The 72,089-nt window shown below is 42.0% G+C and overlaps 1 protein-coding gene across 1 annotated transcript; it reads right to left on the bottom strand.

Annotated features, from left to right (window-relative positions):
- Positions 1-47,074: 47,074 nt before the first annotated feature.
- LOC125097388 (oxidoreductase NAD-binding domain-containing protein 1-like) lies at positions 47,075-56,212 on the bottom strand. The gene is made up of 2 exons (XM_047724932.1): positions 56,174-56,212; positions 47,075-48,158 (listed from the first exon to the last, which is right to left on the bottom strand). The coding sequence occupies exons 1-2, from the start codon at positions 56,210-56,212 to the stop codon at positions 47,409-47,411; spliced, it is 789 nt and encodes a 262-aa protein (XP_047580888.1). The 3' UTR covers positions 47,075-47,408.
- Between the last annotated feature and the right edge of the window lie 15,877 nt (positions 56,213-72,089).

The raw sequence follows: 72,089 nt of genomic DNA, 5'->3' as shown, positions 1-72,089 counted from the left end.
ATGAAGCAGCATTTGGGGATAGATCTTTCTACTGTGTGTGGAGGGGAGGGAAATAACAGCATGGCTAGAGCATAAATGAGAGGAAATGTGCCAAGAATGAAGTTGCAGAGTTGGCCAGGAACCACATCAGGGTGGGACCTAGGCAAGCAAGTCACTACAGGAACAAAGAAAAGAAGAGGATGGTTAATTCTATGGGGATGGAGGAGGCCAACAGGGAAAGCTTCACAGAGGCATTCAAGCTGGGCCTTGAAGAGTTCAAGAGATTTAGTCCAATAGGAAAGGAGAAAGAGACTCAAGTGGCTTATTCTGCTATGCAAATCACATTCACTATGCATATAGAGTGACAGTCCAGTGAATTTTTCAGGCAACATGTTCCTTCAGGGTGAGATTCAAAGATGCCATATATATTTGTGTAGAGCCCAACCTACACAGCTAAAAACGATGGCCTCAGTATGGTTTGCTGGGGAGGTCTAAAAGCACAAGTGATTTCCCTCATCCTTTTAACCATGTATCTGAAAGGCATCCAATTAGACATTAATTCATTTGGATTGAACTAGTTTTTCTTCAATGAACCTTTTTTAAATGCAAATATACGGAGTGGAGGGGAAGCTATGATACATGATACTGTAACACTGCCTGGGTCTATCAGAAGCCTCAAGCTGCTGGAGGACTGATTTCTTAATGTCCTACTCTATCCTTCCAAAGTTGAGGTATCTCACCGACTCTCCCTGCCCTATCCACCCCCCCCCCAAGCTTAGGTATGTCCCCAGTTTCTAGAATGCATCTAGGTCTCATGCAGGAGAGATACAGGTAGAGGTCCTCAGCATTCAGCCACTTTTACAGCTTCTGAGGATTTTTTTTTTTTATAATCTTTTTTGGGCAACCAGATTTGAAACTGCTGTGAGTACCTGCCCTCACACAACCCTTTGCTGAACTCAGTAACCTGCTAATTAGTCCTGGACAACTGTTGCTGCCACTTTGCCCTCCCTCTGTGCAGAAATCTCTAGACCATGTGGCTATGGGTCTTGCCCAATGAGAGGTATCATCCTTTACCACCTATAGCTAGACAAGGACCTACTTCCTAGAATGAGTCCCAACCATTCCCCACATTCCAGAGTCTGCCTGATCAATTCTCCAGATGGGAAGGAAGATTTAATAAGCCTTTATTGAGCACTTACTATGTGCAATGTGCACAGCCCCAAAGAGTCCTCAGGGGTCAGTTAAGTGAATGAATAATTGCCACACAGTGTAACATAGGAGACACTGGCACTGAGCTGAAGAAGGGTGATAACAGGGAAACACTTAAGTTTATAGCCTCTTTGAGCATTAATTTTCTTTTTTTTTCTTAAGATTTTATTTACTTATTTGAGAGTGAATGAGCGGGGAGGAGCAGAGGGAGAAAGAGAGAATTTCAAGCAGACTCCCTGCTGAACACAGAGCCTGATGTGGGTCTCAATCTCGTGACTCTGAAATCTTGACCTGAGCCAAAACCAAGAGTTGGATGTCCAACCAACTGAGCCATCCAGGTGCCCTGAGCATTAATTTTCTTAGCCATAAAATGGAGATGATCATTTCCTTGCAGGGTTGTTATGAGAAGTTGAGATAATGTTAGGTGAACCATCAGGAGATATAAATGTTCCATACACACTGGTTCTTATGTTGTTCCTAGCTAGAATGAGATTCCCAGAGGGCCTGAATAGACCTTAGGAGTTCGCTTTGGGGGTCTGAAATGTTCAATATTTAGCATATCACACCTACAATAGGGGGCAATTTTTAAAAAAATATTTTATTTATTTATTTGGCAGACAGAGATCACAATTAGGCAGAGAGACAGGCAGAGAGAGAGAAAGGGAAGCAGGCTCCCTGCTGAGCAGAGAGCCTGATATGGGGCTTGATCCCAGGATCCTGGGATCATGACCTGAGCCGAAGGCAGAGGCTTTAACCCACTGAGCCACCCAGGTGCCCCGGGGGGCAAATATTTTAATAGAGAAACTCTTCCCAACCAATATTGCCATAAATGTATTACAGTTGTGCCCAGAGTGAGACTCTCATTCCCATAGGTGACTGGGATAAGCCTTACTTCCAACCCTTCTTTAGCTATTATTAATGAGGGAGCTAAGGCATGAATGTGTCCCAGGTTATAGCTACTAAGAGCTATGGCATATATACAAACACAGGTAGGTCTTCCAGCTACCTTTCTTGCTTTCCCCTGCTAACTTTTTCATTCAAGGCAGGTCCATGAGTTCTTCTTGGAATGGGGTGAAGTGAATGTTACCATACAGTGAGCTCTTTCCTAAACATAATGAAGGCCCTGTAATTGACCTAGGATTACTAAGGTCTGCTTCAATAAATGTTCCAAATATCTTCATAAGTCCATATGCAGATGGACAGGAATAGACCTAGAACTGCCTAGAGAGGTAATATACTTCAGCAAAGGTGGGGAAATGGAAGCTCATACTGGAGACTAATGAAGTAAGTAGGTTGTTGAATTGGAAGAAAACAGGAGAAATCTGAATCTTGGTTATTCCTGTCTAGATTTTACTTAATTATTTCCAATACCTTGATTTCAAAAATAATGCATTCCCCTCCACTCCAGGACAATTTTGATCAAGGTAATTAGTCAAATGACTATTTGGCTGATCACTATCAGTCTATCCACACACACACACATATACACTACACACACACACACACACACACAATGCAAAAAGAACGTAGCATGGGGCTGGGGCCAGGAGTTTGGTGTCCAATTTTTGATTCTCCCAGGGGCTTACTCTCTGACCTTAGGAAAGACCTATGCTCTCTCTGAACACTTATTTCTCTATATATAAATGGAGGGTATATATAAGTTTTTTTTTTTCATATAATTTGATATAGAAGAGTATTCAGAATAAAGCTGAGTGTAATGGTTGTCCTTCAAAGAAATTTATGGAAGTTAAGATGGTCCTCAGAAGACAACATTATAGAAAGTTATGTGTGTAGATTTTCCAATATCCTGAATTATTTGCTGAAAAGAAGTTAAATTTAGAAGGTAAGAATTTGGAAGTTTGAATGAAGTTACTGAATATTTACTTGGGGCCTGGCACTGAGCAGAGAGCTTTGTATACTTTATTTTTTTATTATGTCCAATTAGCCAACATATAATACTTTAGTAGCTATGATAAAGGTACAATACTTCCAGCAGCTCTAACCAAAGACTGAGCACAGTGGGATATGAGGCTTCTGCCCAGGGCAAACATCCCCTACAGGCAATGTTGGTGTCAGAGATCCCTATCAACCTGGCCAAGACTTACTCTGAGCTGAGCCATAGTCTGGGGTTCTTTCTACCCAACATTGCTTCCTTCTCCCACTCCTTTCACAGATATCAGACCTGCATCATAGTCTGCAGGCTTTTGCTGATGACTCCTGCTCCCTTTCCCCTTTATCTTTCACAGGCATTACCCCCACAAAGTATCTTGCATTTCAACTTTGTACTATCATTTCCTTCCTGATCTGAAATGATAATGATTATCTACATTATCTCATGTAGTCCATGTTAGGGTAAGGAGTCGACCACCCCTCAATTAGACAGAGAACACTCTCAATAATGCAAGTCACACAGCGAGGTTTATCTCCAGCTCGTTGGGGTCCAAGTATCCGCCCAGCACAGCGGGTTTCAACAAGGACCCCGAGCACTCAAAGCCAAGGGTGTATATAGCATTTTCAAGGCACTTCTTCATAGCTACATATCTCTTGCACCCCACTTTGACAGGTTAACTTTGTTTAACCTTTTGCCACCCCGGTGTCACCCTGGTGCCATCCTGGTGGTTAAGTGCGATTTAGGTTTAGAAGAAATTTAACTTTATTTCCATTTCCTTCTGCCTCAGCCTCCCTCCATTTTCTGGTGGGGAGGGCGACCTTAGGCCTTGAGGAACTGAGCCCTTTGTCTCTGGAAATTGGACCATTGAAGAGATAGCCCTTTCTGTTGTAAATCACCAGGACATTTGCAAACCAAGGGAGACTCTGGTCTTGCAGGATTGTGATCTCTGCAAGTTAACTATTTGTTTTCTTTAACATCTGGTCCCTGTGGCGCCATCGCCTTACCGCCCTGGTGGTATATGATTAAGTTGTTTTTTAGGTTTTAGCTACTTTCTCTTATCTCAAGTCACGTGCGGGCGTGGGCTGGTTACAGACGCGCAGTAAAATGGCTTCCTGGCCTTCAGGATGGCCATTCTTATGCTAACCCACTCTTACAGTGCAAGGTGCCAGATTTGCTTTGCCAAGATGGCTGTACTTATGTCAGGGCTTGTACAGCCTTGTTTTTCTTGGCCTCCACACCTGGAGCTGGTTTCCGGGACTTGTTTTTAAGTCCCCTGGGGGGAGGGGAGCAGGGACAGTAAAATAGGTCCTTACATTCACACAACAATCTTGTGAAGTGTATAGTACTATTATAACCTATTTATAGATCGAGAAATTGAGACACACAGTGTTAAGTAACCTGTGCACAAATGGCAAAACAAGGATTCAAACCCAGGTATGACCTACTGTAATAGAAGCTTTGGCACCTAACCACTTCTGTAACTAATATGAGATAAAGGAATTAAGCAAATGCTCTAATCAGACCCCGTGATTGTCAGTTAAGAAAGCTAGTGGACTTGCAGAGAGATTAAGGTGGGACCAAGCAAGCATAATCCCTGCTCTGTGTGCAGATTTAAGAAAAGAGGAGGGGGACGCCTGGGTGGCTCAGTTGGTTAAGCAGCTGCCTTCGGCTCAGGTCATGATCCCAGCATCCTGGGATCGAGTCCCACATCGGGCTCCTTGCTCAGCAGGGAGCCTGCTTCTCCCTCTGCCTCTGCCTGCCACTCTGTCTGCCTGAGCTCGCTCTCTCTCTCCCTCTCTCTCTCTGACAAATAAATAAATAAAATCTTAAAAAAAAAAAAGAAAAGAAAGAAAAGAGGAGGGTCCCAGAGAGCAGGGCATTGCCAAAGGGCAGTTCTGATGCTACCATAAGGATGGGTTCCAATAATAGTCTAAAAAAAGAAAATAATATGGCTTTCCTAGATACCCTCTATTACACTCTGAATTTTAAAGGACATGTCAAAACCATTCATTTATTCAGTGTTTATTGTGTTACTACCATGAAATAGGCACTTGAGTATAGCAGTGAAAAAGATGCTGTCCCTGCCAGAAAAACTTCAAGGTTTATGAGATAGAATAGAAAAGTTTAAGAAGAATTGAGTATAAGGCCAGCCTCCACCATCCTCTGGCTGTGGAAATTTGAGCTGGGTATTTTAGCCTTTTGAGGAATCTGAACACCCTGGAACTTGTAAGAACTAAATCAGAAATGTGAGGTTCAAAATGTGCTAAAGCTTACTAAAATACTAAAGTCAATGCAAAGTGTGTTATTAGCAATCTTCAGACTATGAATGAGAACAAGGAAGCAGCAGACCCAGTACTTGGAAGTGAAAAATGAATATGCAATGGAGGACTCACAGTTAAGACCACCGATTCCGGAGTGGGACTCTCTGTGTTTAGATCCCAGCTACAACAACTTACTAGTTGTGTGATCTCAGGCAAGTTTCTTGACCTCTCTGTCCTCACTTGGTAAAATGATGGCAATAGCATTACCAACTCAATAGCACTGCTATGAGGATTAAAGGAGTTCACAAATATACTGCACTTAGTGCCTGGCATACAGTAAGTACAATGTTAAATAGTAGCCTGTTTTTTCAACCCCTGGGATCTATTCTAGTTAACACCCAGGACCCTAGCATGACTACTATCAAATCCTGACTCTAACTTGCTCTACTCTGTACTGTGAATCTGCCCAACACTGTTTCTCTAAATTAGACTGACCACCCATAGTTAATCACACAGAACCCAATAAGGCAGAGCTTTGGACTTAAGTCCTAGAGCTTCTAGTCAGGATGCCAGAAGGAAACAGATGGCATACTTGATTAGGATAATAAGATTATTTACAAAGTTGCAGGGAGGGTAAAGGGAAGCTACACAGGATACTCTGGCGCCAGGGGCTAGTAAGAAGTGGGGTTCCCTGAGGTCTCTAGATCTAAAAGGACAAAGGGAAGGAGTGGTTAACAGAACCCAGAGAGCACAACAGGGATAAAGACCTGTGTTTGAGGCATGCAATAGTCTAAAGAGAGAAACCTTAGGGAACAAATCCCTTGACCTCCCTTTCCTCCCTCCCAGTCTCCCTCCAGTGTCCTGTCTTCCCCAGTGGTAGAACTCACTGAGAAACCAGATGGTAAGAGATCAGTGTCAGTCTTCTTCCTGGGGAACATGACAGGATGAAGAATAGTGGAGTAGATCTGAAAAGGCTAACAGGAGTTACCCAGCATAATTTTTAGCCTTACAGCATAATTTGTTCTTTGTTTCATGTTCCATTCTTGAGTTTTCATTGTTTCTAGATGGTTGGTTTTATCTCCTAGTCCTAACCAGATTAAACTCACTCTGAACCTGATTATGAGCCCTTTGATTCTGTTTTTGGTAATATCTCTTGGATGTGGTGTCTGTTCTAACTCATCCCTTTAAACTTGGCTTTGTGCCCATTTAACATATCCCAGTAAGCATTCAAAGCAAGCCATAAGCTGTCTATTCTGTCCAAGTTATCTGCCTGATTCCAAAATTCTGGTTCTATGCTTTGGCCTTGACATCTTCCTTCAGTCCTTTTGATGTGCTCCTCCTTTTGTTCAGTTGGCCATACTGGCTAGTTGGCTAACTTTTGTTCAGTTAGCTTTAGATATTGGCTTCTCATGTGGTTCCTGAGGCTCTCAGCTTTGGTGGCCCCCTTTGTTTCAGGTGAAGGCTCCCCACTACCTTGAATCTCCCAATTGCTGGTAGAGTCCACAACTTGGAGCTTCAAGATCCAGAAACATAATATTTTACACTTAACTTTGAGTTGTATTTATTACCACAGCAAGTGACCATCTCTCTGATCTCACTGGATCTTCAGAAAAATAATAGGAGGTATCTGTTGGTTTTGCTCTATTTTTAGTAAACTGACTCTTCGTAAAGTTAAAACTGACTCTTGGTAAAGTTAGGACCTGTCAAATGACACATACCTGGTAACAACTAGACACCAGGTTACCCTCTCTATACAGATTATCTCACCACAATCTAAGCTCCATAAAAGTAGGGATTTTTGTCCGTTTTTGTTCACTACTTTTCTTCAGTGCTGAAGGGAGTATATGTCATAATAGAATCTCAATAAATATTTATTGAATGAATGATTGGACTAGATCCTCATTACAATCCCATAAGGGAGGTATTACTATTTTCCTCATTTTATAGGCAAGAAAACATTGGAGGTTGAGAGAAGTTAAGAAATTTCTCCCAAATCATATAAATCTGGTTAATAAGATTCTAACCCAACTGTGAGTGCAAGCCCCTGTTCTAGAGTGCTATTCTCAATGTGATCAGAGACCAGGGCTGGACTATAAATGGTTTGTTTCTGGTTTGATGAGCTAAGTATAGAAATTGAGAATGAGCTTTTAGAAATTTTTTAGCAATTTAACATTGTTGTGATTTCCCAGTATGAGATCAGTGCTTTGTCTCATCACATAGGATTCCAACTAAGGTGCTGTTGAATTTAGAGAGATAAGTTGCTGGTGGTACAAAGCACATACTAGTAGTAGGGCCATATATCAAATCAGTTTATTAGAGATAAAAGATGCGTGCAGGCCTTCCCCACAGATAGTCTGAGAGACACTGCTCCAACTTACTCCATGTATGCCAAATTCCAACACTCTATGCTCCTTTTAGATTCAGCTCCAATACTAAGAACAAGGGCAATGTTTTCATTTCTTTAGTTCTCTTCTTCATTCATCCAACAAATATTCACTGAGCAATTTCTATGTGCCAGGCCCTGTGTTGGGTGCTGGGGTACAGAATGGATAAAACAGAGCCTGCTTAATTAGTGGACCCTTGGAGTTTATTCATATTTCATGTAGTTGTGTGTTCATGGTCTTCTCTCGGGTAACAAAGAAATGATTTGAGGAAAATCCACATAGATGAAGAGTGAGCTGATGAAGTTACTCCAGCTCTCTGAATTGTCCTGGAAAAGTGCTATCCCTTTTATTGTCACCATGACAGAACTATGGCCCTGAGATGGGCACCAAGAAGACACAGGGCAGGATCTGACTTACACAGAGAAACTGATCTTTTATTCTGTTAGATCATGGCAAGGTCATTGTGAATGGTTATGTTTTTGTACCCATAATAACAATATTCTGACTTTCTCCTGAATGTTTTTTAAAGACAATGATTCCATGGATGCTGAAGTGGTTAGTCATTACAAAAGAAAAGGAATGATCAGTTCAATGAAAACAACTGGGCAAGGCACTAAACTGTCCCCAAAGAGCCCAGGTTTGGAGTCAAACAGACTGTAAGTCCTAGGTCCACTGTTGGCCTGTGGACACATGTGACTTAACATCTCTGAGAGGCAGAATCTTTATCTCTAAAATAAAGGTAATGATTCTTACTCTCTAGTGTTGTAGGAATTTGTTGTACAAATTCAATACAGCAACTGTGCAACAATACTCAGTAAATGGTTGTGGTGGTTGTTTTGTTTGTTGTTATTGTTGTTTCTGTTAGTCATAGTAGGTATGAAGCTTGGCAGGGTCTGAAGGGTCACACTTACCTCTGTCAAGTGCAGCAGACTGTCTAAGTGTGAATCTTGGCTCTGCTGTTTACTTACTGGTACATAACAGGGGCTATGCGAATGTTTATTAAAAATAAACTCAACTAAATGGTGAGTTTGATCCAAAGAAGAAGCCAGAGTCTAAGCTAAGAGCCCATTGACTTAACATTCATTTTCTGAGGGATACCATGCAACATGATGGTGCCAGGCACTGGGAGCACAAAGTGAAAAGGTTAGAGTCTCTGCCTGTGGTGCTCAAATGCAAGGAGAAATCAGACAAGACAACAGGAAATTAATAGAGTGAGGGAGGTAGATGGGAGAGAGAGAGTAGTACAGTGAGGAAGGCTGGGGACTGGAGACAGATGTCAACCTAAAGAGGATGCTTGTGCTCAGTCATTAGGCAAACAAGAAGGAAACAACCTTCCAAAGACTAGACATATGAACAGTTATTTGACAAGAAAATGTTGAAAACTCTTACATGCTCAGCACTGGGTTAGATGCTGGGGAGGAAAGAGAGAATACTGAGCTTCCTGAGGTGCTCTTCCATCCATATTTTCCAAAGCACCTCCTTCACATCCCTTCTCTCCCTGTTTAACTCTAAGTCATCCTTAGAAAATCCAACCAGGCAACTTCTGCCAAGAGGCATTCCCATGATCTCATGGGAATTGGGGTGTTTACCCCTATTTGCTCTGTGCCCCCTAACATCCTCTACACCCTTATAGCAGGCAAAATCTCTAGGAAGGGCCCTAAAGATCCCACACCCTAAGCCCTGGAATCTGTGAATATGACTGAGATATCACTCCCATGACTGTGTTGTTGTAAGACATAGCTGAGCTTTCAAAAGTACGAGTAACCAAGTGAGCCAGATCTAATCACAAGAGTCCTTAAAAGTACAGTACTTTCTCAGGCTGGTGGTACAAGGAAAAGAAGAGAGGAAGGCAAAGAAAGTGAAGGCATGTGAAAGACTCTACCCCCACATTGCTGGTTTGAACATGAAGAAAGTAGCCATATGAGAAAGAATGCAGTTGACCTCTAGAACAGTGAGTGACCCCTGGCCTGACAGCCAGCAAGGAAACAAGAATCTTAGACCTACAACTTCAAGAAACAGGATTTTACCACTGATTTGATTGAGTTTGGAAGTAAATTCTTCTCCTGAGCCTACAGATAAAAGCCCAGACCAGCCAACAACCTGACTTTGGTCTTGTGAGACCTCAGATCAGAGAACCCTTCGGAACCCATCTGGATACTGACCTGCAGAACTATAAGCTAAAAATGGGTATTATTTTTAACTGTTAAAGTTGTGGTGATTTGTTACACAATAATAGAAAATAAACACATCCTTCTATCTTAACGTCTTCTGCATAAATGACTGTTTGTCTATATCCTTCTCCAGAAAGTGAGTTCTTCAAAGGCAGGGACTGTGCTTGTCTCTTTATCTTCAGTGCATGGCAGAGAGTAGCTTCCCTACAAATATGTGTCCTTGAACTGAAAATACATTGAAGTAAAAAGTTAGAGATCTGAAATGAGCACACATTAAAAAAAAAAAAATGAGAGAACAATTCAAGAGATAATGCGATCTAATGTTGGACTATGTGGCTCAGACCACAGCTGCCATGAGAGGTCTAAGGTGAGTGTATGTTGGAACATGTAGGGAAGATGTTAGCTTTGTTCCTTTTTAATTAAAACTCCCCCTTCACTTCATACTGCATGGTAGCCATATCTTATTCTACTAATGCAAATTGAATCTGAGCCTGTGGAGGAAATGGATACTCCTATAAGCTGTAGATGGACCACTGAGGCATTATTTTTATGTCTTTGTTGAGGCTGTATCTTGGGTAAATGACCCACAAACGTTTAGCCTCCAGTGACTGTGATAAGACCTAGGACTGCTTCAAGTTAATCTACAGGGCTGGTCTAAGGAGCTGTCCAACAAGTGGGCCATTCTCAGTGAGTGAGACCCAGACCCAAAGCCACGTTCCTGGCCCCCTGAGGATACGAGAAAAACTCAGACAAATAGAATCACCAAATATGAGACTTCTTTAGACTAACCCCTCTATTTTACAGATGAGGAGACTGAGAGGCAGAGGGGGAATAAGTAGCCTATGCCTAAAGAGCAAATTAGTATGAGAGTGGGGTAGACCATGTTGCTGATTCCCTAATCCACCTGTCACTGCCTCACAGCATCCCATTTGATTATGGCCTTCAGGCTCTTATTCCTCTCCAGGGAATCTAGATCTTTACTCACCTCAAAATGTAAGACCAGAAAGGCAGAAAGAATGAATTTTTTTAGCTAATTCAAGCATGCATTGGAAATCTTTGTCCTCTTTCTGATGAGCTGAATATAACCCTCTCTGCAGCTAACGGACATTGGCATCTTTCCATAGTGATAGTATTAGTTCTAGAAGGACATTCTCTCACAGCCAGAGAGCAGATCACTGGAAAAACAAATTTGCAAGAAAGAAAAGGTTTGGAGTCCAGGAAAAATATGCTGGGCATTCATGTGGGTCAGAGGTATTTGTGGGGAAATTGGGAAGAGCACATTCCTGAGATTAGTAAGTGATTAGTGCTTTTGAGCTGCAGAGGTGACAGGGAGAGAGATATATACTTTGTTTAGGTGTCAGCCAGAGCCTTTCCATTTAATACAGACCATTTCATTTTACTTCCTTCCTCAAACACTACAAAGGCTGCACATTGCTTATAGAATAAAATCCGAAAGTATATTTTCAGTGTTCATGGCTACTGATATTTTAGTCTCAAATTATTTTTCTGTTTCATAGTCCATTTTTCACACTTTTTTGGATTAAGATGTGTTTGTTGCAGATAACAGAAATCAAACTTGAACTACCATAAACAAAAAAGGGGGTTTTATAATAAACCTTTTGTGTAACTCATAGAATTCAGGGGCAGAAATGTGATAGGGGCAACTTGAGGCTGGGGACTCGAACACTTTAGGGGGACTCAAACCTCCCCCCCATAATTCCTTTATTCTTTTCTCTAGCCTCAGGACGACTTCCCTTTACATCACAAGGAGAAAAAGTATGGCTAAGAACTCCTTCTGAGTATTTGTCTTACATCTTCAGTCAGTGGTTAAGTTATCAACTTCTCTGTATAGGTTTCTGTTTTAAATTTCCAAGAGATCAGAACTGATTGGCCCCATTCGGGTCTCATATCTTCCATGAAGACAATAAACTGAGAACAATGTTTGGGGGCTCTTCATACAAGCATGGAAGTTCTGATGGTTGCTCTTTCTAGAAAAGAAGTGCTCATCTGACATTCAATAGATGTCCACTATCTTTTCTCCCAACTTGTTCTAGCCAACTCTTATATTTCCTCATTCTTCTCCTGTCTCCTATTCTCTAGGTAGTCATAGACTCACTGTGCTGTGCAGGATTAGCTCAGAAACCAGGCAGAGATGCCCATAGTGAAGAAGGAACTAGAGAAGGCATGGCTGGGAAAATGGTTCATCTTACTTTTGGTGAGTGAATAATAGCAATTATTTATTCATACATTCAAAAAGCATTTGCTAAATTCATACTCTTTGCCAAGAACAATGCTAGGTATGATATGGAGAGAACAATCTATATTCTCCTGCCTGGAAGGAGCTCTCATTTTTAATGAAGAAATAGAGGGTCAACAGATCATTTTTTGAAATAAATTTGTAAGGATGTTTATCTATTTCTTTTAGAGAGAGAGTGTGTGTGAGTGTGGAGAGAGGCAATTGGAGAGGGAGGAAAAGACAATCCTCAAGCAGACTCCCACTGAGCCTGAAACTTGATGCAGGGCTCCATCCCTGGTCCCTGAGATCATGGCCTGAGCCAAACCAAGAGTTGGCCACTTAGCCATCTGAGCCACCCAGGCACCCCAAGAGATAATGCTAAAATGGCATGAAATGTGCCTGATAGAGGTATATCCAGAGGAGACTGGGGACACAGGAAGGACACCCTGGAAAGACTTCATGGGTGTGGTGCCACATAAGTTGAAAGCTGAGAAAGGTTCTGCTGAAAGCAGCAGTCATGAGTGTGAAGTAGTCACCAACTACTGATAATCTCAGACTAGCTAGGGGTTCTGCTTCTCCTATGTGTCAGGCACTGTGTTGTGTGTTTTATATTAATTTCCTCATTTAATCTTCACAAAATCTCTGGAAGTTGGTGCTATCTTTACCATTTTAGAGATGAGAAATTGAGGCTCAGAGAAGTGGGGGTAACTTGCCAAGTTCTTGATATGGCTTATGTGGCAGTGCTGGAATTTAAACCTAAATCTGTTTCAACCCAAATCACATTCTCAAAGTACCTTATAGATTATTCAGAAGCCCAAAGTATTTTCTATTCATAAGATTATGGGGAAAGAAAAAAAGATACTAGCTTCTCCAGAATCTTTACAATGCTCATGATTCAAGGTCTGACCAAGTTTGAACACAGATGTCCCAGATTCCTATTTGCACCTGTGCCAGTCCTGAGCCCTGAGGTTGTATTTTTCAGATTCCTACATCAGCTGATTTCAAATAAGTTCAGCCAATGGGAGCAAGAGATTATAGGGTAAGGGGAAAAGCCCGTTTTTCCTCCTCCTCCCTCTCTTCTCATGACAGCAACTCTGGCACTGGTTGTATCCTCCCACCCCATAGCTCTAGCTTCCGCTTGGTATGGTCCACTTCCCCCCACCCCAACAGGTGACCCTACCTCTCAAAATACCACTTCCTTCCTCTAGTTCAAAGCTGCAGTGGCTTCCTTGGTGTTGCTGATCTCTGAGATCCCTTGCCATCCCCCTCTACCTTCTTAGAATCCTCTACTACATATGGAGCTAATTCCCTATGTTAAATTTCCCCCAATTTCCACAAAAAGGCTTCCCTAGAGAGACAACAATAGCACTCATCTAATCATGCTTCCCATCTTCCAAATCCCCCAAACCATTGTAATTGATGGAATGGATTCAACAAACTCTCTGTTATTACAATCTAGTATGTGCCATGCTCTCTACCAGGTGGCCAAGGTTTTAAGATAAATTAAGACTCCGTCACTGCCCTCAGGACGCTTGGCATCCAAGTTCTTTTGGAAGCTTGTAATATCAAACAGTTTACATTTCCCAAGTGTTCTTATTGCATCTGGTAGTACAAACATGCATCACCATGATCTCCATTTGCCTATCTGCCAGGAAGCTGAGATCTAATCTTAATTTCAATCATAGTAACTACATTAGTCTATGTGGTTTGTGAGTTGCCTTTGTCTTCTTTTTCGATATTGTCTAATTCTATTTTAATGGTCTTATTTTTATCTAATATACATATGTGTATACGTGTGTGTGGTGTGTGTGTGTGTGTGCGTGTGTGATTTGATGGTAGGCCCCCTCAATACCTTCCATATGTAGAGTGAATACCCATTAAAATAATTCATAATTTACTTTGTAGGAATACTAGCATTAGGTACACTAGATGCTCAATAAAGAATCGACTGAGTTATAGTCAGAATCAGATGGTAATCCAGACCACACTCTAATGCATTCAGTAATCTATTCTATCAATTGCTTGTGCCATATCTCAGGCCTCAGCACTGAGTTTTTTTCTCATAGTATTAACAACAACAACAAAAAAAGTTCCTGTCTCCTCTTGTCAATTAAGGCATATAGCTTCTTGAGAAGAATAATTGTCTTACTTCTTATGTCCAACATTATACTCAGCAATTGGACCCCCATCAGGCCATCTCTAGTTGAATAAGTATAATTTGAATTACCCTCATCATGCTTGGAAAAAACAGCCACTCTTTGGCTTCTTAATATTCAATCTGGGGGAAAAAAAATTAATCCAAGGGTTTATTTTTCCTTACTGTGCTTTCCTGTTCCAAAGCAACTGCCTCTTGGTTATCATGTCTAAATGTCAAAATTAAGCATCTCAAAGTCCCTTGAAGAAACAGGACGTGGTAACTAGCGGGTATGTTGCATATGCATGCTGGGCGCTCCTACAGAATTCAGCTTCAAGTCCTCCAGGAGAATATAATTCCTATATGTATTCACTGTGCCAAGAGAAACCAGAGGAGGAACTGGAATAGTCATAATGTAAGACAGGCACAGCCAATACCAGGCACATATGTCATCATCCACTGTGAGGGGACCACCACAGACATCACTAACCAATTTGTCCTCTTTCCTCCTGAGCCCTAATGGGCCTCAGAATCTTTCTCAACCCAACACTACAGACAGCCACTACCAGTAGGTCAGATTCAACATACGAGAGACATGTATATGTCATCCTCTTCCTGCTTGTAGCTTCCAGGCCAGAGTCTCTGATTGAACACCTACATCCTGGGGCACCTGGTGATAAACCCCAGACCTACAGGAGTAGATTCACAGAGACAGGAAAGCAGACTGCAGACACTGAACTTTGACCAAGTCTCCTGTTCAAGGACTGTTCATCCCACATGAAGAGTTCACACAGGGTCCATGTGCTCTTTGGATTTTATGATTTTTTTTTTATCACAGCTAATATTTCTTTGTAATTATTTTCTGTGTTTTCATTTTACCCTTCTCTTAGACATCAGTTTTTTCCACGTAGTACCTGGTGATCTTGGTGAATTTCTTTACCTCTCTAAGCCCAGGGCATCCCCATGTCTAAGAACATACCATCTTCCATAGACTTCTTGAGATAAATTAAACAATGTAATTCAGGCAAAGCAGTACAGTATGGGAAGAGTAGCACCAACTTTGGATCCAGAAGTATATTAAGTATATTAATTTATAATATACAATATACTCTGATCTGCTAATTTCTATCTACAAGACTTTAGGAAAGTTCTTAGCCTCTCTGAGCCTTAGTTTTGGAAGGAAGGAAGGAGAAAGAAAGAAAGAACGAAGAGAGAAAGAAAGGAACAAAGGAAGGAAGGGAAGGAGAAAGGAAGAAAGAAGAAAGAGACAGAGGAAGGAAGGAAGGAAGGAAGGAAGGAAAAGAAAGGAAGGAAGGGAGAAAGGAAGAAGAAAGAGAGAAAGAAAGAAAGAGACAGAGAAAGGAAGAAAGGAAGGAAGGAAGGGAGGAAGGAAGGAAGAGAAAGAAAGGAAGGAAGGAAAAGAAAAGTTAAAAAAAGGGAAGAGGGAGAGAGAGAGAGAAAGAGAAAGAAAGAGAGATGAAGGAAGGAAACAGATGAAGGAAGGAAAGTAATATAATACTGACCTCATAGGGCCCATCTAAGGATAAATTGGCTAGATGTACGGGGGTTTAAAATAAACCACACGGAAGGTACATCCTGAATATTCTGTCCTCTAGGTTATTTGGACACCAGGCTCCAAGCAAGTACTACCAAATTTAGTTCCCCCCTTGTTAATCTCCTTTCTGAAATAATCTCATTTCTTCTTTTACCTCTTATAATTACAGTGAGAGATCAAGATTTGTTGATCCAAGCGGAAGTGAAAATGTTCTGTCAGGGAAGAGGGTGGGACCACCAAAAAGAAGGCTTCATATCCTGCCCTTTTTTTGGAGACTACACACCCCCCACCCCCCATTGCGGCAGGTTTCAGTAAGGACTTGCCACGCCCCTACTCCACCCCTCCCTCTGGCCCGTGGCAGGCCTCTTTTAGCTAGGGAATCTGCTCCTTCCTCAGTCGCCAGGAGACAATGTATTCAGCTTCATAATTACGTGCTTCTCCCCAATCACATAGCATTATACACCACATCACCGCACTGCCGAAAAAAGCCCCAAATGCTAATTAGTCCTCAATTATCATTGATTTGATTTGATGTTGAATAAGCTTTGCCGTTATATTTAGGAAAGAACTTCAGATTCAAGATGCTCTCTCTCAGATCAGGGTTTTTAAATAACTCAGTGGGGCCTGTCTTGCTTATTCAGTGTGTTTATGTCAAGAAATCAACTGGCTGCTCTCCCCGGCTGCAGATGAATGCCAGGTTGATTGAGTGCAAGGGAGGAATTATCCTCTAGGCCTATGCTCAAAGCCCAGAGCTCCCGGGAGCCCCTGAATGCAGAAATCCCCATCTTGCAGGAGGACCAGAGAAGGAAAAAGAAGAGAGGAAGAGAGGAAGTGTTTCAAATCCTAAGTGCCTGAAGATGAAGGAAATGTGTTTCAGATTCACATTCAGTGATGCCTCTTAGTACCTATGAGGAGTCAGGCTCTCCTAGGCATCATCTCCTTTAATTCTGACAACAACCCACCACATGGGCATTTTCAGGTGTGGAAACCAAGGGTCAGAAACATGAGGAGACTTCACCCAACACAGAGCAAATAAGTGAGGGAAAGGGAAGGTCCTCTGATCAAGGATAGTTTTGTCCCTTCTCCTTTCGTCACTATTTATCTCTTGGGTCCACACATTCCCACAGGCCACTTCCAATCCCTCAGCACTAGTTCCCCAACCCAGACACTCTGCCAGCTCCTCATTAAATGAGAATTTTATAAAAATCACTCAACGTCTTCGTTTTAGAAAATATCACATTATGTTTATGTGCTTTAAAATTTTCCCCATGTGAACCATGTTTTAAAGTGATCAGATCACTTTAAAGCAAGGGAAACAACAATCTTGACATCGAAGTATTAAGTGACAACCTACGAACACAAAAATTTGCCATTGCTAACTAGTGTCTCTTCTTGTCATTGATAAAAATTATTCATAACTCCTGTGGATAATCTTTTTGAAAACATGGCTTTAAAAACAAGTGCTTAGGGCACAATTTCACTGAAGTCTGTATTTATTTTACTAATTCCCCATGCTGAACTTTGTTTAATAAATCCATGTATAATTTATTGAATTTTACTTCCCTTCCTATCATAATAATAGCATATGAGAAAAAAAAAAGAGAGGGAGAGAGGGAGGGAAGAAGGGAAGAAATAGGGAGGAGGGCAGAGGGAAAATTAGAAGGTAGACAACATCACAGTCATCAGTCTGTAATGTTATAGAAGAATGGTCAGGAAGGAAAAACAAAAGAAAAGAAAGAACTATAGGAGAGCCCAATCAGGATGCTGATCATAGTCACATTTTCTTGCTCCCCCACCCTCCCATCCCACCCACATTCAGTGACAGGTAGTGTGGGCCAGTGGTTAAGGACATGGGCCCTGAAGCCAAAATTCTAGAGGTTTTAACCTAACTCTATCACGTACTAGCTGAATAATCTGGGGCAAATTTCTTGACTTCTTTCTGCATCTTCCCCATTTACAAAATGGCGATGACAGCATGACCTTTTTATAGAGTGGGGTGAAGCTGAAATGAGCACAGTTGTTAGCTCTCATAGACACAGAGATGTGCCCTCAGACGCCCCTTCAGGAGAGCCTTGCTTCTTGGGCTCCAGCTCCTTTGGAGTCCTGCCTGCAAAGGGCCACCACCTCCCCTAAGCTCACACCCTTCCCGTGGCTGCAAAACCCTGACTGAATGAGGTGGGGGTACAAAGGCTTGGCCATTGGGCCCTCCTAATACACCTCTGATGGGCAATACTGGCTCCTGAGTGTTCACCATCATGGCCAAAGATTTGTCTGCACTGTAGTCAGACTTCTCCCTCCAGCCAGCCCTGTTTCTGGTCCCTTCCATTCATGTGTGGGTCCCTAACAAAATCTTGCACCTGAAAATCCATGTCAAAGGTCTGCTTCCAGAGAACCCAGCCTGAAACAGCTATTGGTGCTGTTACTAAACCTATCAATTTCCCTTCACAAGTAACTCTCACACACAGCCCTGCTCCTCCAGCCCTACTGCCATTTCCCTAGTGCAGTCCTCACTCTTTCACACCTGAACGTATAGCCTCCTTGCTGACCTCGTCACCCTCCGGTGTATCCTCTCCATCTGCATCTGGGCAATGGTTCTCATCTACACACCTGCTCACTGCATGTTTTTTTTCTCTACTGACTCACTACGTAATAATGTCCTCATCTTTAATGGACATTAGAGGCCTTTTGCCCTGGCAGCCACCCTCCCTCTGCTCCTGCCTTTCTTCCCCCAGAGTGCTCAAAATTCCTTGAGCTCTTCATGGACTTCCCTTTTAGTTTATGCTCATTTCTTTGCCTTCCTCTAAGTGAGACCAATTCTTTCTTTTAATTTTTTTTAAATTTTTTAATTTTTTAGATTTCTTTTCAGTGTACCAGAATTCATTGGTTATATACCACACCCAGTGTTCCATGCAATACATGCCCTCCATAATACCCACCACCAGGCTCACCCAACCTCCAACCCCTCACCCCTCCAAAACCCTCAGATTGTTTTTCAGAGTCCACAGTCTCTCATGGTTCATGTCCCCTCCAATTTCCCTCAACTCCCTTCTCCTCTCCATCTCCCCATGTCCTCCATGTTATTTGTTATGCTCCACAAATAAGTGAAACCATATGATAATTGACTCTCTCTGCTTGACTGATTTCACTCAGCATAATCTCTTCTAGTCCCGTCCATGTTGATACAAAAGTTGGGTATTCATCCTTTCTGATGGAGGCATAATTCTCCAGAGTGTATATGGACCACATCTTCCTTATCCATTCGTCCGCTGAAGGCCATCTTGGTTCTTTCCACAGTTTGGCGACCTTGGCCATTGCTGCTATGAACATTGGGGTACAGACGGCCCTTCTTTTCACTACATCTGTATCTTTGGGGTAAATACCCAATAGTGCAATTGCAGGGTCATAGGGAAGCTCTATTTTCATTTCTTAAGGAATTAAGCGAGACCATTCTTGCTCATGTTTCTTGTCCTAACTGAATCACTTCTTCTGAGAGGTCTCCCTCACTGCTATAGGCAGAAATAATTCCTCTGCATTCACATAAGCCCTTGTCTTCAGATTTCACAGGTAGCATTGGGCGCATTTGGTTGGTTAGTCTATTGGTTCTCCTATTACTGGTGACCAGCTTCAGCGTCCACAGGACATCCATTTTTACATATTCATTATCTCTGTCTATTTTTCTTAAAAGTAGTATCAGTTTAATATGGAAAATTTAGAAAATGCAGATAGGCTAAAGAATAAAATGAAAGTTATAAATCTCGACACCACTATTTACATTTTTCTGTTTTTTCCAACCTTTTTTCCTATGCATAGGTATCTATCTTGATGTATACATTAAAAGATTGGACTATATGTACAAGCTGGGTTTTTAACCTGATTTTTTTAACTTAATATTCCAACAGATTTTATTATTTAAATAGTCTTTTTACAACATCATTTTTAGGGCTGCTACTTTTCCATTTTATGGATGTACCATAATTTGTTTCATCTTGCCTCTGTTTTATTCATCTTTTTATTCCAACACATAACACAGTATCAGAAATATAATATGTGCTCAGTAAATGTTTATTGATTGTTTGTCTTCATATTTAGAAAGAGAGAAAAAAGTAAAAGCTCTTCCTCAGAAGAGTGCCCTATACTGATGCTGACATTGTTTCTTCCCATATCTTGACTGTCAGGTCTCCTAATGTTGTTTATACTCACAGTCTTTGGCTCCCATTCACTCTAATCCATGTTGGCTAACTTCAGCACCCACCATTCTTCTGTATATCTTTATACTGAGGTCATCAGTGACCTCCTTGTGACTAAATCCAGTATTTCTTCATACCCATCTTGCCAATTTTCTCAGAAGTGTGTTTTACTATTGTAGACTATGCCTTCTTTCTCAGAACTCTTCTCTCTAAATCATCTATGACCCCCTTCCTCCCGGTTTTTCTCTGGCTGCTCGGTCAGCACTCCTTCCCAGTCCATCCCTGAAATATTTATGTTCCCCTTCAGTCCTCTTTTCTCCAAAGACAGTTTTTAAAATGCGGTTATACTCTCAAGATGACCTTTTGCAGGAAGCAGAAATACACTTAAATTATCATTTCCCAACAAAGAAGGAGGGGGGTGGATGAATTATCACATGATCCAAGAAAGGGATGGATAATCAAATGTACAGAACAGAAATATGGCCGGACATCAAGAACAATTGAACGTGGGACTTAAAAACTACCCAGAATGCCATGTGCAGTGCCTTTCCTCTAACTCTTTCAGTGTGTTTGCCTCCTCTTCCCTTTTAGGCTATCTTCCTTCACAAGAGAGGAAAAGTGAAGGCCTAGACCTTCTTAGTCTCATATCACGACTTCTCCCCTCCACCCCTACCGGGTGGAGAGGGGAATGCATTCTCCTCTTCCCAATTCTAAAAACATAAAGTAAGAGCTCCTATTGGCCAAGCTTAGGCCAGATGACTACCAATGAACCAATCAGAAGTGGTCAGAGGAAGAGGTACATAGGGAGCCGATGGTTTTCACAGATGCCCTAATAGTAGGGGAAAGGGGAAAAACAGGTCTCAGAAGGGAAAAAAGGGGGGGGGGTGGTCTATTCCTGGAAAAGTGAGAGGGATATTGCTAAATAAATAAAATTATAGTTGTCCACTAAAGCCTTGATAAAGGATGTTAACTGAAGAGTTATAAACGAAGTCTAGGAGAAAAGATGAGAAAGAATATGAATATGCCAGGGCATCTTCAAGACTGTGTGTCAATGCCTCAGTGAAAACTCTGAGATGACAATTTAATTCCTTTATTCTAATACTTTGCTTGCCAAGGCTAATTTGACTTCCCGGGATTCAAGAGAAAAAGATTTTCTGGACAGTGTACCAAAGTTTTGGCTGCTAAAAATTGCAAAGCCCCAATTGTAAACAAATAATTTAACAGCTGGTTTTCACCATAATCTTTTGTAAAATTCACCTCAGTTTCCCCAGTGTCTACCACAGAGTAAGATCTCAAAGTCTTTGCTGAGTGAATGCATAAAAGAAAACATGTGTAAAGGCTTCCTGAAGTCATTCATTGCTGGTGGAAATAATAATATTGTCAATCCAAATTTACCAATCTGAAGACATACCCCAAACCATGGTGGCACCTCCTCTGCAAGGATATTTAGAGGGAGCTTTTGTTATTTTTACCGATGGGCCATTTTTTAAAAATATCTTCTCTATCTGTGATACGTGAGGGATTGTTTTTCTGAACACTTCTTTGCTTCTCTGTAATAGGATTATATATTCCCACTTATTGCCATGTGATGTGCCTACAGAAACTGGGGGAGGAATATGCATCCCTGCCTCATGGACTTTGAACTTGGCCACGTGGCATACTTGGACCAATGGTGTATCAGGAATATGTGACACCTGTCATATCCAATGAGGAGCTTTACACAATTTGGCTTGGTCCCTTTCACTCCCATCTCCACCACAAAAACAGAAGTTTCCAGATAATGAACTTTAGTTCAGGTTGCAGGAAAAACATAAGCATAAAACATATAAGAAAACATATAAGCAGAAAACATATAAGCAGAGTTGAGCTCATCTGACCCATAGCCCCCATGAAACATGGATAAAAAAACAAATATTTGTTTTTATGAGCTTCTGAGATATTGGGATTGTTTATTATTACAGCAAAACCTGACTAATATACTTCCCAAGAAAACTACATAGTGTCATAATTAAATCATTTCCCACTTTTTTTTTTTAATTTTATTAACTGCTCTGTATAACTACCAGCCAGCTTGGGATAGGTAGGTGATAATTTACACGAGCGGAAATCTCATGGGCGATGAAGTGTATCAGACTGATACCTAAGGTGGCACAGACTCTTCCTCTCTGCAAAACTCTGTTAATGTATAAAAAATGAAGATCTCATCATTGTGAGGATAGAAAGAAGTAATATATATGGGATGCTAGCACAATATAGTTTATTCTTAAAAGATTGCTCAATGACAGAAAAGAAGGAAGGAAGGAATATGTGAACCAGTGAATACATTTCATGTTCTATCCATTCAGTTCTAAATATTTATTGAAAACTATGCAGTAGCCCTTCTGGGACTATGGTGTTAAAAAAAAAAAATCCCTACCCTCATAAAGAGTAAACCCTCATGGGAGAGACATAGAACAACCAAAATAATAAGTAAATATATAAGGTAAGAACAAGGGCTATAAAGAAAAATAAAATAGGGTAGGTAAGATAATATCAAATTAAGTCATAGGATGATCAGGAAAGTCCTCTTTGAGATGAAAAATTTGAGCAAAGGCCTTGATTAAAATGAGGGTACATGCCACACAAATACCTCAGGCAAGAGCATCCTAGGTAGAGAGACCCATGAGGTCAAAGGCCCTGAGAGAAATGTACCTTCAATGGCCAGAGAAAGGCAAAGAGACTCATGTGGCTAGAGGATAGCAAGAGTGCTCTCTTGCTGTCCTCTAGCCACATGAGTCTCTTTGCCTTTCATTTAATTAAGTGAAGGTGGGGTGGCCTAGAGCCACATTCTGGGGCATCTTAAAGAACTTCAGATTTTACATGGTTACAAAGGGAAGTCCTAGAGAGTTAGCAGAGCACCAACAGGCTTTGACTTAATTTAGAAAATCCTGCTCCATAGAAAGTAGACTGGAAGAAGGTGAGTAGGGTCATTGTGCTGCCCAACTCAAGCGGTGTGCTCTCATTGAAGTCTCTGTGAATGGTGGCCCTGGGGTCGTGCTGTGTAGGATGTATGTGGCTGTTGGCATTGGCCTGGAGGCAAGGGTGCAGGTGGGGCTTTGCTTAGGAACGTAGTGCAATTGACCAAGCAAAAGATCGGTGTTCGGGGCTAGGCCTGTAGTGAAGGGGGTCAGTGGGAAGTTGGATTGGGATTGTATTTTGATGGTCAAGCTAATGATATTTGTTTAAGTGTTGAATATAGGATGTGAAAGAAAGAAGAAGGCCAATTTCAGCCTAAGTAATTGTATGAATGATGGTACCATTTACTGAAATGCGATATAGTGGAGAGAAAGCCAGATTATGGAGGGTGGGAAGAGAAAAGGTCAACCGTTCTGTTTTAACCACTTTACCTTTGCGATGCCTCAAACCTAAGTGAGTGTGGAAAAGAGGAAAATGAAGATGAGTCTGAAGGTCAGAGGAAAGGGTGGAACTGAAGAAATAAATTAGTAGTCACCAGCATACAGATATATTTAAAGTCATGGAATTGAATAACTCCTCCTCCCCAGAATGATAGAAAAGAGATCTAAGGCTCTGTCCATTTGTCTCTGTATTTCCCTTAGTGACTAGCACAGTACCTGGAATATAGCGGTTCCTCAATAAATGACTGTAACATTGGTTGTAAAAACCTTGGAAAAGGGAAAGAATAAGATGCAGACACAAACATCCATGACATACAAACGACCTTAGCATTTTGGAGTCTAGGTTCTAAGATGCACGTTGTTAAGCATTGCTACCATGTTCTGGTCTCGTGTTTGAAGGTTCTCTGAGTTCTGATCCCAAAAGAAAGAATTCTATGCCCAAGTGGCATTCACCTTGGGCACCCTCCCTGAGTACCTTGATCTCCCAATTTGTGAGAGTGGGAAGTTTTTTTTTTTTTTTCTGTAGTGATATTATTTATAATAATAACAGTAGCTTCTATTTATTGAACACTTATTATGTCTCAGGATCTTTATAAACATCCTCACAAGGATCCTGTGAGATTGGTATTACTATTCGTATTTGGGAGTGAGGAAACCAAATCCACACTGATAGGATGTTGAAAGAGGACTGGCACTTAATTCTACCTGACTTCAAAATTTGGGCTCTTTCTATACTTTCTATCTGTAAGAATTAAGTCCAAAAATGATTTCAATTGGATAAAATATTAATTTTTTATATTTAGGATAATTAACAATAACATTTTGTATTTGTTAAGTGTTTCCTATGGGCCAGGGAAATATACTAAGCAATTTTGATGCATTATCTCATGTACTCCTCATTACAACAGTGGGAAGCAGATACTATTAAATCACCATTTTATAGATGGGGGGCATTAAGACTTAGAGAGATTAAATGACTTCTCCAAGGCCATAAAACTAATTTAGTAGCAAATCCAGGATTCAAGCCCAAATTTGGCTCTAACAGAATGCAAGGGCTAAAATTTGCAAATCAATAATGCTCAGAACAATAAATAAAAACTAAATAAGAAAAACATTTTGGATTAGAGCAGCTGTTCAGAGAAAAACAAGCAACTTATACCGACTTACATGGTGAATTTCTTTAAGATATCTTGAACCAGAATAATGAAGTGTATTTTATGTTTTGGACAAGAATAATGAAGTTTTTTTATAGGTATTTTCCTCTTTTCCCAGCAATCCAAGAAGAAGTGTTAAAGCACTCTTTAATGTTATTTGGAATGAATCACTGCAGCATGATGCATTGGGAAAGAACTTGCCTTTAAAAACCAATTTCAAATCTTAGTTCTGTCACTTGCTGGCTCCGTGACCTTGAAAAAACTACTTATCTTCTCTTGACCTTAGCATCCTCACTTGTAAAATGAAAATAATCCCAGTTTGGGAGATGATCAAATAATGGGATAAATAGGAAGTACTTAATAAGGTATAAGGTACCTACAAGGAAATTTAAGAAAAGTACCTCACATTGCAAAGCATTATAAAGATATATAAGTAATTATTATTAGTGTATATTAAATGGACACAGAATCTCCAGATATAAGTGGGCAAAGAGAAAGCTTACCCAGAGAGACAACAGCTTCCCTTCATTGCAGGCACATAATAGGTGTCCGACAGACACTGACAAGTTCAGTGATTATAGGTTCAGTCATGCAAGATGAGAAAGTTCCAGAGACCTGTCATATAACATGTACATATAGCTAACAATACTGTAATGTACACTTAAAAATTAAAAGGATAATTTTTTATGTGTTACCATAATTTAAAAAAAATGAGTAAAATTTGAAGACAACTCTCCATTTCAAAAGTTGATTTCTAAAAAGCCGAAGTCACTCTTGAACATCTGGGGAACACCATCAGAATTCCACACAAAAGCAAACCTTCATTTCAGCAATAAACTTTGATGTTTGAAAATGAAAGACAAAAAGCTATTTCCTGGGGGCAGAGAGGACTTTTCTCAGCAGCCTGAGACACAGATAGCAACCCTGGAACTGTTCCAGTTTCATCTCTGAGTGCCCCATCCCCCTTCTTCCCCTGACTTAGCCCTCTCTGCACTCCACCTTCCCCCATGCTTTTCTGCCTGTCTCCGCTGCCTCCTCTTCTATGACCCTGCTGAAGTCCTACAGTCCCCTCATCTGCCCTCCTCTCTCTCCTCTCTCCCACGGCTAATCTTGATGTGGAGTTAAGGCACAGTTGTTTTTATATTTGTAGCATTACTGAATTTTTACAGGCTGTGTTATTCCTATTAAGTGTCTACCTTCAGCTCAGGTCATGATCCCAGGGTCCTGGGACTGAGCCTCACATCGCACCGGGCTCCCTGCTCAGAGGGAAGTCTGCTTCTCCCTCTTCCACTCCCCTGCTTGTGCTCCCCCTCTTGCTGTTTCCCTGTCAAATAAAAAAAAAATAAAATAAAATCTTTAAAAATAAATAAGAAATAAGAGGAGGAGTCAAGATGGCGGAGAAGTAGCAGGCTGAGACTACTTCGGGTAGCGGGAGATCAGCTAAATAGCTTATCTAAAGATTGCAAACACCTACAAATCCAATGGGAGATCGAAGAGAAGAAGAACAGCAATTCTAGAAACAGAAAATCAACCACTTTCTGAAAGGTAGGACTGGCGGAGAAGTGAATCCAAAGCGACGGGAAGATAGACCGTGGGGGGAGGGGCCGGCTCCCGACAAGTGGCGGAGCAACGGAGCACAAAATCGGGACTTTTAAAAGTCTGTTCCACTGAGGGACATCGCTCCAGAGGCTAAACCGGGGTGAAGCCCACGCAGGGTCAGTGTGGCCTCAGGTCCCGCAGGGTCACAGAAGGATCGAGGGTGTCTGAGTGTCGCAGAGCTTACAGGTATTAGAACGGGGAAGCCGGCTATAGAGACGAGCCGAGGAGTGACTCTCAGCTCGGGGTTACCTTGAACCAGTCGCAGGCTCGGTCAGCTCGGAGCGCGGCCGGAGGCCAGGGTGATGGGAGTCATTGGGCGCTGTTCTCTGAGGGCGCACTGAGGGAGTGGGGGCCCCGGGGCTCTCAGCTCCTCCGGGCCGATACCGAGAGGGCCGCCATCTTCATTCCCACCCTCCGGACTCTACGGAAAGTGCTCAGGGAACAAAACCTCCCAAAAGCAAACCCGAGCAGATTACTCAGCCCGGCCCGGGTAAGGGCGGTGCAACTCCGCCTGGGGCAAAGACACTTGAGAATCACTACAACAGGCCCCTCCCCCAGAAGATCAACAAGAAACCCAGCCAGGACAAAGTTCATCTACCAAGGAGTGCAGGTTCAATACCCAGGAGAGCAACAGAATTCCAGAGGAGGAGAAAGCAAAGCACGGAACTCATGGTTTTCTCCCCATGATTCTTTAGCCTCGCAGTTAATTTAATTTTTTTTCTTTTTCAATTTTTTTCTCTTCTTCTGCTAAATTTTTTTAACTTTTACCCTTTTCTTTTTAACGTTTTTTAACTAGTTTATCTAATATATTTTTTTTCCTTTTTTTTCTTTTTATATTTTTTCTTCCTTTTTCCTTTTTATTTTTTTTTTCCTTTTTATATTTTTTCTTTATTGGTTTTCTTTTTTTAATTGTTTCTTTTTTTTTTCTTTCTGAACCTCTTTTTCCCCCTTTCTCCCCCCTCAAAATTTGGGATCTCTTCTGATTTGGCTAAAGCATATTTTCCTGGGGTTGTTGCCACCCTTTTAGTATTTTACTTGCTCCTTCATATACTCTTATCTGGACAAAATGACAAGGTGGAAAAATTCACCACAAAAAAAAGAACAAGAGGCAGTACCAAAAGCTAGGGACCTAATCAATACAGACATTGGTAATATGTTAGATCTAGAGTTCAGAACGACGAGTCTCAAGGTCCTAGCCGGGCTCGAAAAAGGCATGGAAGATATTAGAGAAACCCTCTCTTGGGAGATATAAAAGCCCTTTCTGGAGAAATAAAAGAACTAAAATCTAACCAAGTTGAAATCAAAAAAGCTATTAATGAGGTGCAAGCAAAAATGGAGGCTCTCACTGCTAGGATAAATGAGGCAGAAGAAAGAATTAGCGAAATAGAAGACCAAATGACAGAGAATAAACAAGCTGAGCAAAAGAGGGACAAAGAGCTACTGGACCACAAGGGCAGAATTCAAGAGATAAGTGACACCATAAGATGAAACAGCATTAGAATAATTGGGATTCCAGAAGAAGAGGAAACAGAGAGGGGAGCAGAAGGTATATTGGAGAGAATTATTGGAGAGAATTTCCCCAATATGGCAAAGGGATCAAGCATCAAAATTCAAGAGGTTCAGAGAACCCCCCTCAAAATCAATAAGAATAGGTCCACACCCCGTCACCTAATAGTAAAATTTACAAGTCTTAGTGACAAAGAGAAGATCCTGAAAGCAGCCCGGGAAAAGAAGTCTGTAACATACAATGGTAAAAATATTAGATTGGCAGCACACTTATCCACAGAGACCTGGCAGGCCAGAAAGAGCTGGCATGATATATTCAGAGTACTAAATGAGAAAAACATGCAGCCAAGAATACTATATCCAGCTAGGCTATCATTGAAAATAGAAGGAGAGATTAAAAGATTCCAGGACAAACAAAAACTGAAAGAATTTGCAAACACCAAACCAGCTCTACAGGAAATATTGGAAGGCGTCCTCTAAGCAAAGAGAGACCCTAAAAGTAGTAGATCAGAAAGAAACAGAGACAATATACAGTAACAGTCACCTTACAGGCAATACAATGGCACTAAATTCATATCTCTCAATACTTACCCTGAATGTTAATGGGCTAAATGCCCCAATCCAAAGACACCGGGTATCAGAATGGATAAAAAAACAAAAACCATCTATATGTTGCCTACAAGAAACTCATCTTAAACCCGAAGACACCTCCAGGTTTAAAGTGAGGGGGTGGAAAAGAATTTACCATGCTAATGGACATCAGAAGAAAGCAGGAGTGGCAATCCTTATATCAGATCAATTAGATTTTAAGCCAAAGACTATAATAAGAGATGAGGAAGGACACTATATCATACTCAAAGGAACTGTCCAACAAGAAGATCTAACAATTTTAAATATCTATGCCCCTAACGTGGGAGCAGCCAACTATATAAACCAATTAATAACAAAATCAAAGAAACACACCGACAATCATACAATAATAGTAGGGGACTTTAATACTCCCCCTCACTGAAATGGACAGATCATCCAAGCAAAAGATCAACAAGGAAATCAAGGCCTTAAATGACACACTGGACCAGATGGACATCACAGATATATTCAGAACATTTCATCCCAAAGCAACAGAATACACATTCTTCTCTAGTGCACATGGAACATTCTCCAGAATAGATCACATTCTCGGTCCTAAATCGGGTCTCAACCATTATCAAAAGATTGGAATCATTCCCTGCATATTTTCAGACCACAATGCTCTGAAGCTAGAACTCAATCACAAGAGGAAATTTGGAAAGAACCCAAATACATGGAGACTAAACAGCATCCTTCTAAAGAATGAATGGGTCAACCAGGAAATTAAAGAAGAATTAAAATAATTCATGGAAACAAATGATAATGAAAACACAACGGTTCAGAATCTGTGGGACACAACAAAGGCAGCCCTGAGAGGAAAATATATAGCAGTACAAGCCTTTCTCAAGAAACAAGAAAGGTCTCAGGTACACAACCTAACCCTACACCTAAAGGAGCTGGAGAAAGAACAAGAAAGAAACCCTAAACCCAGCAGGAGAAGAGAAATCATAAAGATCAGAGCAGAAATCAATGAAATAGAAACAAAAAAAACAATAGAACAAATCAACGAAACTGGGAGCTGGTTCTTTGAAAGAATTAATAAGATTCATAAACCCCTGGCTAGACTTATCGAAAAGAAAAAAGAAAGGACCCAAATAAATAAAATCATTAATGAAAGAGGAGAGATCACAACGAACACCAAAGAAATACAGACAATTATAAGAACATACTATGAGCAACTCTACGCCAACAAATTTGACAATCTGGAAGAAATGGATGCATTCCTAGAGACATATAAACTACCACAACTGAACCAGGAAGAAATAGAAAGCCTCAACAGACCCATAACCAGTAAGGAGATTGAAACAGTCATCAAAAATCTCCAAACAAACAAAAGCCCAGGGCCAGACGGCTTCCCGGGGGAATTCTACCAAACATTTAAAGAAGAACTAATTCCTATTCTCCTGAAACTGTTCCAAAAAATAGAAATGGAAGGAAAACTTCCAAACACATTTTATGAGGCCAGCATCACCTTGATCCCCAAACCAGACAAGGATCCCATCAAAAAAGAGAACTACAGACCAATATCCTTGATGAACACAGATGCAAAAATTCTCACCAAAATACTAGCCAATAGGATTCAACAGTACATTAAAAGGATTATTCACCACGACCACGTGGGATTTATTCCAGGGCTGCAAGGTTGGTTCAACATCTGCAAATCAATCAATGTGATCGACACACTGATGAAAGAAGAACAAGAACCATATGATACTCTCAATAGATGCTGAAAAAGCATTTGACAAAGTACAGCATCCATTCCTGATCAAAACTCTTCAAAGTGTAGCGATAGAGGACACATACCTCAATATTATCAAAGCCATCTATGAAAAACCCACCACAAATATCATTCTCAATGGAGAAAAACTGAAAGCTTTTCCGCTAAGGTCAGGAACACGGCAGGGATGTCCGTTATCACCACTGCTATTTAACATAGTATTAGAAGTCCTAGCCTCAGCAATCAGACAACAAAAGGAAATTAAAGGCATCCAAATCGGCAAAGAAGAAGTCAAACTATCACTCTTTGCAGATGATATGATACTATATGTGGAAAACCCAAAAGATTCCACTCCAAAACTGCTAGAACTTGTACAGGAATTCAGTAAAGTGTCAGGATATAAAATCAATGCACAGAAATCAGTTGCATTTCTCTACACCAACAACAAGACAGAAGAAAGAGAAATTAAGGAGTCAATCCCATTTACAATTGCACCCAAAACTATAAGATACCTAGGAATAAACCTAGCCAAAGAGACTAAGAATCTATACACAGAAAACTATAAAGTACTCATGAAAGAAATTGAGGAAGACACAAAGAAATGGAAAAATGTTCCATGCTCCTGGATTGGAAGAATAAATATTGTGAAAATGTCTATGCTACCTAAAGCAATCTACACATTTAATGCAATTCCTATCAAAGTACCATCCATTTCTTTCAAAGAAATGGAACAAATAATCCTACAATTTATATGGAACCAGAAAAGACCTCGAATAGCCAAAGGAATATTTTAAAGAAAGCCAAAGTTGGTGGCATCACAATTCCGGACTTCAAGCTCTATTACAAAGCTGTCATCATCAAGACAGCATGGTACTGGCACAAAAACAGACACATAGATCAATGGAACAGAATAGAGAGCCCAGAAATAGACCCTCAACTCTATGGCCAACTAATCTTCGACAAAGCAGGAAAGAATGTCCAATGGAAAAAAGACAGCCTCTTCAATAAATGGTGTTGGGAAAATTGGACAGCCACATGCAGAAAAATGAAATTAGATCATTTCCTTACACCACACACGAAAATAGACTCAAAATGGATGAAGGACCTCAATGTGAGAAAGGAGTCCATCAAAATCCTTGAGGAGAACACAGGCAGCAACCTCTTCGACCTCAGCCGCAGCAACGTCTTCCTAGGAACATCGCCAAAGGCAGGGGAAGCAAGGGCAAAAATGAACTATTGGGATTTTATCAAGATCAAAAGCTTTGCACAGCAAAGGAAAAAGTTAACAAAAACCAAAAGACACTGACAGAATGGGAGAAGATATTTGCAAACGACATATCAGATAAAGGGCTAGTGTCCAAAATCTATAAAGAACTTAGCAAACTCAACACCCTAAGAACAAATAATCCAATCAAGAAATGGGCAGAGACATGAACAGACATTTCTGCAAAGAAGACATCCAGATGGCCAACAGACACATGAAAAAGTGCTCCACATCACTCAGCATCAGGGAAATACAAATCAAACCCACAATGAGATATCACCTCACACCAGTCAGAATGGCTAAAATGAACAAGTCAGGAAATGACAGATGCTGGCGAGGATGTGGAGAAAGGGGAACCCTCCTACACTGTTGGTGGGAATGCAACCTGGTGCAACCACTCTGGAAAACAGCATGGAGGTTCCTCAAAATGTTGAAAATAGAACTACCCTATGACCCAGCAATTGCACTGCTGGGTATTTACCCTAAAGATACAAACGCAGTGATCCGAAGGGGCACGTGCACCCGAATGTTTATAGCAGCAATGTCTACAATAGCCAAACTATGGAAAGAACCTAGATGTCCATCTACAGATGAATGGATAAAGAAGATGTGGTATATATACGCAATGGAATACTATGCAGCCATCAAAAGAAATGAAATCTTGCCATTTGCGACGACGTGGATGGAACTAGAGGGTATCACGCTTAGCGAAATAAGTCAATCGGAGAAAGACAATTATCATATGATCTCCCTGATATGAGGGAGAGGAGATGCAACATGGGGGGTTAAGGGGATAGGAGAAGAGTAATGAACAAGATGGGATTGGGAGGGAGACAAACCATAAGTGACTCTTAATCTCACAAAACAAACTGAGGGTTGATGGGGGGAGGGGGGTTGGGAGAAGGGAGGTGGGGTTATGGACATTGGGGAGGGTATGTGCTATGGTGAGTGCTGTGAAGTGTGTAAACCTGGCGATTCACAGACCTGTACCCCTGGGGATAAAATATATTATATGTTTATAAAAAATAAAATTTTGGGGGCGCCTGGGTGGCTCAGGTGGTTAAGCCTCTGCCTTCGCTCAGGTCATGATCTCAGGGTCCTGGGATCGAGCCCCGTATCGGGCTCTCTGCTCGGCGGGGAGCCTGCTTCCCCTTCTCTCTCTGCCTGCCTCTGCCTACTTGTGATCTCTCTCTCTCTCTCTCTGTCAAATAAATAATAAAATCTTTAAAAAAAATTAAAAAAAAAATAAAATTTTTAAAAAAGTTTAAAAAATTTTTAAAAAAATAATAAGAAATAAAAAGTTTAAACGATTTTAAGAAATTTCAGTCCTCTGCTTTTAATTAAAAATTCAGGAAACTAAGAAATTTGTATTCTATCATTTATTGAACAAGTATTTTCCGGACGATGGCTTGGTCTAGGATATATTTGTGAACAAATGGACTCAGTCTCTGCCACCATAGAGCTCATTATTTGTAGGGGAGACAGACTGGAAATTAAGCCATCAAAATTTGATGGGAACCAATACTTGCATAGGGCTATTAGCAACAGCCAAAAGGTGGAACAACCCATATGTTCGTTGATAGATAAATGGCCAAACAAAATGTGGTCTATACACACAACAGAACATTACTCAGCCTTAAAAAGGAATGAAGATCTGATGCGTGCTAGAGCACAGATGAACCTTGAAAATATGCTCTCTGAAAGAACCCAGGCACACAATGTCACCTATGGCACCATTCCGTTTATCTGAAATACCCAGAGTAGGTAAGTCTAGAAGCACAGAAAGCAGATCAGTGGTTTCCAGGTATTAGGGTTAAAGGAGCACAGAGACTGATTGCTTATTTTTTTTAGGATTTTTATTTATTCATTTATTTATTTATTTGACAGAGATCACTAGAAGGCAGAGAGGCAGGCGGGGGTTGGGGGGTTGTGTGGGAAGCAGGCTCCCCATCGGACAGAGAACCCAATGCAGGCCTCGAGCCCAGGACCCTGAGATCATGATGTGAGCTGAAGGCGGAGGCTTAACCCACTGAACCACCCAGGCACCTCAGATTGCTTAATGGCTATAGAATTTCTTTTGGGTTAAATGAACATGTTTTGGAAGTAGATGGAGGTGGTGGTTGCACCATTGTGTGAATGTACTAAATGTGCTACCATTGTGAATGTACCACTGAACTGGACAGTTTAAAATGATCAATTTTATGTTACATTAATTTCACATTTTTTTAATGTATGGTATGAAAAGGGGTATGATGCTAGAAATATAAGATGAAACTTATTTAGGATAAGTTGCAGGGAAGAGATGCCCTACATCATGGGACTTCAGTCTCTTCCACAAGTACTTATCAAGGCTTCTCCACACAACAGTCCCTGTTCTATGTGCTATGGATATAGCTCTGATGACACAGGCAAAATCCCTTTCCTCAGGAGCTTACATGTGGCTGAGGGGGCGGGGAGGGGGGGCAGGGGGCGGCAGGCATTGGAGAGGCAAACAGAAATATAATAAAAGTATTATTTTGGATGGTGATAAATCATGTGGAAAGATACAGTAGGGTAAGGGGCATGGGGAAGTCCAGAGAATTCTGAGACACAGAGAAATTCTCCAGACAAAAGAAAAAAATGTTCAAAGGCCCAGGAGAAAGAGAATCTGACATTTTTACTAAGCCTTATAAAATGTCTATCTACTTGTATAGGGCAACATGTGATTTTTTTTCCCCAACCTGAGCCAGCTTAATTTTGCTTTTATTCCCACCTCAGTTAATGTTATCCATCAAACTAAAACAGCAGTGTTATCCTTAGCATGATCCTGTTCTGTAAGACTTTAGATAATTTTCCAAACACAAATGTTTTAGTTGTTTTTTCACTGACGATTTTGTAATGCTATAATATTCCATATAAAATTAATATTTAAAAATTTAAATACAGGATTTTATAAGACATTCTGCAATCTGAAGTATGATTATTTTATATCCTAAGCCAATATTTCTTTCCACTGAATACTTCTCCAGTTTGACAATTTGAGTTAAGAAGAAAGATTAGGATTTGCTTTTAGAGACACTGGGGAGAGTATGTACTATGGTGAGTGCTGTGAATTGTGTAAGACTGATAATTCACAGACCTATACCCCTGAAACAAATAATACACCATATGTTTACAAAAAAAAAAAAAATTCTAATCTCAACTAATTTTTTCAAGGATATTTCTGCTCCATAAAATAAACTAACATTGATTTTTATTAATTCTATAGTAAACACTATAAAAATAAGGAGAGAACTGATCAGTAAAAGGAAGATATCTCTGACCAAATCATTCTGGGTGCTTTTCTAAAAGGTGTTTCTTTTATATATTTGCCAGAGAATCTTAACAGAAAGAGGTTCCTGCCCTCTGCTTCAGTCATTTTCTCTGTCTTCCACTCACCATCCAAAAGTCTTCCTATTGTTCTTTATCAGGTGCTAGAGACATACATCCAACCCTCACTTTTCTAGGACAATAAAGAAGGGCAGGAGTGAGGGTAAGGAGGGGAAGATATGTCACCCTAATGAGCCAGGTCTCTTGAACCAAAAAGCCTTAAGCTTAGGAGTCTCTGGTTTTCTGCTGTATTGGAATCTGCCTCCTTTGGCTCCTCCTCTCCCCGATTCCACCCCCTGTGAAAGGATGCATATGGTGAGGTCATTAGAACAACAACACAATTTCAGAGCCCAAGCCTCATACAGGACAGCAGCTGGGTTAAGGTGGAGCTGTGCCTCTTAATCATCATTTAGAAAAGATACAAGAACCTAAATGGAAGGGAGTGTGAGACTTCTCAAATCCCCAAGTCACAAAACTGCATGACAAGTGGTGGTATGCTGTGCCTGTGACTACTCCAGATGGAAACACAGACATAAAATTCTAGGGCAAGAATGGACTAAGATTTAACATTAGAAGTTAACCTGGAATCCCTATCTGCTCTTTCTTATTAATGTGGCCTCAATCAAGTCGCTTTGTTTCAAAGTTTAGTTTCCATCTGTGAAATGTAATACCTAGTTTTCAGAGTTGTCTTCCATCGGTAGAAAAAATTGAACATATAGTGGGTCCTGGAAAAGAATGAATCTCGACAGATGTTTGTTGAAATTTCCATCTTGTTCCAGATTGCGGATCTAAAAGGTTGTACATTTGAGGGTTGTACTGATAAAAACAGCTGGGTGACTACCAGTATCTTCTTCTCAATTTCTGTCCAGATGTTCTGGGTCTCATGCAGACCCAGCTAATGTCAGAGCATTACCCACATAAGTGTCACTTATTGGATAAAAACAATGTGTGGTAACTTGAAGCATAGAAATTAAGAGTTAAGGGAAAGGAGGAAAGTATATCATGTGACAGAGTTAAGCTTAATTTTTATGAGTTTCTCCTCATAATATTAAAAATAAGGCCCATTTCCTTCAGTAGTCTATCAGTTAAAAAGAAGACACCTTAGGGAGCCTGGGTGGCTCAGTGGGTTAAGCCGCTGCCTTCGGCTCAGGTCATGATCTCAGGGTCCTGGAATCGAGTCCCGCATCGGGCTCTCTGCTCAGCAGGGAGCCTGCTTCCCTTTCTCTCTCTCTCTGCCTGCCTCTCTGTCTACTTGTGATCTCTCTCTGTCAAATAAATAAATTTAAAAAAAAAATCTTTAAAAAAAAAAAAAAAAGAAGAAGACACCTTAGAGATTACATAGCCTGAAACATAACTGGAGGATGGGAAAACTATACCCCAAAAAAGTCACACAACTGTCCCAAACTGACAGCTACTTAGGAGCAAACCTTGGACTTAAACTAGTAATCTTAATTCCCAGCCTTATGTTCTACTCTTATCTATAGCCTCTTTTAGCAGGAAGCAATTAAAGACTATTTTTTTAACTAAAAAGAACCTTGAGATTCATCTAAAACATAAAAATTGTTACCATTTATTAAACACAGTATTCCCAATGAAGTAGGGGTTGTCTGTATTGTACAGATCAGTGGAACCTAAAGCTCAGATGGGTTCAGTAACTTATCCAAAATCACAGAGGAAGTAAGTGAGGAGTTCAGATTTGAATACACGGAGTCTGACCAACCCATGCCCTTAACTAATCCTCAACCATAATTTGAGAAAATTCTATTACCTACTAATAAAGGAAGCAACATGATATGTTGGAAAAGACTTAGAATTAGGGTTTGACAAACTTGATATCAGAATCCTTGCTCTGCTACACACTGCTACTCACCACCAAGAGAGTTTTTGGTTAGTTTGTTTGGTTTTGTTTGCTTCTTATGTTTTTATTTTGTTTTGTTTTATTGGGGGGGATACCTAATTTTAACTTCATTAACACTTCCTCTAGGCTGTATGATAATGGTCTGGTTTTGGTGTCTAGTTCCCTCCTTGCAGACTATAAACTCAGTCAGACAGAGCAGAGTCTATGTCTTTCAGCCTCATCATTCTATTTCCAGCGTCTAGGACAGTATTTGGCACATGGTAAGCAGTCAAAGAATAAACATTTTATTGAGCGAAGGGAACCTCAATAAGTCATTTTCTCTGCTTTGGCCTTACATTTTCCATTCATAAAATGGAAAGGCTGTATTTGATTTGCAAGAGCACTTCCTAGCTCTGAGATTCTCTGAATGTTTTATTTTGGGATGGCCAGAGAGATTCTGGGATGGTCAGAGATGTGAGTTGCATCTCTTTGGAATGTCTGCATATAGGAACTACTTGAAGACAGCAACACCTGAGCTTCTAGCCAAAATAAGGCCAAGAAAATTAGATATCTATAAACAGGAGAGACATAACTCAGCCAGAATCTGAGAAACTGTGGAGATGGCTGATTTTGGAAGGGCCTAAAAGATTTAAAAGTGTCTCAGTGAACAGGTTGGCTTGGATTTATGACCTCAGGCTGCATGGATTTGCCATTATTAGGCAATGCCTATGGGCTCCAGTGATCAACAACATCTTAATGAGACTATGGATGAATCAATAACTAGGGTCTGAGCCAGATTAACATAATAAAAGAACATAAGAGACATTCATTCAATGTTCACATCATCCTCTCTTCTGAACTCCAAACCCAAATACTTAACTGCTCACTGGACATTTTCACATGAATGTCACACTAACATTTCGAAGTCAATATATCAAAGCTGACTTCAACAATTTTTAGCTCTCAATTGTATTATTTCTCCTGTATACTTTATTACAAAGCTCAGAGCCCAAAAAAATATCCTGGAGGCATCCTAGACCTCACTCAGTCTCCTTCCATTAATGCACTGATTCCATCTCCTTATTCTCTTCCAAATTTCCTCCTTTCTCTCGTTCCCCACCATATATACCCTCATAAGTTTTTGCTCAAACTGTTACAACTCCTTTTTAATGATCTCTTGTATTCTAATATTGGCTGTTCAAATATGGTCTCCACACTACACCCACAGCGTTCTTTCTAAGATTAAAATCTGGTTTTGTCATTCCTTGCATAAAGCCTGTACATGCCTCCTTTACTTAGAGGCTTATGTCCAAAATTCCCATTTTGCCATTCATGACTTGGCCCATGCATACTTCTCTAGATTCGTCCATCAGTAGTCTCCCATTTGCTTCGCATGTTCCAGCCCTGAATCCTGCTTTGTTGTTGTTGTTGTTGTTGTTGTTGTTTGGGGGGGAGGGGCAGCTCTGGTGGAACTGAAATCCCAGGTGGTTGTCCATCGTGCTGAATCATCTAGCATCCGCTGACAAGAGTTTACTCTACCACTGAGATACTGGACACTCCTGTCCGAATGTTCCTAGAACTCTTTAAGTGTTTCTTTGCTTTTATTTTGTTTTGATAAAAATTTTTGAAATTTTTACACAACAAAAAATAGATTTTTTCATGCTTACAGATTTGGTTTAGGCAGTTCTATTTTGCATTTATGTTTTTAGTGTTTCAAAATTAAAAGGGGAAAGACATTTATGTATCTATGCACCAATATGTTTTAGCCGGTTCCCATAAACATTTATTGATCACTGATTATCTATCCAGATACTGGTAACACTGAGTCAGCCATTAAGCAGAAGGGAAAAATATTCTGTATCTTCTAAGAGCTCACAGATAAGGGACAATGTAGGTAAGCAAGTGAGCACTTCCTTAGAACAAGTACACTGAAGAGAAGAGAAGACAAGATGGAGGGTGTAGAGTCAAGGCTCCTGACTTCAACTTCAACTAGGTCACCTGTTCTGGTACCCTTTAAGAGAAGAGTTATTACGTAAGGCTTAAGAGCCAGAATGCTCAAATCAGATGATCTAGGTCTGAATTCAGTTTCACCACTTACTGTCTGTGAGACTGAGGCAAGTTACTGAACAACCCTGTACTTTGAGTCCCCTGCCTTCTTAATATTTAGGTAATAATAATAATACTTACCTCATAGGGTTGTTGGGAGAATTAAAGCTGTTGTATTTAAAGCACTTAGAATAATTCCTGGTGTAATATAACTATTCAGTAAATGTTAGCATTATTGTTTTCCTTAATTTTTCACATTAGCTCCTATGTTACTGTAAAAATTTATGACTACTGATTTATGTGTAAGAGAGAGATGGAAACAGAGAGAGAGAGAGAGAGAATACCAAGAGTTGCACTGGAAAAATGAGTTATGCATGTTTCCTCAGGTTAGTGTAGAGCTAAACTTAGAAGCCAGGCTTCCTGATTCCTCTTCTAGGGTTCATTCCCTTAAAGCACCATGTTATCTCTGCTACCACCATCCCTGGTAATCATGAGAAAGGCCCCTGAACACCCTGGTCTTTTCATCATTTTCTCTATAAAATGAGATTGGGTAAGTAAGAATACTTGCACGTTTTCCTGTGTTAAGAATATCGGAAGAGCCAAGTGGATCTTAAATGGGTGAGTTCACTGTTTGAGTGGGCAGAAAACTGCCCAGTCCCTCTACCTAGAAGATCATTCCCCCATATCTTGAAAGAGATGGTTGTAGTTCAAATGCCCCTTAGCCCAAAAGTTTTCCTTGAGCACCCAAACTAAAGCATCATCCTACAGTCACTCTCTACCTCACTATTTTATTTTATTTTCTTCATTACAATCACCACTCCCTGAAATTCTTATTTATTTTTTTGCTTATATTCTGTCTGCCCGAGCATAATATTTGTAAGAACAGAAAACTTACATGTCTTGATATCTGTTCTGTTTCCAGTAATTAGAATAGTACCTGAGACATAGTAAATGCTCGGAATACATGTTTCTATATATTTGTTGAGTAAGTGTATATAGAGAGTTAGAAGGAAGGAAGGAAGGAAAGATGAAATGGAAGGAGGAGGATAGATGGATAAATGCACATACATATAATAAATAGGGGATGTATGTATATATGTATCAAAGGATGGATGGATGGATAGTTGAGAACATGAATGGATGGGGAGAGAGATGGGTAAATAAAAGAATGAGGGAGAACTTTATGCATTATAGTACTTGCTCTAGTCCCTTAGACTTACACCTGGAAACGAAGCAGAATGGTTTTGAGGGATCACTCAAGTCACACAAAACCTAAAGGAGAAAAATGGGACACATAGGAATCGCAGGTCTGAAGAGTGTGAGTTCAGACAGCCTGATTTTGAGTCATGAAGAATAAGATGTTCGTTTATAGCTACAAGGAAGACTGTAGAGAAAGTTTCACCAGAGATAAGAGGAAGAGCCAGGATTTGCTGAGAAAAACTCGGGAGAAGAAAGGAGAGAAAGATTCCATGTTGCGCTGCATGAAGAGAAATGGGCAAGAAGTCAGACTGCCCTTCCAGCTGTGTGACCTTACACACTCCACCCAACCTCTATGACCCTCTTTACTCTATTGCCCATATTGTTTTCTGTATGAGGGGAGAGGGACAGAAATTACGTGCTTCCTAGGGTTATTGTGTGGATATACTAAAATAATGAATAGAAGACACTTTGTGAACTGTCAAGTGCTATAGACAGAAGCACTCTGTCCATTATTAAGGACAGAAGAATAGAAACATTGCTGTTTAACCTTTGCCCTTCCTTTTAGGGTTTCAGGAGTAATCTCTCATCTTTGTTACAAGTCTCCAGTGCTTATCACTGTACTTGGCAGAAGGGGCACTCAAAGGATGTTTGCTTAATAATAAAATGGCATCAAAACAGGAGGAGGGCCCTTTTTCATGAAGGAGGCTTTGGAGTGAGACCAACCTGAGTTTGAATCCTCCTGTGCTGCTTCCTTGTGGTGCGACCTTAGGCAAGTAATTTAACCTCTGTGAGCCCCAGTATGCTCCGCTGTCAAAATGATGTTGCTCAGTTCATAAGACTATTGTGAGGATTAAACTAATTGATATCATAGATTGGAGCTCTGAGCACATAGTAGGTGAATTAAAGAAAGTTCCTCTTATGATAAAGATGTAGGAAAATCATTATGCATCAGAGATAAGAGGGATGAGAGGTGATATTTGTATCTCAGTGGGAAGAGGGGGAAATGCAATGGGATTCTTGACAATTCTTGACTTTATTTCCAACTGTCCCAGAAACACAACTGCTATAAGTCAATCTCCTGTCTGTGGGAAGTGTGGTGTGAACTTCAGATGAGAGGAGGGCTTGTATCAACAACTGCAAATAAGGAGCCATTGGGCAGAATAGAGAACACAGACCTGAGTTATCTCTGCCTCTACTCCCTGCCTCAGTCTTCTTTTCTATGAAATAAGGAAGTGGGACTAAATGGTCTAAATATAATAATCTGGATATAACCTGGATAATCTGGATATGAAACCCCATGTCTAGAAAGGAAAAATAATGGCAGGCTGAGGTGAGTGGACTCAAAAGAAAGATGTGTTATTCTCTTGGCAGATGAAACTGTGTTGGTTAAAGTCGTGTTGAGAGGTTAGTTAACACCAGTCAGCCTGCTTTCTCATCTCTAACTCGGAATATTAATGCCTATCTTGCAGGATGGTTGCAAGTCAAATTAGGTGATATACATATAGTGCTGAGCACAACGTAGGCTCTTAATAAATACTCAAAATATTATAATTCTCTCCTAGGCTCTCACCATCCTTCCCCAGTTGAGCGAGGTCTCTCAATACCATGAGTGGCTTCGCATGGCCTCCCTGTCCGACATTCAAAAGTTGCGTTTGCTCATCAATGAAGCCGACGGGGGAAAAATAAGCTCCCTTGAGCCCCTTCAGCCCAACTTCCACTGGTCTGTCAGAAACATCCTCAAAAGCCTGATCTTGTCATCCCCCTGCTCAAAAGACATTCATGGCTCTTGGTCACCCTGGACCCCATAGCCTACCCTATCTTATTTTATTTCACTACTACTTGAAACAACCCATTTCCCAGCTCAACCGAACTCAATTGCAAGCTGCTGTTTTTCCCAGCACCCCCCATGCCACCTATAATATCCTGCATGGGAAAAGAATTATGTCTGCTTTTGGATGCTGAGAGGCACATAGGGATATTTTAGCTCAGTGCATTCCAAGTCAGAATTTGCTGCAACAAAGAGGGGGAGTTTCTGCATTATTTGTTTTTCTCATGAAAACAGTTCTCCCTCGGTAATGAATTCAGCAGGGGCTCCTCTATCCCCTAGTCTCAGGGGTTCCCCTAACAGAACAATGCTTAATTTCCTCCATTTCTCCTCCTCTAATGGGGGCTGTCAAGCACCCTCCTCCAGGCATCCTGGCAAAGGATGCATAAATCCAACTGGAGGCTTTGCATGACTGTCACATTTTCATTCTAATCGGCTGCCCCTTCCCCCACCTCCTCTTCACCCAAGGGACAAGAGATACTCCAATCCTCCTCCCAAGCTCTCCCCATGCTTTAGAGTATCTCTGGCTTCCCCTCGCTGTCCTTTCCCCATCCCAGGATGTTGCAGCCCCTCATTATCCAAGGAGGCTCCTGCTCAGAGGTTCATTTCATCTATCAGTTCTGAGCTTCACCTCTGACCTCAGCTTTCCTTGGGGTCACAATCTGCCCTTCCCCCCTCCTTCTACCAGGTCAATTCCATAGATTTTTGCTGCTGCCAAGAGCAGCTTCTAGGGAGCTGACAGGGGTGGGGACAGGAGGGATTGCCTGTCTTGGTTCCCAGTGAGACACAGAGGAGAAATGGGACTTTTAACAATTGCACTCCAGTGATGAGAAAGCAATGGGACCCTACCACCATCACTCAGACCCTCCTCCGAGCCCTTTGCACTTACCAGGTGAAATGGAAAACATTTTGATTAGGCCTAACTGGAAGATAAATATGGGAGTCCAGCCCATACAGACACTAAATCCATTTCCTGCTGCAGATGAATGGGCAGACGGCCTGCAGCCTGATCAAAATTTTCTTGGCTAGAAGCGGAAATGAAGGCTCCTGTGCCATCACCCACTGAACTTGCAATGGCTGTTTATTAAGCTTTCATAAGACGATCCTGCCCTCTGCAAAGGGCTCCCATATTGTAGTTCCAACAATAGTGTGTACTGGTGTTTGCTAATTCATGGCGTTGTAGAATCAGAGCTGAAAGAAGGACTTTGAAACTCATTCACCAGTAGACTCAACTTTCTTTTGTTTTAAAGCATTGGAATCCTTTTGTTGTTGTTGTTGTTGTTGTTGGCAAATAGCATCTTACATAACAGGAAATAGGTGAAAATGAACTTCTCTGAACAAATAACCTTCTTCAGAAATTTGTGGCTCCAGAAAGCCCTCTGAAATGCAATGATTCATCATAATCATCAAACACACACAAGCAACCGTGGTATCATTTCCAGGCACATGATCACTAGCTTGATTAACTGAAACAAATGGAAGCTTATTGGTTTACAAAAAAAGCATCATTCCCTTCCTAGAATCTCTTCCTGATGAGTTTGCATGACAATTGGCAGTCACTTAACCTCAAAATAATAGGACTGCCAGTTGGAAGGAAGAGATGACATATCATGTGAAAACTTATATTACAAGAATTCAGTGAGCAAACTGTTAGAACAGACAACAATCTTCCAGTGAAACGGACCAACTTTGGAGTCAGATTGCAATTCCCACTTGAGTATGCCACCTATTAACTGTTCAACTCTGGGCAACTTGCCTAACTTCTCTGTGCCTCAATTTCATTGTCTATTTCATCAAACGATTCGCTGGGTTGTTTTGAAAATTATATATGTGATAGAAAGGCACTTTTTAAAGCATAGGAGCTGATAATGATGACGATCATCATTGCTACAAGAGGAGTGCACATATGTAGCCAGCCCCAGTCACCGTGACGTTGGTAGGGGGTTGGAAGTTACCATACCCAGACCAAAAAACTTCTGAGTCGGCTGGTAAGGACAACCCTCTGAGGTTTAATCAGGTTCTTAGAGCACAGTAATGGCATCACATAAGGGGAGGAGAACCATACTAAATGCACAATGCCAGGTGCTTTATATGCAGGAAATTATTTAACTCCTGTTTGCTCACAGATCTGGGGAGGCTAACCCCTGCTAACTGCATATCTAAGGTGCCCGTGCCAGAAGGCAAGGTCTAGCCAACTGGAGACGACAGAGGGAGATGAGAGGGAGGAAGGAAAAGAGAAGTCAGAGCATTTCTCATCTCAGTTCTTCACTTCGGGCAGTCTCCAGCAACAGCTGCTTTTCCTCCAAGCTCCAGTTCCCAACAGTCAACCCAAAGGGGCACCCACTTTTCCTAGACATGCCTGTCTGGACTGACTCCCAGAGTTATTGTAACAGCACATGGGAGGCACAGCCTCCTGTCGATACACACTGATGTCCTTTCTAGAAACCCTCACTTTTCTTCTGCCCAGAAACCTCCACTGTCTCCTCTAAATTCATCTGTGCTGTGACCACAATGGATGGAAATGGCAATTCGAGTACACATGCTAATGTCTTCTTCAAGGTGCTGTATTTGAAATTAAGTCTGTAACCCAACCTTCCTATTAGCAATAACAAGAAATGTTTATGGAAGATTGAAAAATGCCAAGGAATAAACAAAATCAGTCACTAGTTGATGTGCTTGGACTCTGATTAAATTAAACAGACCTCAGGTATGTTTCTAACACTTGTAGAGAAAGGAACTATCTCTCAGGGATGAATGAACTTAGACTTCAGAATTTAAGGGTTTGATCAAGGGCAACAAGGACTAGATGCCAATTCTAATTCTCCATACTTTCCTCTTCCTCTTCATACCAGCAGAATAACAGGTGACTAGCAGGAAAAAACGAGCTAGCCAAGCCCAACACTTTGCACAATTTCAGGAGGCGCCATTCACATTGTAGTCTGCATAAGCACCACTGCCTGGAGTTACACAATGCTGCAGAGCTGGACTTGTGCTAGAAAGCCCCCATCTTTTTCCAAAGGCTTCTTTTTTAAATCATGTCCATTTCACAAATTCCATGTTTTGAAATATATATTTAAGGGACAAATAAATTAAATTCCCATTGTTTTAAGTATTCAAATACAATAAAACACCTATTGAGGTTCTGATCACCAGGAGATAAATGCAGTTGCAATTTTGAGTTGATTTCATTCCAGCCAACCACACGTAGATTTGACATGTGAATTAGCATGTGAAACCTTGAAACAGGTAAACATCTAATATAGTAAAATAAACTAGAGATCTCCACTACTACCTTGACATTAATGCCTTCACAGACTCCACTACTACCTTGACATTAATGCCTTCACAGACTAGGATCCTCAGACTTCGCTATGTCTAAATAACAAGGCCAGCCAATTGTTCATTGAGTTTGAAATTAGTAGAAGGGGACAAAAAGAAAAACAGAAGGTAAAACCTTTGTAGGAAATACCACAAAACACATACATGAAAAGATTTGCCATATTTTAGTTATATTTGTTAAGAAGGCAGAATAGAATGGCCAGTAAAAAAAAAAAAAAAATGCCAACAATTGTACTTCCTTGTTAGTTGAAAGAAAGAAGTGAAGGGAATTGGATTTGCGAAGCCTTTTATCTGCTACGTGCCAGGAACCGTAAAAGGATCATCACCTCAAGTATTTCCCTGATTTAATAAAAAGGAAATTGAATGTTATTTTGCTAAATGAATTGCCACATTATCTGATAAGTGATTAAAAAAAATAAACAGGATCTGAATTCAAGATCTCCTGGCTTGAAGTCTTTCTGTATTTTTCCTTCACTGTGCCATTTCATGTCCTTTTTAGAGAGTTCAACTGCATACGCAAGCTCTTGGTTTGTGTCAGGCATTCATTTTCATTCATTAAATAAATATTTGTTGAACCTCTAGTCTGTGCCAACATTGTACCTGTTATCCAGCATTCGGTCTAATGGGAAAGACAAGCAAGCGGCTCATGAGGAGACTGACCAGAATGCAGTGGGGACAAACTAACGTAGGGGTGCAGAAAAGAAAGCTTTCTTCATTCTTTTTTTTCTTTTCTCAATATGGTTATCTCAGGGCTTCCAGGTGTGTAAGAAAGGATGGTCAAGGCATCAGACCTATTCAAGTTCAGCCAAAGAATAATGCTTGAGGGACATCAACACAGGCGAAGGTTCCTCTCCTTATGATGTATGATATACATGGAGCATGTAAACTTGCCCCATCAAGGGAACGAGTGTAATTGGTGCACTTTCCCCTACAGCATTTAAGATGTTATCTCTATAAATACAGTGCATTTTGCTTTAATAAAAAATGAATTTTCCAGAACACTGACAGTATTGACCTTACATATTATCCAAATAGAAACTGTAATGAAACAAGTCGAACAGTGAGTAGTTATAATAGATATGCAAATATTGGTCTTTTCTTAAAGGTCTTTCAGCCTACTCACACGTGTCTCTTATGTGTCTGAGAGGGTGAATTCAGTCTGCATTTATAATCTAGGCGGACATGGAGGAGGAGGAAGGGAGAGGGAGGAGGGGACGTCTGTCAAACAGTCGTGGAGGGTAGAGTCCAGGAAAATTGTGCTTGAGTCCACAGCTTCAAAAGTGCATTTCAGGAGAACTGTCCTGTACTCAGTGCATTCACAGGTGCTACCTTATTTGATCCACACAACAACCTGTGACACAGATACAGTTGTTGCTGTTTTATGGGTGAGAAGACCAAAGCAAAAATGATGTGAGACTTGCCAAAATGCATACAACTAGCAAATAGCATCATTGAAATCTGAGCCCTTATTTTCCCACCCTAAGTTAGTTGATTTGATTTTTCAGCTAAAACTCACCTGGTCTAGCTATAATGATAAACTGAATCTCTAAATTCACTTCTTGATTAACTCAATAGATAGTCATTGAGGTCCTCCTCAGTTCTGCCAGGTACTGTCCCAGGTGTTAGAAGTGAGAAATGGTTTCTGATCTAATAACTGAGAAGTGGTTTCTGATCTAAAGCACAGGTTGAACCACTTGGCACCAGGGAAATGTAAATCAAAACCACAGGGAGATACCACTTCACACCAGTCAGAATGTCTAAACTTAACCAGTCAGGAAACAACAGGTGTTGGTGAGGATGTGGAGAAAGGGGAAACCCTCTTACGCTGTTGGTGGGAATGTAAGCTGGTGCAGCCACTCTGGAAAACAGTATGGAGGTTCCTCAAAAAGTTGAAAATAGAGCCACCCTCTATTTGGGTGTATCTATTTGCATAAGATACAAAGGTTGCTATCAAATAAAGAGAGCTTACATTTTACACACAAAACGACATTTTTTTTTTTTAAGATTTTATTTATTTGTCAGAGAGAGAGGGAGAGAGAGCAAGCACAGGCAGACAGAATGGCAGGCAGAGGCATAGGGAGAAGCAGGCTCCCTGCTGAGCAAGGAGCCCGATGCGGGACTCGATCCCAGGACGCTGGGATCATGACCTGAGCCGAAGGCAGCTGCTTAACCAACTGAGCCACCCAGGTGTCCCAACAAAACGACATTTTTATATGATTAAATTTAAGTCTATGTCTCCTTTTTCCCTAAGAGGAAAGAAACTCAAGATACATCATGAGACAATCAAACAGTTATTAATAAAAGAAAATCAATAAAGTAAAAAATAATTTAATCAATGAAGTCTTTGTAAAAAATTTATCATCTAAGTCTGTCAGCTGGGTTTTTTCTTTTACACTCCATCTGGTCACTTAGTTCAGCCTTAAAAAAAAAAAAAAAAAAAGCAAAGCTGAGTAGGGGTAAATCTGTCGTGCCACAAATTCTGTCTCTGTTGCTGTCCTGAGGAGACTTTGCACCTTTCTCTTTTCTACCTTTGCCCGCTCCCTACCACCACTTCTCAAAGCAAATGTGTTCTGGGGGTACATGGCTGTTTTCCAGTTGCTTGGAGAAAAAGTCTATCATTGGAGGTGTGCCACAAATATAGAACAAAGTCTCTTTTGAAACATGATCACTTATCTCCTTTTCCGTTATTCTTCCTTCCGTGATGTATGGCTTGAGTTCTGCACTGATTTGTGTTGTCTGTTTTGTAACATGCAAACGGCACGCAATCTTCTCAGGAAATTCATTTACTAAATCGAGGATATTTTTCTTAAACAAGAGCTCACTGGTGTTTTGGGCACTGTAGAAGAGCTTTATCGTCCCCATCTCATAGCCGCCTCCTTTGTCTGCCCATTCTCTATGCAGGTCGGCCGCATGCCGCAGAATGGAGAGCAGAGGGTTAATTCCGACTCCCCCTGCAATCAACACGAGGTTTCTGGGGGCATCCGCAGGCTCTGGGACAAAGAAGAACTCTCCGCCCACTCTCACGGCCACTTCCGAGTCAAGTGTACACTGACTGTGAATCCAGAGAGCAGGAGGGTGGTTCGTATATTTCACTGCCAATTCTATCATTCTCTCTTCTTCCAGCAGTCTGGGACTGGAGCATATTGAGAACCCACCAACCACTGAGACTCCTGGGATAAAGAAATCAACCCACTGGCCAGCTTTAAAAGAAAAGTCTTTATCCGTAACAAGCAGGCGGAGCCTCTTCACAGATGGCGACTCATTCGCAGCCCCACAAACCAAGCAATTGCACTATTGGGTATTTACCCTTAAGATACAAATGCAGTGATCCGAAGGGGCACGTGCACCCAAATGTTTATAGCAACAATGTCCACAATAGCCAAACTATGGAAAGAAACTACATGTCCATCAACAGATGAATGGATAAAGAAGATATGGTATATATATATATATATATATATATATATATATATATAAAATGGTATACTATGCAACCATCAAAAGAAATGAAATCTTGCCATTTGTAATGACGTGGATGGAACTAGAGGGTATTATGCTGAGCAAAATAAGTCAATCAGAAAGACAATTATCAAATGATCTCTCTGATATGAGGAATTTGAGAGACATGGTGGGGGTTCATGGGGGAAGGGAAAGAAAAATGAAACAAGATGGGACAGGAGAGGGAGATAACCATAAGAGACTCTTAATCTCAGGAAACAAACTGAGCCCTGCTGGGGGTGGAAGGGGAGGGACAGGATGGCTGGGTTATGGACATTGGGGAGGGTATGTGCTATGGCAAATGCTGTGAATTGTGTAAGACTGATGATTCACAGACCTGTGACTCTGAAATAAATAATACTTTATAGATTAATAAAAATAAAGCACAGGTTGATGGGGAGTTGTCCTACAGACTTTAAAGGGGCATAAAAATGAAACTGAGGAAAGCAAATGCAAACATAGCCCTACTGAGAGCCTTTCACCAAATTCACCAGCCAGTCCACATCTAGAAAATGGAACTATTCTGGCTCTGGGTTACCACTTAATGGCAAATGTGAATGAGAAGGATTCTGTGTTCAGTCCTTGATTACCTCTAGATAGAGTACACACTTTGTTGTCTGTCAGTGGAAATTTATGACTGTTTTATTGACCAGATTGAAGTTGATGGGATGCAACCATGGTATGTTTCACCTACAATCTTTTTTCTCAAGCTCTGGTAAATCTATCCCTTAATAACATCTCTGACAAACCTCTGAGCTTTCTGGTCCCTCTCATGAATTAAAATGCCCAGTTATCTTATCCAAGTCTGATGCTCACTTCTTCTTCTCAGTCTCTCCCTAAGCAGGCTTATGTATGAGGGACTTGTGGGTGAAGAGAAGGGTGGTTTGTTCCTTGGACACTTCCCTTCCCCTAATTCCCTTCCTCTCCTATAATGGTGGGGTGCAGGGAGAGATATTATAGTGTAAGTATCTCTTATCAAGGGCTGCTTCTCTCTATTCTTGAATAACTCTGGTTGCCATGAATACCTCCTGTGTTGTAAGAAACCAACTGATGCTTCTGTCATAGACATATGCAAAGTCTTTTATTTATTTATTTATTTATTTATTTATTTATTTATTTATTTGACAGACAGAGATTACAAGAAGGCAGAGGGGCAGGCAGAGAGAGAGAGGAGGAAGCAGTCTCCCTGCTGAGCAGAGAGCCCGATGCAGGGCTATATCCCAGGACCCTGGGATCATGACCTGAGCTGAAGGCAGAGGCTTTAACCCACTGAGCCACCCAGGCACCCCGACATATGCAAAGTCTTAAGGGCACTCTGCTTAGACAGGCAAGGGTCATATCAGCCACTGTAATATTCCATTGTAATAATGTATAGCATATCCTAAAAGGGATACTAATCTCCCCTTATTGAAAGCATCCCAGTCTCTAATCCCTTGGGAATCCCCTCATTTGCCTGGAGGGAACATCCATTGAAGAGAGAAAGAAAAAGCCACAGTATTCCTCCTAAGTGAATAACTTCTGACTATGGTCATACTCCTCTCCTCCTGTCTTCGATTTATGCAAGTTTTATATAAATGCATGAAGATTGGGAAGAACTGATATGATGGTTGAGGTTTTCAAAGTCCTCAAAGCAGTGTCTGCCCTCATTCATTTGGAACTTGATTTCCCTTTGGCCTCAAGTTTGAGATATAGTTACCAATTCTAGGCAACCAGAAAAGTTCTATGCAATAATCTATACGTAAAATAATAGTATTGTCTCATGTATTGCCCCAAATCAGCAGGCACCTTGCCTGTTTGTGTACCACAATGCTATGGCTGGTATAAGACAGGCAAGGTCTGCTCAAAAGGAACTTACTTATATTCTAGGGGAGAGATATAAAAAATATATGCATGTATATATAACCAACCAACAATACAAAATCGGTGGCAAGCACTATGTAGGTTATTATCGTCAAAGGTAACTTAAACAAATTAGCTTATATGATCATGAAAGACTGTTCTAAGAAGATGACATTTGGGCTATGGTTTGAGTAATAAGGAAAGAGCCATATGTTAAGATCAAGAAAGAACACTCAAGGGGCAGCTGGGTGGCTCAGTGGGTTAAAGCCTCTGCCTTTGGCTCAGGTCATGATCCCAGAGTCCTGGGATGGAGCCCTGCATCGGGCTTTCTGCTTGGAGGGGAGTCTGATTTCCCCCCCACCCCCCCACCCCCGCCTCTCTGCCTACTTGTGATCTCTGTCTATCAAATAAACAAATGAAATCTTTAAAAAAAAAAAAAAGAAAGAAAGAAAGAAAGAAAGGAAAAGAAAGAGCACTCAAGATAATGAGAATAGCTCATGCAAAAGCCCTGAGGCGAAAGCCGGTGTGTGGGTAGAACAAAGTGAAAAAAGGGGACAAGTGATACAAGTTTGGGTTAGGATGGTAGGCAGGTCATAGATCTCATGGGATTTTTCCACTAAATTAAAGATTTTCTGGGGCGCCTGGGTGGCTCAGTGGGTTAAGCCTCTGCCTTTAGCTCAGGTCATGATCCCAGGGTCCTGGGATCGAGCCCCCGCATCGGGCTCCCTGCTCAGCGGGGAGCCTGCTTCCTCCTCTCTCTCTCTGCCTGCCTCTCTGCCTACTTGTGATCTCTCTCTGTCAAATAAATAAATAAAATCTTTAAAAAAAAAAAGATTTTCTTTTGTTATATTCTAAATGAAATGGGAAGCCATTGGGAGATTTTTAAGCAGAGAAGTGATACGATACTTGTTTTAAAAAGATTTCTCCAACTTTTTGGCAAACGGATGATATGGGGTAAAGTGGAAGTGAGCAGTAATTCAAACCAAGAATGATGAGTGGCTTGAGCTAGGTCTATAGCAGTGAGAATAGAGAGAAGTGGGAGGATTGAGTACATGTTTACAAGACTAGTGCACAGGTCTAGCTGGTACATTTAATTCTGGGTGTGAGGAAAAGAAACAAAAAATAACAGGTATATCTTTGGGTGGGGGTGCCATTTCTAGGGAGGAGAAAAAGTAGAGAAGTAATTTAGAGGATCAAGAGTTGTCTTTTAGACATATGAAGTTTGAGATGACTTACTTAGTTGACTTTCAAGCAACAGAGTCCAGCAGGCAGTGGGCATCTACATACATGAATCTTAAGTTTCTGAGGGTGTCAGGATTAAAGAAGCATCCTTAGGAGCATTTGACTTGGGAAGACTAGGTGTGTTAATGGGTATTCAAGTCTTGTTAAAATCCAGATTCTGATTTAGTGGGTCTGGGGTATGGCTTGATTGTGTGCATATCTAAGAAGCTTTAGGTGATGCAGTTGCTGCTGGTCTGGAGACAGGGTAACAGGAGTCTAGAGAGAACAGGTAACTAGGGAAAATGGCCCAGGACTGCGACCTTTGCAACCCAACATAGATAGCAGGTAAAGAAGGAGCCAGGAAAAGAAATGTCCCTCCTCCCCTCCCTCAATTCTCTCTCTCCTTCCTTTCCTTCTACCCATAAACTTTTATGAGGCCAATTAGGTGTCAGGGACTGTGCTGAACAGTTTCTTATGTTCCTCTATTGACTGAAAGTTGCCAAGCTTTAATTCAGTCTTTTATTCTGCAGGTAAATTTCCCACTCCCTGCTGCTAAGACCTTTCAGCTGAACTCAAAGGCTCTGTTTATCTGTTTCCAGAAATATCCAGATTAGAAATTTAAGAATATAAACACCTGTTTGAAAGGATCCCCTCAGGAGTCTTAACTGTCTCTGTGCAGATGAGGCACAGGGAGCAAGAAAATGTGGGAATGGGAAGCTTTGGCTAAGCTTGACCTTGGGAATGGGAAGGGCTAAAAATTAAGAAGTTCAACCATCAGCCAAATGCGGCCAAGTGTGGAGAACCTCCTTCTAATTTCAGGAAAGAGAAGAAAGACTGTTTCCTTCAAAGCTGGGCCTGTACTCCATCAGAACCACTGCTGACTGTGTTTGACAAGGAAAAAAAAAAGAAGAAGAAGAAACACAACAAGAAAAAAAAAAAAAAAAAGCACGAGCAACATCTAGTTAAGGGGAAACAACTCAGATTGAACATAACTCCTCCAAAAGCACACAAGTCAATTAAACCAACGATGTCTCTAAAGCAACCCGGTCCCCCTCCAGCCCAGCTACTAAATTGCATCTTGCTTACTTCTCAACTCAAAGACAGAAAGGAAAGAGAAGGTGGGGACACAGCCTGGATTTATGCATGAAGAAAACGGTGATAAAAGACAGGGCTTTGAAAAGCAATCAGAGCTACCAGCCTCCCAACTGAGAACTGTTTAAAATAGTACCATCCAGCAAGAGCTGCATATATAGGAGTCAAATCCTAAGATCCCCTTTGGACACGCTTTCCAGAATTCCAGAATAACATGGCTCTGTCTCTTTGTCTTTCTCTCTTTCTCTCTCTTTTTCTGTCACACACACACACATACACGCGCATACACGCGCACACGCGCGCACACACACATGCATATACACACACAGATCTGTGTGGATTTGAGGAAAAAGCTTCAAGGAGGAGGCACTTCAGATGGATCATGTAGAATTTTTACAGATGGAGAAGACAGGATGCAAATGCAAAGGGATTAGTTTTATTAGGGGAAGCTGACCATCATAGGTTAGTACGCAGGCTAGAGGACTTTGGTGGAAGTCTTGCCCTTTTTTTTTTTTTTTCATTCTTCAGCAGCCAACCACCAAAGAGCAATTATTTGTTCGCTCCACAGCCCTGAGTATTTGGATATGCAAATCAACTGTGTCCATGCATAATTAAGACAGACACTGTGGAAAGTTTCATTTTCCAGAGGAAAGCCTGCCAGGCAGCTGGAAAGAAAGGTCAGCATAGACCACCACCTCACTTGCTTGTTTGAGACTGTGTGTGGGTTAAGGTAATGGCATCCAGGCTTCTCCTGCCCTTTTGTTCTCTTCTGCTGCTGCACTGGGGAGCCTAAGGGCAGCCCTTATCTCCTCCCCGAGGCCTGAAATGCCCCTGGAACTTCCCATTGAACTATGCTGGGACAGAGTATTTTCTGCTTCCAGTAAGATCTATAGTCCTAGAGGCAGAAGTCTGCCTTCTTTCTGGGGTCACCTTATGACCCTGGAGAAAAGAGTCATTTCTGAAGGACAAACATGTGGGACATGTTTTCAAAAGTAGAATGCACAGGGGTACCTGGGTGGCTCAGTGGGCTGAGCCTCTGCCTTCGGCTCGGGTCATGGTCTCAGGGTCCTGGCATCGAGCCCCGAATCGGGCTCTCTGCTCAGCAGGGGAGCCTGCTTCCCCCTTGCTCTCTCTCTGCCTGTCTCTCTGCCTCCTTGTGATCTCGCTCTCTCTGTCAAATAAATAAATAAAATCTTTAAAAAAAAAAAAAGTAGAATTCATAGGTTATTAAGTTACTGTGTCCTACCTCTGAATACACCTTTAACACTCTGTGTTGCAGGCACTGGGATTCAAACCCCTGAGGAGGGGAGGACAGCCTTTATGGGCCCGGTAACTCTGAGAAGGGATAAAGAGGCCAGCTCTAGGAGCATGAAGACGGGTTGAAAGCTGAAACAAATTGCCATGGAAATCAACTCCTGCTTCCAAGGTAATAAGCAATCGTTGGGCTAGTAGCAACTGGAAGAGCCAACGAACGGGGAGCAGGAAATCCTTCTCCCTCTTTCAGCTTTCCAGTCTGGCAAGACTAACAGGAAGCCAGTAAGAACAGAGAAATGTATTTTCATAGTCCCAGTCCAGGTATCACAAAATGGAGCAAAAAAAAAAAAAAAGATAGGTCTGAGGAGCTAAGAGACCGTAAGAGCTTCATATCCAGCACAGTCCTCCACTTTGGCTACCCAGAATCCACACCCACCTTGCTCCACATATCTGAACTTATTCGTATCTCAAACTCAGTCACAGTTACTTCCTAATATTCTGTAAAGACTACATTGTAATGTTAATCACCAACATTAATCCTTATATAAAATAAGGGGAAAGAAGGAGAGAGCGAGAGAGAAAAAAGACAACAATGTGTGAATATAAATATGTGTGGGTGTGTTTATGAGTGTGTGTGTGTGTGTATTTATAACAAACAAGGAAGAAAATCCTCATAGCTGCTACTACCCTTGTTTCTTTAACTGGGCAAAGACCATAGTTGGTATTTATATCTGTCAGCTCCACCGATATACTACTATATACGACAGCTTCCAACACTGCTGGTTTGATAGAATGTTGAAAAGACTCGTAAAGGCATAGCGAAAATACCAGCTGGGGGGTGACATGTTCCAGTGTCAGAGTACTGTCCTCCTAGACACACTTTCTATTTTGAACCAAAAATCAGTACAGGGTGCTGTGTGCCTCATAGGTAGAATACATGGATCCAATAATAAATGTATAGAAGGAATGGCTTTTCTCACCATCACTCCCAGTGACACACCTGGGGAACTTGTACAAAATGTTTTCTCTCTTGGTATTTTGAACTCTTCATGCCAGTAAATAAGAAGATTTTTAAAAGGAGTTCCTATGCTGGCAGCAATGATTGAACATGTTATCATGAGGAGCTAAGGTTGCTGCTACCTATCAGCGTCATAGAGGAGTATGTCTGGGACTCAGAAGATTTACTGGGACATCTCTTAGACTTCTATGACCAGAGATAACAATAAATGTGCAATTACAGCAACACTAGCCTGATAAGAATGGTAACCAAGGGTTCTGACACCTCAGGGATGAGAAGCTGGGTTACCCCACTGGTGAAATGCTATAGAGGAACAAGTGATAGCCGAGGGTAAGTCAAATTTGAAAGCATAGAGAGGAGGGAGATAATTACCAATATCACCTTAACGACAACTGTGGTGGCAGAGATTCTATATCCCATTGACCCTTCTGTTGTAGGATTTTTGCTTGCTTTGTTTGTTCAGCTATTTGCTTTTAGAATTATCATAGGTCACACTCTTGAAGAATCAGCAAGAAGACACAGTGAACTTGGGCAGAGAGGGACCCAGGCAGTCCCAAGTGTGGACTATATAGTATACAGACCTATTGCCTCAGCCTTATCATCTCCACTGAGACCAGCCCACCATCCAATTGCCAGCCTCTGAAACTCTGCTTCATGGCTCTCTTTGGCCACTGAAAATTCCTCTGTCCACGTGTGGACAGGCAGAAATAAATACCAGGAAGCTCGCAGCCTCCAAAAGTACCCCTCAAGTAAGAACTAACAGAAGTTAGTGCATAAATATCATAGCTCTCTTGCACCTTGGGTGAAATCACTCTGAAGTGGGTGTTCCACAGTGGGTCCTAGAATTTCCCACTGGGATAATGCTCCATTCTCCCACACAAGTAATATATTGGATAATGCACACTTTACTGGCTTTCTTTCCTTCTCTGCTTCACATCCCCTCTCCTCTACCCGCATAACTCCTGATAATCCATACTCTGGCTATTTTAAAAGGTTTTCATGAAGGAAGACTAAAAGGGATAAGTTACGAGAAAGTGGTTTTGGAAAATTAAAAACCTAGATCAAGGTAAGGGATTATATGGGTCATTACTGCACAGACTCATGCAAACTGGTGGGAAACACTGCAAGATTTTGCCCCTATCTCCTCAGCTTTTGTTATCATATTAACAGAACTCTGATTCTGCTTCAGGATGCCATGTTACTAGCTGCCATGTAGTCACATCCCAGACACCCTTATGGCCATAGGTAGCCATGTGACCACTTACAGCCAATTAGATACAAGCAAAAGTCTAAAGTGGAGTTTCCAAAAAACTTACTGTTTCCCTGATAGAAAGCAGCAGACTCCAAAGTCATATAGTTTTTTATCCTTTACCCTTCTTCCTACCTGAAGTGCAGACTTGATGCTTAGATCCAAGACACCCATCTTGCAACCAGAAAAGACAAAAGTTGCATACGGTTGACCCTTGAACAGCCTGGGTTTGAACTGCATGGTTCCACTTAAATGAAAAATTTTTATAGGACAGTTCTGTAAATGTATTTTCTCTTTCTTATGATTTTTGTAATAACATTTTCTTTTCTCTAGCTTACTTTATTATAAGAATAGAGTACAAAATACATGGAACGTACAAAATATGTTTGATTAACTGCTTATTACCAGTAAAATATGTTAATCAGTTGTTTAATACCAGTATAGCTTCTGGTCAACAGTAGGCTATTAGAAATTAATTTGGGGGGGAATCAGAGGTTACCTATGGATTTTCAACTGCATGGGAGCCTCAGGCACCTAACCCCCATGTTGTTCAGGGTCAACTGTATTTAGAATATCAGAGCAGAAAGCTAGAAGGAGATTGTGTCCTTGAGTATTTGCTCAAGAAGTTGCACTAGTTCTCGATCATCTATCTGACTCTTGTTCCTTAGGAGAAATAACTACTTTTTTATGCCTCTGTAGTCAGGTTTCTATTAATGCAGCCAAATACAATCCCAGTTGACAAGTGTTAATTATAGCAACAAGAGAAGTGTTAAAATGCATTCTCAGGTTCTTCACTACAACTTTTCCTTCAGAATCATTAAAGAATGTAATGCAGTATGACACAGGAGGAAGAGCCAGATATTTTTTAAGTCACTTTTACACCCGGAGAAGCCCTAGCGTGGATTCTGCAATTGCTATGATCTTAACCTCAAAACAACAACAGTAATCTCCATTTCACAATGAGTTGTGCATGAAAAGGGCATGTGCATATTAAGCAACCAACAAACATTTACAGTACCTCGATGGGGGCAGAGGAGACCCTAACAGCACTTCAAAGTTTGGATCTAGACTAGAAGTCATGAGCCCTTAATGAAAACATGGGCTTTCTAGTTGTTTGGTCAACCCCTGTTTTAATGGAGTACTAGAGGACAGTAAGAATTACCTATTAAACAAGCCAGAACTTTAACATCTGAATTAGTGTCAACCATTTCAAAGGCATCGTGGCATAGGATTAAGAGCTCTGGCTCTGGAGTCAGTCACATGGGGTTTGTGTTCTGGCCCCACCTTTCTTCTGACATAACCTGGGGTGGATTACATCACCACTCTGAGGTTCAATCTCTTTCTTGTCTGTCTGGTGCGTTTACCTCATAGAAGAGGCTCAAATGAGACCACAGATGTGAACCTGCACAGGTTTACTATGACCATTGTTTGTATTCTCCAGTCCATAGAGTAGTGACGCCAGTGCTGGCAGAGGGTGGGGGAGGGGGAGAAGAGCGCAGGGGAGGGAAGAATGGGTTACAGGTACAAATTGAATTCCAAAGATACAAAATGAATGGTCTGCAGAGAACCACAGAGGAGGTTGTTCAGGTCAATGCCAGCCTTGGAAGCAGACGTGACCACTAAGCTTGTGAGGGGGTAATGGCCTACCAGGCAGCAGCACTTGGGAAGACTGGGTTGGGGGGGAGGCAGGTGCTAAAAGAAGGGTTCAAAGTCCTTCATAGCTCCCTGGCTCTTCTCCATGGTAGCCATTTCCCTCAGGACCAGCAGGGCTGAAAATACACTTTGTCTCTAACACAGCTCAATATATTTTAGGCTGAGGAGGGATTGGGGGAGGAGAGACCCAAGCTGAGTGTTGCCTGTTGGTAATAAAAGCCTCCAGAATGCACACAGCTCCTAGAGCAGTGGTGGAGGGAATCTCAGAGCAGAGATGCCTTCTCCCTGGCCAGCGGCTGCCCTCCTCTGTGAACCTCTGGCTGCCCTTCTGCTAGCCAGGGCCCTCAGGGGACTTATTACCAGGATCAAGTCCATCCTGTTCTTAGGGTCCTGCATTGTTTCATTCAGGTTTAAATATAGAAGCTGTACAAAGGAAGTGAAAGGGAGCAGAGAAGCCTAGAGCTGCTCGATGTAGCATGCTGCTGCGGCCCTCTGTCTGCCCAGCTGGAAGTAACCAGCATTGGCAAGGGACCAAAGGAAAAAGCACAATTTTGGGGTCTGAGTGACCTAAGATCAAGCCTATAACCTTCCCTCTCTGAGACCCTGAGCAAGGTATGTAACCTCACTGAATCTCAGTTTCCTTGAGCCTTCTTGAAATAATTTTTAGAAAGCAATAATAGCAGCTAAAATTTGTAATAATGATAGCTAATACTTACTGATAGTTAATCTGTGCCAGACTCTGTTCCAAGCACTTCATGTGTAAGATCTCGACCCAATTATTCTATAACATGGAGCTTCCCATTTTATAGATGAGGAAACTAAGGCACATAGAGTGAGCTAAGTCATCCAGGGTCACACAGTATGCAGTAACAATGCATAACAAGTGAAAAGTGTCTGCACGGAGCGAGATTCACGCAGGAGTAGCTACCCCAGAGAGGGCTGCCTAAGTTAAGAGTGTAGCTCTTACTATGTTTCCCCAAATGCCGTAGGATACAAACATCATCTCACAATAACCATGGGAGGTGGGCGGTATCCGTGCCATTATACAGATGAATACATCAGTCAGGAAAACAGAATTCACTCTCATATTTCAAACAGAAAAGATTTTTTACAGGGACCTCATTACATGGGTGATAGAAGAGCTGAAGTGTAACCCAGAGATTGCTACCATTTCCAGGCCTTCTGGCTAGAGCAAGAACCGTGAAGGGAGCATCTGGCTAGCTGGAAGCTGGACCCTTGAGGAAGAAGCTACTCAGAGTCAGAGCTATGGAGGGGAGTCTGTGGGACTGCAGATACCCAAGCTTCCTCCCTTCTTCCCCATCTAGTCCTCTACTAGTTCCATACATGGGCTTGGCCTGTTTGGAACCTGACCTGAAATTTGGGGAATGTGATTTCCTGGAATACAGAGTAGAGGAGAGAGGAGTACAAATAAGCAAATGAGAACCACAGAGAGGAAAATATGTGACTTATCCAAGGCCACCAGGCTGCTGAGGGAGAGATCCTGGACTAGAATTCAAGCCTCCAACCTTGACATTCCTCCCAGCTGCCTCCCAACCTCTTCACTTGTCCAGCAAAGGGTTCTTTCAACTCGTTATTTTACCTATTACACACCATTTTCTAGAGCTTCTCCAACTTTTTCAAGGCTCAAGCTTTATGCTAACCTTAACCCTTTTCTGCAGTTGACCTGGTTCCTACATCTTCATGTGACCTCAACACCATGTGACCTAAATTCCTTTGACATCCACTCCCTTCCTCCTTTTCTGCACCTACTCTTAGCGCCTTCTCTCAATCTGGATAAGAGTGCCCCAGCCATCCCATATCAGTCGGGGTTCAATCAGGGAAGCTGAAATTCTGTGAGTATAGTGGAATAAGAGATGTACTGTAGGAAAAACACATTCTGCAACTGTGAGAGAATCTAGGAAGTAAGATCCCAAAAGGGGGGAGTTGGGTGATGAAATAAAAGTCACTATCCAACCTCCCTGAAATACGGAAATGGGTGGTCAACTTGGAGGTCATAAAGGGATATGGGCAGTGGGGCACACCCAGCTGCTGGAGAGGGTCTGCAAAGGAAAGCTGATGGAGAAGTCTTTGGAAGACTGTTCGGAAGATGCCGCTGCATCTGGCTGTGGGTCTGGGACTGATGTTGGAGAGCAGGCCAGCCAGGCAGGAAGAAGAGCTAAGCACATAACTGAGGGCAGTAAAGACAGGCTGAAATTTTCTGACATTTTCTGCATTTAACTCCCACCAGGAAATTGCAAAGCTGGTATTCCCCTACACCTCCGCATATACCCACATCTCAACCCATTTAACCACAATGACTTTCAGAGAGTAATGGCTACTGCTTCACTTGTGTCTTCCAAATTACATGGAAACTTCTCTCCTAGCCAACTCTAACAAAACTCTAAAAGGCGACATTGTTCCAGCTCAGCTGGCTGACACAGTATAAAGCCACCTGACTCCCCTACTCCAGGCTAATCCTGTGATCTGGATGCCATATCTTCCTCCAGGGACTCACACTCTCCATTAACCCCTTTCTTTTGTGTCCTTTCATTTATTCACTCTCATTGTTTTTTTCCCATCTGTCCAAGAACATGCTCAGCCTGTCCCATACTATAAAAAGAAAATTTCCCTCCACAACGGCTACCCTCTGATGAAAGCTGTTATCACCATCTCCTCTCCTCATTTCTGTCAAAATTAATGTGGGGCTGGGGGGATGGAGTGCGTGCTTGATACTCCTGAAACCTGATCACTTGTTTATTTCTCAAGCCTTCATCATTGGACTTCCTACCCTGCCTCCCCTGAAAGCACAGCTCGGTGGGAAATGATGACCTGGTCTTGGCGAATCCAAACTTTCCTTCTTTAGGCCTCACCCCTCTATAGCAGTTGATGTTTTTAGTGATTCCTTATGTTTTAGGTCTCGCCCCTGCCTTGGCTTCTATGACTCTGTTCTGTCTTGACTTTCCTCCTCCTCCCAAGTTAGACAGTCTCATTATTCTTCATAAATCCCTCTTCTTTTGCCCATCCCTTAGGTGTTGGGATTGGCCAGAGTTCTAGCTGTGGTCATCTCACTACACACACGAGTCTCTGTAGTCAGCCCAACCAGCCCCAGGTCTTCAAATGATGTCTACCTGCTGATTACGTCAAAAGATTTAGTTCTAGTCCCAACCGTTTTCCTGAACTCTAGATAGTTCTTTCCATCCACCAGTTGTCATTACTATGAGGTGATAACCGAAGAGAACTGTCTGAGTGAGCAAAGATGAATGAATAAAAGTCAAACAACAATTAGCCGAGGATTTTTCAAGCTCTAGGCATCATGCTATGAGTTTTCTGTAAGGCTTTATAGGCAAGATAAACACGACACCAGGTGAGGTAGGGGCAAGGCAAGATTTATTAAAAGCGCTCTCCGGCAAAGTTTCAGGGCTCAGGAGAAGGGAAGCCAGGAAAGTCATGCCAGGAGGAGGTGGGCACCCTCGGGCGAGGTTCCTCAACTCTGGAAAGGGGAGTGGGGGAAGTCGCACTGGGAGGGAGTTGGCAGGGGTCTTTTATGGGGCCAAGGTAGGGCATGGCTCACATCCATATATGGTAGGGTACTGGGTGATCGGAGGGTATGGGGTGCAGGGTCCTGATACTTCTGTTTCCTGCATAGGTGTCGGGTTACCTATGGAGACATGACCTGGGCATATATATATCCTTTTGGCAGGAGAGTCAAGGGTTAAGGAAAGGGGTGGGGAGGAGGCTGGAAGACGGAGACCCGGTGGTCTGTGGTCTTTTCTATTATTCCTCCTGCACTCCCTGAGCCCACCGACCCAACATTATCTATTCAGTCTCTCTTTGAATCTTCAACACTCTTAAGAAGCACATAGATTTTAGTAGCATTTTATAGGTAAGAAAACTGAGGCTCAGATAGTAAATAAACCTCGGGTCTGGTCATAGTGAAGTAAACAGTATTGAATATGCCTTGAAAAGCAAACCACAGAGTGAGAGAAAACATCTGTAAAACATACTTATCATAAAAGTCTTGTATTGAAAATATGAAAATAGTTGCAACTCAATAATAAGAATAAAAGCAACCTAATAAAAGTGGGCAAAAGATTTGAATAGATACTTCACCAAGGAAAAGATTCTCAACATCTCAACCACAATAAGCACTGCACCCCAGCATGATTAAAAATAAAGACTGATACTACCAAGTGTTAGCAGAGATGTGGAACAACTGTAACTCTCACGCATTCCTAGTGCTCGTGGAGAATGGCCCAGCCCTTCAGGAAACTATTTGGTAGTTTCTTAGAAAACTAAATATGTACTTGCCAAATGATCTAGTAATCCTACCCCTGAGAACTTTCTCAAGAGAAATGAGAGGATATGGAAATAAAATAAGAACTGTACATTAATGTTCATAGCAGAATAAGAGTCAATAGCAGAACATGAGTCTTTATTCACAAGTCAAAAAGTGGAAACAATCCAAATGTCCATCATCGGATGAATAGTTAAACAAATTGTAGTGTATTCACATAATGGGGGCAGAATGGCCGCTTAATTAAGTGGTACTGGAATGAATGAATAACCATTTTAATGCAATAAAAAGGAAAGAAATGCTGATACATGTAACACCATTAATGAATCACAAAAATATTATACTAAGTGAAAGTACAAAACTATTATACTAAGTGAAAGTAACAAGATACAAAATAATTCTTAATGATAAGAGATTCTAGAAAGGCAAAACTATGGTAGCTGAAATCAGATCAATGGCTCTGCTGGCTATGGTAGAGATCTGACCACAGAATATGGGGTTACTTTTTGTGGGAATGAAAAGTATTCTGTATCTTGATTGCAGTGGTAGTCACACTCCTGCACATATTTGTCAAAACCCACTGAATTATACACACAGAATCGACTAATTTTATTATATATATATATATATATATATACATATGTGTATATATATATATATATATATATATATATATATATATTTTACATCATCAACCTGATTAGAAGAAAACAAAGAAGAGATATGCATAGAAAATCAGAGACACACCTTAGAATGAGAGGCTTCAAGGAAGGCTGAATCTGGAAGAATAAGTGGGCATGAACCAGGTAGCAAGCAGATGCTTTTGGCTGTTCTGCAAAAGTGAGAGTCCCTGTTTGCCTCTGTTGGCCAAGGGCTAGGAATGGGTCCCAACATTAGACTGCATTTAGGAGGATAGGGAAGATTTGGTGAGTTCCATTCTTAAGACTGGAATGGAGAATGGGGTTCAGTGGAGCTTACTCTGACCAAGGCATAAGGGTATGTAGGTATAAAAACCTAAGATAATATTTGAAGAGCTCTGAGAGATTACAGTACTCTTATCCTTCTGCCCATCTCCATCACAGGGACTTGCTACTTTGGGCAAGCATTCCCTTTCTCTGGGAAGTTTGGTCATCTGTAAAATGGGAGGTGGAGGGGCAGACTTGATGATCTCTAAGGTCTCTTCCTTAGCTTTCCAGCTTAAGTCCAGGCCGCTGCTGTATGTGCACTCTTTGCTGGTTTTTTATGTCCAAGAGACCAGCGTTCTTATTTTCAACCCTGTGACTCACTATCTTTTCTCTTCATTCCCCTAACATCTGAGGGTCATAGGCAGGGAGAAGGGAAACCAGGAAAGGAAGACAGACCCGGGCAGGAAGTATGAGATCTGGAATCCTGCCCAGGGCTTGCATCTTGGGAAGGCAGGAGGAGAAGGGAGAAGCCAGCCAAGTATTTCAGATGTAGAAGCAGTCAGGTCCACTCATCTGCAATCACTTATGGGCTATCTACTACGTATGATACTATATATGCTTACCAAGCCCCTCCCGTGAGCTTGGTGCTAGGATTCAGCAGTGAGAAAGACATGTGTGATCCTTACTGTGAGGAGTTGGAGTGCAGGAGGCACTGATCAGGTTTGTTATTCAAAAAGAACACTGGCTGCCTTGCTCAGAACGGATTTCGGGTATTAGTCTCCCTCATTTACGCATGAGGATATTTGGGCTTAGAAGGATGAAGATTCTTGCTCCAGCTCCAGACTGATTATTATCCAACCCCACACCTATGCTGGCTATAATCTATGCCCTGCCCATTATGGAGACTCTTTCTATTCATGATATTCAGGATGTAGTACCAAGGGGGAGGAGGGCCCCGGGAGGGAGGGAGAGGAGGTGATGGAAATGAAGTGCCCCAGGGGTCAGGATGTGCTGGGCTCACACTTCAGGTCGCTCCACTGTGATACACTCTGTTTAAGCCTGGTCGAGGGGCCAGCCATTCCCAGGGGCTCCGATCAGAGGGAACTGCCTGCTGCCACTGCCCAACAAAGACATCTAGTTGCATCTTGTTCCTATCGATTACCCACCAAAGTGTCTCTCATTGTTAGGCATTCCCCAGGGGCAAGCAGGAGAAAAGGAGCCCTTTCTCCTTTTTTTTGCTTTTAATGACTTCCAATCCTACCCGGTGATCTCTGCCCTCTTCCTAGAGGCAGGAGAGGGGGAGGGAGAGGGAAAGGAGAGAAAGAAAACATGGAGGTAGTGAGGAGGAGGATAGGCACAGATACAAAGCACAGAGATTGAGAGAGAGAAAGAGAGATACACAGACATAGAGAACAAGAGATACAGAGACAGAGAGAGAGGGAAAAAATAAATAAATAAATAAACCAGCACCCCAGAGACAAATAGAGAGAAGCAGCAGAAAGACTCCAAGACTGAGAGAAAGACAGAGGAAGGCAAAAGAGACAGAAAAGAGTTGAGACAGGGACAGACAGAGGCAGATCCAGTGAGAGAGAGAGAGAGACACAGAGAGAGAGAGGGACAGAGACAGAGAGACAGAGACAGAGAGGAGAGAGAGAGAAGTGGAGAAAGAGGGAGAAGGAGAGGCAAGTGAAGAGACAGAAGTAGGACAGAGGCCAAAAAAAGCAGCAAGGAAATACAGAAAGTGAGGATGAGAGAAGTAGGTAAAGAGAATAGGAGAGAGGTGGGAATGGAGGGGTGAGAAGCTGAGCCGTTGGTAGCACTCAAGGTTCAGGGGTGGAGAGGGGTCACTGAGCGATACGTGGGGGACCCAGATAGCCCAGGCACACAATGTACTTTGACTGCTGGACTGGCTGCTTGGCTATCTCACCTGTGAACCTGTGTTAACCCCGGCAAGAGGAAATCAGTGCTCCTGAGAAGCATGCAGCCTGCCCACAGCCACACCCTTCCCCACACTCTGGATCCCAGCACTGGGACCCATGCCTTGGACTTGAAAGACAGAAAAAGTCTGTGAAGGTCCTATGGTCCAGAACTCTCTCTGCCTCTCAGATTTCCCAGAGACATTTTTCTCCCTCCCTCAGCTCCAGGACTCCGTGATAATGGCAAAGCCCAAACCTCCACACGCACGAGAGCCCTCTGCCAGTTCCCCCGACTCCAGATACCCCACTGCCTCCTACACAAGCCCCTTGTGCCTTCAACACAGACACAGCTCCGGCCTCCTTCTCCAGCCCACTCTTTCTCCCAGGCACTGGGGCTCTGGCCCGCCACCCCAGCCAGAAACCTGCAGGCTGCCTACTCCTGCCCTCCATGTCAGGTCCTGCATTATCCCTTTAAAGGATTCTTTAAATTTTAGGGTTCTGCTTCCGTATGCTTTTTTAGCCTCTCTGTGCCTCTATCTCTGCACCTATAACAGAGAGATGACACTAGTCCCTACCGCACTGGGTTGTTATGATAATTAAATGAGCTAATATATGCAAAGCCCATGAAACAGTGAGGTCCTGGCCTATAATAACCCTCAGTAAATACCAGCCTGTGGTTAGTGGTCATAGAAGCCATTCCATTCCGCCCAGTCCTTCACCGTCAGCTCTCACCCGCAGCACTCGCTCGTTCAGCCCTGCCTCCAGGCGCGCAAATGCCCCTCCATCCTCCACAGCCACCAGGATGACAGTGAGACAAGGGAATGCTCTTCCTACCTTCCTTGCTTAAAAGCATTCAGGAGCTCTACACAGACACAGGATGGGGATCAAGGGTCCTTTGTGATCTGGACTTTCTATGTCTCTCCTCTTCATTCCTGCCACACCTTGTTCCTCTTAAAGACACATCAGAGCATGCCAGGCTGTTTCAACCTCCCTACTACTGTTCTTGCTGCCCCTTCCTCCTGGAAAATCTTTTCTCCTCCCAGCCCCCACTTGCTCCATTTCTTAAGTATCCACATATGCCAAGCATTATACAGATAATGCTCGGCATCTACAATTTCTACTCTTCCCAAGGTAGGCTTTGTCACTCTCCTATATAGAAGCCAGGGAGGCTCCACAGCCTAAGTCCCACAGCAGCTAGAAGAGGGGCAGAGCCTAGCCTTAACCACAGGGCCTTCTGCCCCAGGTCTGTACCACTCTGCCACATCAGCAGCAGGTATTAAAAAAAAGAACTGCCCACACTCACAGCGCAAGGACCGTGTCTGAGGCACCTGCTAAGTGTCACATGCATTACCTTGTTGAATCCTCCCAATTACCCTATGAAGCAGGTGCTATTTTGCAGGCATAATTGCCCTCCTTTCCAATCAAGGCACCAAGGTACAGAGAGGTGGACTAACTTGTACAAGTTACCATGCAGAAAGCGAGGCTAGAAAACACAGTGAGGCTGGCTTCTGAGCAGATTTGCTGACCTGCTGTGAAGGGTTGACTGGAGAGCAGGTTTCCAGGTCTACCTCTGCCATTATTTGTGCAACTGTGCTGAGTCCCTTGCTATCTCCAAGCCTCAGCTTCCTCACCTGTGAAATGGATGTAATCACAAACTGCCTTAATCCCAAAAGCGGGCTAAAGACCAAATGGGAAAAGAAAGGGGGTGACCTGCTTTGTGAAACCTAAAGAAGAAAGGAGGACAGCCAGGTATTGGTACACAGGCACTGGGATTGTGTTTTCATGTACCATCTCAATTCATCACAACTGTGCAGTGTAGGCATTATTAGTCCCATTTCACAGTTGAGGAAAGTAAGGTAGGCATGGAAGATAGACAGGCATCTGAACATTCAGAGTATTCAGTCTGCATTCATAAAGCGTTTGACAGTATGCAAAATAATGCATTTTGTTTGTTTTGCGATCTTTTGTGAAGCAGCCAGAACAGAGATTCACCCTGTGATGCAGAGAAGCACTTTCCTAACTCAGGTCCACAGAGAGCCCATGACTTGCTCAAGGTTACACAGCCAGGGATGGAACCAGGGCCTTCTACCTCTTTGGCCAGTCTGACCATTTGAGAGTCAGGATGCTCTAAGGTCTATGTGCTTTCAGGGCCAAAGATGAGAAAAGGGCAACTGTCTCCATTTTCAGATGGGAAAACCAAGTCTTTGTATGAGTCAAGTGAATCTGCCCAGCTTGTATAGCTGGTAATGGTGAGTCTGAGAGCCAAGCTCTTGTAGTCAGACTGTGGAAGCCAAGAAAGAGCAAAAGCAGAGGTCAATCCCAGGACCCTGGGATCATGACCTGAGCCAAAGGCAGACACTTAACCCACTGAGCCACCCAGGTACCTCAGAACCTCAGAGTTAGTGTTAAATGATGCATGTATATATAACAAAGGCTTTAAAGCAAGTTTTGCCTTAATTATAATTTTATATTATGAAACAGAGATATAATTGACATTCACAATTGAGGAGTATTATTTAGATATATTTGGGAGAATAATAGTAAAGTTTTGTTATATAAAATTAATGTATAAAATCCAAAATGAAGACAGGCCAGGTGGATTTTTAATCTTATAACCATAGTAAAATAAGATTGTAAAGACTAGGGAGGCAGTGTGGTCTAATGGAAAGAGCGTCCTTATCAGAAACACATGACTTGGCAGCCCATCTCCGAAATGCACTAGCAGTGGGATGCTGGGGAAGTTACATACCCTCTCTACTTCTCATTCCTCATCACAGACTGGGGCCAATAATACCGCTCTTAGGGACCTTGAGATTACGGAATGGTGTGATCACTGTGAATCAGAGCAGGTCACTCTTCTCCTCAGAAGCCTCCAAGTTAAGGCTAGAGTCCTTCCCATGTCCTGGAAGGCCCAGCATGATCTTCCCACCGTCTACCCTGTGCCATTCCGTATCTGTCATCATTGTCTGCTCCCGCCATTCCCTCTTTGACACCATTCCAGTGACTCGCTTCCTTACTGTCTCTCAAAGACTCCACACAGGCTTCCCCACCAGGGGCTAACACCTGCTGTTCCCTCTGCCTACAAGCCCTTCCCCTTGACATCCTGAAGACCCACCTCTCACCTTCTCCAACCCTTCACTCACACGTCACCTTCTCTGACCACCCGATTTAAAACAGAATCCCCTCTGCCCAGCATGTCCTAACCCCCTCTCTTGCTTTTTCTCTATGATATGTGTGGCCTTTACCTGACCATGTAGTTTTCTTATTTATTTTACGTACATCTGTCTTTTCCCACAAGATTGCAGTCTTGAACAACAACAACAAAAAAAAATGTAGTCTTCACAAAAGCATGGATTTCTAATCTGTTCAGTTCACTGACTGTAGTGTCTCAGCATCTGAAACAGTGCATGACACACAGTAGGTGAGGGAATGGATACATTCAGTGAGGGAATGGATACACGAAAGCACCTAGAACATAACTCAGCACAGAGTCAGTGCTCAATATCACTTCTTTCTTTCCTTCCAAGTCTTCAGAAATGATTGCTTTTCCTCCTGTCTTAGTAAGACAGTAGTTGTAACTGATGTTTTCTTTAAACCCTAACCATACCCCATGTTCAGGTACCAGTGTGCTGGGCGGGGGCGGGGGATCGGGGGTCTCTTGTCTGTACTTCTATCCTTGCTTTTTTTTACATGGTGCCTGGACATAGAAGGTGCACCTGCCGAGTATCGGCTGAACTGACTTATATATCCAAGTCCTAGAAAAGGAAATAGAATAAATGTTCTGCCCACAGCTGGCAACACTTGTAATGATCAATTCTTGATGGAGTCTTGATTACACTGAGGAATCCATATACTGAGAAAGAATGAAGATGAGCATATACTCTGGCATCAGGCATGAGAAAGGCCCTGTGTTCATATGTTCCTGGAGTGGACATCTGTTGTTTTGGTCTGTCAGCTCCCTTAAAAGAGCTACTACTTCCCACAGCAGTCAGAGCACTCCAGCAGGGCTGTCAATTTGGGGCCAGCCCTGCCCCTGTCCTCAACTTTGGCACCCTGACCAGCCAATTACAGTGCTCCTTTCTGTTGGCCCAGTGAGTGATACTGAGGCAGCCAATCAAAGTTCTCTTGCCCCCTAAAAAATGTCTCTTGGGGTTTTGGGGATTTTTTTGTTTTATTTTTTTAGTAATGAAGATAAAAGGATTTGAATCAGTGGTCACAGAGAGCCATCTTTTTGGCAGCACAAAGAAAGTCTGTCTGCAACAGAAGAAGAAGAGAAACCCAGAGTGAGAAGAGAGATGAGGGAAAGAAAGAGAGAGACAGAGGATATGAACAAAAGCAAAACCTGTATCCCAAAACTTAGAACAGCTACTGACACACAGTTAGCACTCAGTAAATATTTGTCAGTTAAACTACTGAACGGGGGGAAGAGGAGCAGAGAGAGAACTGGTGACTTCATTTGTGTCCAGATTCAAACACTTACTCATTTTTTTCTGCATTTATTTATGGAGTTAGCACCACATGCTACACACTCTGCTGGGAGCTGATATGAAAATAGTGAACAGGGGCTCCTGCCTGGCTCAGCGGTTAAGCGTCTGCCTTCGGCTCAGGTCATGATCTCAGGGTCCTGGGATCGAGCCACATATCAGGCTCCCTGCTCAGAGGCAAGTCTGCTTCTCCCTCTTGGTCTCCCTCTGTGATCTCTCTCAAGCTCGTTCTCTCTCAAATAAATAATATTCTCCCTCTCTCTCAAATAAATAAATAAAATCTTAAAAAAAAAAAAAACAGTGAACAGACTGACATGCTTCCTGTCCTATAGGAACTGACATGCTAGTGGAGAGGGTAAACAACAAACAAAATAATTGGGGCTCGCCATAAGTCCTATTGCTCCATGAAGAATGCCTTGGAAGACCACGAGAATACTCATGTCCTGAGCCTCTTGGGGACAAGCTTTCCAGCTCACAATAACTTCCTAGCCATGAAATCTGTCTCTGATTCTCAGGGTACATCTCCAGTGGTGATGTCCATTCCATGTGACCCCACACTTTGGCTATGATGAGACATTCCATCTCTCTAGCAGGAACTGGGAATTTTGACCCAAGACACAGACTGGGATTCACTGCAGTTGAGTTGTGTCAAAGTCAAGACTTTTAGAACAAACTATAAGAATTCCCACAGCTGGGGCGCCTGGGTGGCTCAGTGGGTTAAAGCCTCTGCTTTCGGCTCAGGTCATGATCCCAGGGTCCTGGGATCGAGCCCCACATCGGGTTCTCTGCTTAGCAGGGAGCCTTCTTCCCCCTCTCTCTCTGCCTGCCTCTCTGCCTACTTGTGATCTCTGTCTGTCAAATAAAAATCAAATAAAATCTTAAAAAAAAAAAAAAAGAATTCCCACAGCTGAGGTCCTAAGACTGGCCCTGGTCCTTGCTCCTTCTTCTGAGGCTTCGCTGATCGATTCTTTTGTATTCTGTAAATTTCCCTTGCACCTCTAAGTATCTCCATTTTTGCTTGAGCTCACCAAAATTGTGATCTATTTTTGGCAACCAAAAGAAACTTTACTAAAAAAAAACTTTTTCTCAACTCTCTGGAGAATTGAGACTAACAGAAAGAAAAGAAAGTAAAATACTATACTGCTTTGGGATTTTCATAAGGCTTTCCCCTGCACCACATCCTCTCTACCTTCCAGAAGTCAGGAAGAAGGCATCATTATGGTTCTCATCTACAGATGTAGAATCCTACCCTTAGTGATGGTAACTATTATTTTAGGGGTTTGAGATTACAGAGGCTTCATTTTAAATCCAAGTGCTGCCACTGGATGTGTGATTTGAGCTGTTTAAACACTGAGTCTCTGTTTCCTCAAGGGTAAAAGAGGGAGAGATGGTGAGATCACTTCCACAGAGTTGTGAGGATGAGATCAGATCATGGATGGGCATCTCTGAGCATAGACTCGGGCTTTGATAACTGCCCAGGTGCTCAGAATCTGCTGCCGCTACTCCCTGTACACTCCATATACATTTGCAAACGTGCATTCACACACACACACACACAACTTCAATGACTTGAACAGGCACACATGACTAAAAACTCCAGAATCTCAACTCTTTTTACTATCCCTAAATTATAGATAGGACAGTGGAGAGACCCAAGTCTACATTACGGAAAAACCTGGAATCTGGAGAAGATTCTGAAGAACTCTGGAAGGATTATCACAGGGAAAAGAGACTAGACTTGCTCTGTGAATTCTCAGAAACAGAACTAGGGCCAACAGGAGGTAGTTACCAAACTTTTGCTTAGTATAAAGAATGTCCTCAGGGCCAACGTGTGCAGCCCTCCAGAGAGGTGGTGAGATCCCCATGACAGACATTGAGCAAGCTGGCTGAGTGACCTACCTGGAAGGCATGTCAATAGAATACATGCACGAGACATCAATTCCTCCAGGCCCTGATATTCTAAGAGCCTCTTTTGGGTACAAGGTGTACCCAAAGAGTGCATGATAAGACACCGTGTTTCAGGGATCTGATCTCACAAGCAGTAGATTCCTGTGGAAAGACAAGGCTTTACTAGACTGTTGCAAGACGAAGTGGAGAGGCTGGGCCATTTGTTGTATTTGACATGAGTCCTGGCTTCCTCATGTCTCATCTTCCTAGTAACAGAGATCAATTGTGTGATCTTTACACAGTCCCCCAAAGTAGCTGGTGACCAGCATGGCCAACATCCCTTTTTAGCCCCAAAGACCACCTGGATTGATTTGTCTCCTCCACAGGCTTCCTAGAAAAGTGCCTGGCCCAAGTGGACTCTCAGGAAGAGCCAGCCTCCCTTTGACCAAGAGCCCATGGCTTTGAGTGGGAAACAGTGTATCATGAAAGTCGGGAGCACACTCTCAGGGGTCCTAAGAATCTAGTGTCAAACAGAATTTTGTCTATGAGCCAAGCCAAGTCACTAACCCCCACAACTGTTAAGTTCCTCATCTGTGACACCTGGAGTGGCTGGGTGGATGAAGTATGAAGAAACGTCCTTTAGCACGATGCCCAGAAGACAATGGATGTCCAGGGAACAGCTTCCCAGCCATCCTGCATCCCTGCCACCCACCTCATCCCTTCCAGCTTGCTTTTCCTTCTTCCTCCAGTTCCCATTGGGCTGGTGGTCTCAGCTAGGCCTAGCAGGCTCTCCCGCCATATTGACACATTGATCATCCTGTCTCCCTATGGTCAGCACTTCACCACCGATAAAGCCCCAGTCATACACCTCATTGCACTTAGTCCTATACACCATTGTTTCACACTACTGCC

This window comes from Lutra lutra, chromosome 4 (genome assembly GCF_902655055.1).
Source record: "Lutra lutra chromosome 4, mLutLut1.2, whole genome shotgun sequence".
Lineage (NCBI taxonomy): Eukaryota > Metazoa > Chordata > Mammalia > Carnivora > Mustelidae > Lutra > Lutra lutra.
This window is presented reverse-complemented; position numbering and strand designations above follow the sequence as displayed.

Coding starts and splice junctions, on each gene's coding strand:
- LOC125097388 (XM_047724932.1), bottom strand. CDS start 56,212: ATGGGTGTCTTGGATCTAAGCATCAAGTCTGCACTTCAG. Junction 48,159..56,173: donor GCATCAAGTCTGCACTTCAG/GTAGGAAGAAGG, acceptor AATACCCAATAG/TGCAATTGCTTGGTTTGTGG.